The sequence below is a fragment of the Coregonus lavaretus genome (genome assembly GCF_964263955.1).
Source record: "Coregonus lavaretus genome assembly, chromosome: 21".
Classification (NCBI taxonomy): domain Eukaryota; kingdom Metazoa; phylum Chordata; class Actinopteri; order Salmoniformes; family Salmonidae; genus Coregonus; species Coregonus lavaretus.
Genome location: NC_140008.1, coordinates 2,122,909 through 2,194,455, shown reverse-complemented (window position 1 = coordinate 2,194,455; position 71,547 = coordinate 2,122,909). Strand labels below are relative to the sequence as shown.

The window sequence follows — 71,547 nt, the reverse complement described above, 5'->3', positions numbered from 1 at the left end:
CTTCTTCTTGTTCTTCTTGTTCTTGTTCTTCTTCTTGTTGTTCTTCTTCTTCTTCTTCTTCTTGTTCTTGTTCTTGTTCTTGTTCTTGTTCTTGTTCTTGTTCTTGTTCTTGTTCTTGTTCTTCTTCTATAGCGTGTTGATCCAAGTTGAATAATCCATATTGTGAGAACATTACAACCCATTTTTCTTTCTTTCTACAGATGAAGTGAAGGAGGAGGATCATCTCCAGATGGTGAAAGACCATCCAATGACGTTCAGTGTTATCTCTAGGACCCGGTAGTGAAGAAACTGAAGGTTTTTCGGTGTATGGGAAAAGTGTTGCAGCAGCTAATTAACCATGATAGTAGTGACAATTTCCTCCTAACCATCCTGATCGACTTTCACCTGTGCCTAAACTTACTTGTAACCAGCAAATGTTTTGTACAATATGTTTTATATTCGTTAGTACAGTGAAAGAAAAAAAAACAAAGCACTGTCTTGTGTAAAACAACGTTTATTTCATATTTTTACTCTCCTCTGCCGTACAGCATTTACTGCAATGCAGCCTCCGCAGAAGTCAGAGCATTCATAGTTGTTGAGCTTCGAGGAGCTGTCATACGCATCCAATAAATTGGTCTGAACCGCACCACTCGTAGTGAATCAGGGCTAATCTCTATAGCCATCCAGCGAATTACAAGCAACTGGCTAAACGAAAAGACAGGACCTTACCTCCTCTGAGATGTTGGCATCTGTTTCCCAGTGTTTGACATAGGAGCTCAGCCAAGATAGCATGAGGTAAAAAGGCTGCGTCTCCATCCCGAATCTCCCCATCGCCCCCCAAGCAAAATTTGCCTATTGTTTACATGTGTATTTCACACTTTGTTGAAGAGTATAATGTTTGTATTGATGTCAACCCCAATACATGTTCATGTCATCATCATCATCAACCAACTGCATTACAGTTAAAAACTACTTTGACTACCACCACCGATTTCTGTATGCTAGCTATGCTACCAGTTTATACGAATGGGAGTTAGCATTTAGCAGTCACTTTTTATAAACCTGAAAAGGGACAACTTACATTTTTACATTTTACATTTTAGTCATTTAGCAGATGCCCTTATCCAGAGCGACTTACAGTTAGTGAGTGCATACATTTTTTTTTTCATACTGGTCCCCCGTGGGAATCGAACCCACACACCTGCCATAAAATTATGTAACTTCTAAATGTTATGCAACGAAAAACTGCCAAATATATCCAAATCGGATTTTAGTAACCACATTGTGGGCCTGTTACAATACATCAATCATGACGAATTTGGCAAATATCCTCTTTGTTCGATCAGATTTGTTGAATGTGTGCCAATTCAGCATCCTTCTATCCTCCAGCATTCCATTGACCTCTTTACTACATATATCCCCATTACCGCCCCGATCTCTTTCCAGGAGTTCAAACTAATTATCGTGTCTTTGAAATCCCTACACGAGGTATCGTAAATATGTTTTTTTATTTGTGAACTTGTTCTGATAGCCTTTTCGTCAACGTTTTTTTTTTTTGGCAAGGAAGTTGGCAAGGAAGTGAGTTTGTGTTTATACAGGATGTACCACCCCACCTACCGTCAACCAATCATGTCAATGCAGAACTATATGGAGCTGTGCGGATCACTCCGCATTGTTACAAAATTTGGGAGGCGCATGGCATCGCCGTACGGAGCTCAATTTGGCCTCCGCAAGCCTCCGGAGGCACCGCAATTGAGTCACGCCCTCCATATGGAGCCTCTGGGCCGCATGCCAGATCAAGCATAAATTGTCTTTAAGGCTGATACAAGCTTATATCAGCCTTAAAGACAATTTATGCTTGCTCCAGCAATATGATCTGGAGGTTCTGTGCAGAGGGTGTGAGGCAATGGTGGAGCCTCCGGAGGCTTGCAGTGGCCAAATCGATCTCCGTACCACATCACTGTGCGCCTCCCAAATGTTTTAAACAACGCAGAGGGCTCCATATAGCTCCACATTTTACATGATTGGTTGACGGTAGGTGAGGGCGGGAGTTCCTGTATAAACACAAAACTCACTTCCTTGACAACTTCCTTCACAACAGTTCTGCGCTGCTCCGCAAAGTGAAGCACAAGAAGTGTGAACGCCCTGACTTCTGCAGAGACCGTATCACTGTAAATGCTGCACGGCCACTGCAGATTTCGGATTGACCATGCAGAGCCTTTTAGTTGTATGTACAAGCTAGTGCTTAGGCAGAGTCCACATTTTTGGAGCTAAATGCACATTTTGCTTAGCTACAGATGGATTAATACTTTAATTGAAAATATTGAATACTTGTTACTAACTTTTTGTAGTTTATATTTTCTACAATTACTAATAATATCTGAATTACAGATCTTTAATTTTAAACAAAAAATTTGTTTATGTCACATATTTTAACAGACACTGTAAATAATGATGCCCTAAACAATCCAGTGTATATTGGAGAGTTCCATAATGGGGGATGTCTTTGTAAAACCCATATCTTTCAGTTATGTACTGTTATGTTGATGAGCGTCACATATGTCATCTACAGTAAATGTAAACCATAAAATGATGTAGCGAAAAATGTTTTTTTAAGATATCATAAGTATTTCTTATTTTTCAGAGAAAAAAAAAATTCTCAGAAAAGACATACGGTATGTATAATTCGAGGAGTTAACGATAATGATGACGATGAACACCTGCGCCATTTGGTGAATGGCTGGACAATTCCGCTAGGGGGAACACGTAGTTGTGAATAGAGACTGGAATGGGGAGGGGGAATCCCAAGCGCTATAAAACAGCTCCCACAACACTGTCACTTCAGCCAGGCACTACTTTAACAGAAATACGCGAATTTAGGTAAGAAAATCACACAGATTTGCGCACAGGAACACTTTTCTAAACTGTCTAACTGTTACTCGAACCAATTGCACAGTTAGTGCTTCATAAAGTGATTCTCGTTTTGGCATTGCCTGGGTAGGCTATTTTATCGTTCAAGAACATCACGTATGATGCGCTAGTAAAGGGAGAGTGGTGTTTTATTATCGGCTGGTAAAACTGCGCAGACGATTATCCATGCATATATCCTTTGTCTTTAATTACAATCGTACAAATATATGTTGATAAAGTAGACACATTTTTGATATTGGTTAATTAAAAACGTTATGTTCTATTTATTTTCATTAAAGAAGTGTACTCCCACGGGGCAAAAACTGGTTTAATGTTGTTTCCACGTCATTTCAATCCCCCAAATCAAAGTGAAGACGTTGAATCAACGTGGAAAACTCAGTGGATTTGCAAAAAGTCATTTTGTATTTTTTTTTCACCTTAACTTTTAACCTACAGTTGAAGTTGGAAGTTTACATACACTTAGGTTGGAGTCATTAAAACTCGTTTTTCAACCACTCCACAAATTTCTTGTTAGCAAACTATAGTTTTGGCAAGTCGGTTAGGACATCTACTTTGTGCATGACACAAGTAATTTTTCCAACAATTGTTTACAGACAGATTATTTCACTTATAATTCACTGTATCACAATTCCAGTGGGTCAGAAGTTTACATACACTAAATTGACTGTGCCTTTAAACAGCTTGGAAAATTCCAGAAAATTATGTCATGGCTTTAGAAGCTTCTGATAGGCTAATTGACATCATTTGAGTCAATTGGAGGTGTACCTGTGGATGTATTTCAAGGCCTACTTTTTTGCTTGACATCATGGGAAAATCTAAATAAATCAGCCAAGACCTCAATTTCCAAACACCTGAAGGTACCACGTTCATCTGTACAAACAATAGTATGCAAGTATAAACACCATGGGACCATGCAGCCGTCATACCGCTCAGGAAGGAGACGCGTTCTGTCTCCTAGAGATTAACGTACTTTGGTGCGAAAAGTGCAAATCAATCCCAGAACAACAGCAAAGGACCTTATGAAGATGCTGGAGGAAACTGGTACAAAAGTATCTATATCCACAGTAAAACGAGTCCTATATCGACATAACCTGAAAGGCCGCTCAGCAAGGAAGAAGCCACTGCTCCAAAACTGCCATTAAAAAGCCAGACTACGGTTTGCAACTGCACATGGGGACAAAGATCGTACTTCTTGGAGAAATGTCCTCTGGTCTGATGAAACAATAATAGAACTGTTTAGCCATAATGACCATCGTTAGGTTTGGAGGAAAAAGGGGAAGCTTGCAAGCCGAAGAACACCATCCCAACCGTGAAGCACGGGGGTGGCAGCATCATGCTGTGGGGGTGCTTTGCTGCAGGAGGGACTGGTGCACTTCACAAAATAGATGGCATCATGAGGAAGGAAAATTATGTGGATATATTGAAGCAACATCTCAAGACATCAGTCAGGAAGTTAAAGCTTGGTCGCAAATGGGTCTTCCAAATGGACAATGACCCCAAGCATACTTCCAAAGTTGTGGCAAAATGTCTTAAGGACAACAAAGTCAAGGTATTGGAGTGGCCATCACAAAGCCCTGACCTCAATCCTATAGAAAATGTGTGGGCAGAACTGAAAAAGCGTATGCGAGCAAGGAGGCCTACAAACCTGACTCAGTTACACCAGCTCTGTCAGGAGGAATGGGCCAAAATTCACCCTACTTTTTGTGGGAAACTTGTGGAAGGCTACCTGAAACATTCTTAAAATAAAGTGGTGATCCTAACTGACCTAAGACAGGGAATCATTACTAGGATTAAATGTCAGGAATTGTGAAGTGAGTTTAAATGTATTTGGCTAAGGTGTATGTAAACTTCCAACTTCACCTGTAAATCCAATGACATGGTGAAATTTTTTTGTTTGTTGATTTCACGTTGAATTCACAATAGTTAACAACTCAACCAAATGTAAAACAAAACCTAGATGTTGAACTGACATCGGTGCCCAGTGGGCTGTAACAAGGTAACAACTGTCACCTATAATACAGTGCTTTTGCATGTTGTTTATTTCAATAACAATGTACATTGTTATAAAACAAACCTGTGTGTGTATTTTTTTTGGTTCAATAACTGATTTTCTCTCATAATCATGTCATCCACTGTAGACGATGACAGTCTGGTCGGAGTGTGTGTGTGGATGACAGAAGTCTGGTTGGAGCGACCACAGCCAGTGGTGGTCGTCATGCAGCAGTAGTGTCCTGTATACAATAGTTACACTGTTAGCACACTGAATAAACTGTTTTCTATGTCAATGTGATGTTGGTGTTTTCTCTGTCTGTGGCTTGCTGGTTAGTACAGCTGTCTGAGTGACATCAGAGGCTCTTGGGATGTCATCGTCAGTTGGTCCACATGACTCGTCTCTGTTTTGTAAACAGTCGCCTCGTCCACCTGATGCCACAGAAAGTGATGTGTTTTTCCCCTGGGGTAAACTGTTGCAAAGACAGGGTGGTTATTGGAGCCTCCAGGTTAAGAAGAGCCTTGGTGATGGTTAGTCAACTAATGAACAATCAGCTTCTAATGTGTTGTATTTGCGCCTTTATAGCTGTGAACCTCTTCAGTTCTGAGGGAGGTCCTCTGTTCATTCAGGACTAGTGTGGACCCAGCAAACACACAACCACCACACAACGTTGTCTCTAATTTTTTTCATTTTAGTCATTTAGCAGACGCTCTTATCCAGAGCGACTTACAGTTAGTGAGTGCATACATTATTTTATATACTGGCCCCTCGTGGGAATCAAACCCACAACCCTGGCGTTGCAAACGCCGTGCTCTACCAACTGAGCTACATCCCTGCCGGCCATTCCCTCCCCTACCCTGGACGACGCTGAGCCAATTGTGCGCCGCCCCATGGGTCTCCCGGTCGCGGCCGGCTACGACAGAGCCTGGATACGAACCAGGATCTCTAGTGGCACAGCCTTAGACCACTGCGCCACTCGGGAGGCATGAATGGAGTCTCACAGACACGGAGCGAGTAGCTCTTCTCCAGACTTCAGTAGAATATTATTATTATTATTATTATTATTATTATTATTATTATTATTTATTATTATTATTATTATTATTATTATTATTATTATTATATTATTATTTATTATTATTATTATTATTATTATTATTATTATTATTATTATTTGTTATTATTATTATTATTATTATTATATTATTATTATTATTTATTATTATTATTATTATTATTATTATTATTATTATTATTATTATTATTATTATAGAATACAACATGGCTACAACATGCAGCAGCCCAGACCTGGTCCCAGAGGCAGCCCTCGCCCTTACAGTGACAGCAGCATGTTTGGGGTGAGGATACAAGTCCAGGGGATTGGGGGGTCTTCCTTACGTTGTATTGAACAACGGGGATAGTAGAGCATCTCTGCCACCTGGTGGCCTGGAGAGCTACAGCAGGAACTGGGAACACCAGGAAGTGTCTGTCAACGCCCACAGCCAGTCTGATTACGCCTCCATGGTGAATGATAGGCCATCTCCATTAGGTAGTCCCTATGTGGAGCGCAGACTTTCCAACCACCAGGGGAAGTATGCTCTTGGCTGTTCTCTGACTGAGGTTAGGAAGGGTAGGGAGTCACAGAGGACTCATGCTGGCGTCCACCGCGTCCATGTTCGACTTCCAGGAGTCACATTTACAGCAGTCACAGAGGACCAATGCCGACGTCTAAGACGGTGTTGAACTTCCAGAGACACCCAGAGCTGCTGAAACCCTACGCCCCAGACAGGGACAGCCTCAGCCCCCTCCTCTTCTCCTCCACCCGAAGACTCTCTGTTCCCCCCACTCAGACAGCCTCTGTACCTAGGCCGGGGACATCTCGCCATGGGGTCTCCAGAGTGAGACAGGAACGCCACCCTGATCCAGACTGAAGGGTCTAGACCAGGACCAGCCAGGAGCCCTCTGCCTGCTGGGGGTGTAGAGAGGGCCCCCACCCCTGTCTCTTCCACCACCCAGACCCAATGCCCCAGGCCCTGCCCCGTGTCTCGGCCCCGGCTCTCCACCACTCTTCTTTGGCCACCTTACTAAGCCCTCCAAACGAGGTCACCAACGTCCCCAGGAGATCCCTCAAACTCAGTGGACACAGAGCCCCATCTCCTCCGTAGGAGGCCTTATCAACCAGTTCGACAGACCCCAGCAGATGAGCCGAGCTGGGCCTAGGAGAGGGAGAATAGCCCCTGAGGACCGGAGGCGGCGTGGACAGCAGACGACAGCGTCACTCAGATCAATCGGACCACTCCAGCCCTGCCTCGGCCGTCAGATGGGGCCAGGGGAGAGACTCCAGGCGGAGCCACCAGAGCCCCAGGGTCACCTAAGGGGAGAGGGGCCAACGGACTCTCCACTCTGATGTTTAATAAACTACAGTGGAGAAGGCCTCCCTGACCAGATCCAGGTCTCTCAACCACACGGAGGAGGAGTCAGAGAGTGAAATTCAGGTAAAGAGATTAGCTTTAGAGGTTTACTCGGGTAAAGAGAAGTTTTTACTTAATTCCTTCTAGGGAGTTTTTAACTGTGCTTTTACTTGCTCTTTGTGGGTCCCGGTCGGGTTACTGTAAAAATCCTACAATGTGATTTTCTGGATTTTTCTTTCTCAATTTGTCTGTCATAGTTGACGTGTACCTATGATGAAAATTACAGGCCTCTCTCATCTTTTTAAGTGGGAGAACTTGCACAATTGGTGGCTGACTAAATACTATTTTTCCCCACTGTAACTGGTATGTTGTTCTGTACAGTAGTTATATAACTGGTATGTTGTTCTGTACAGTAGTTATTTGACTGTGGTATGCTGGTGTCATTGAACTCATTGCGTCTGGTTTTGGTATTCCTTCAGGACCAATGATAAAACCTCCACCACTCAGAAGAAGGTGAACCTGATGTTGGACAGAATAAGCCAACTGAAGTGGAAGACTGCAGGGAACGTGGAGGAGGAGATCAGGGTGAGGTTGGATGACATGGCTCAGATGGTTGGTTGGACTGAGCTAGGGGATCTCCAGCCAGACATGACTCAGATGGTTGGCTGGACTGAGCTAGGGGATCCCCAGCCAAAACGTTTGAAAACCACTGCTCTAGTATACACAGATGGTTGAGACTGCCACATAGAAGCATTACGATCTTACTATCTTGTATGTTATACTAATGCATTCATATATTTGTAAATACCTATGTATTTCAGTGTAAAGGAAAGAAAAGTAAAGTTGGGTAACTTAATGTGTCTGTCTGTGAGGCGGGTTGTGATGAGAGTGTTGTTGGACCCGTTGTTGGACCTGTTGTAGGACCTGTTGTAGGACCTGTTGTTGGACCTGTTGTAGGACCTGTTGTTGGACCTGTTGTTGGACCTGTTGTTGGACCCGTTGTAGGACTATGCTGCTAAGGCCAAGGAGCTTCAGAAGAGAGGAGCAGAGGTGGAGAGAGAGGTGTCACAGCTGAAGACAGCTGGAGCATAAGACCATGCTACAGTACAACACAATACAGTACAGTACAATACAGTACAGTACAGTACAATACAATACAGTACAATACAGTACAACACAGTACAGTACAATACAACACAGTACAGTACAATACAATACAGTACAATACAGTACAACACAGTACAACACAGTACAGTACAATACAACACAGTACAGTACAGTACAATACAGTACAATACAGTACAACACAGTACAGTACAATACAACACAGTACAGTACAATACAATACAGTACAATACAGTACAATACAATACAGTACAATACAGTACAACACAGTACAGTACAATACAATACAGTACAATACAGTACAGTACAATACAGTACAATACAGTACAACACAGTACAGTACAATACAGTACAGTACAATACAACACTGTACAGTACAGTACAATACAGTACAACACAGTACAGTACAATACAGTACAGTACAATACAACACTGTACAGTACAGTACATTACAGTACAGTACAATACAGTACAGTACAATACAACACTGTACAGTACAGTACAATACAGTACAGTACAATACAGTACAATACAGTACAATACAGTACAACACAGTACAGTACAATACAGTACAGTACAATACAACACTGTACAGTACAGTACAATACAACACTGTACAGTACAGTACAACACAGTACAGTACAATACAGTACAGTACAATACAGTACAGTACAATACAACACTGTACAGTACAGTACAATACAGTACAGTACAATACAGTACAGTACAATACAGTACTCCCGGCAGGAGATTTGTACTTGTTTTCTCCTTACGTACATGGAGTGACGGCCAGCTCGGACTCATTTCATCTTACTAGTACTGATTTTGCAGATGGCGTTATTTTTGGGGTGATCGTTAAATGTGGTTGTTTTACCTACTTTAGTTGAATGCACTGAGTGTGTATGTGTGTCCTGCAGCGTGGTCGGAGTCTGGCGGAGGTGTGTTACAAGGCACAGACAGACATGAAGACTGTTCAGGAGGAACTGGACAGGAGACAGGAAGAACTCTCCACATTGAAATTAAAAGTCAATTAACTAATAATAATCAAGGTGGATTATGGTCCTAAACCAAATCCCGAGCTGGCCGTCACAGGCTGGCTCAGGTGGAGGCGGAGCTTGAAGTCGCCATCGAGGAGGAAGAGCATTTCCACAAGTGCGTAGGGCGTAGGGGTCTAGAAGTCATTTTGGGATTTGGTTTAGGACCATAATCCACCTTGATTATTATTAGTTAATTGACTTTGAATTTCAATGTGTTGGCATGCAGAAGGTTGTGAGTTTGATCCTAGGTTGGGAAAGACAAACGCTGTTATATTTTTTTCTACTAATATTCCACCCATCTCCTGTGTATTCTAACCTCCTCTCTCCCTGCTAGAGTAACACAGTGCTGAGCCAGGAGGAGGAGGAGGAGGAGGAGGAGGAGCAGGAGGAGGAGGAGGGGGAGGAGGAGGAGGAGGAGGAGGAGGAGGAGGAGGAGGAGGAGGAGGAGGATGAGGAGGAGAGAGGAGGCCTGGGGACAGGTGAATGAGCTGATGCAGGAGAGGGATGAACTTAGGGAACAGGTACTGGAGCTGGATGTACTACAGTACCCATAATGCTCTGTACTACAGTACCATAATGCTCTGTACTACAGTACCCATAATGCTCTGTACTACAGTACCCATAATGATGTGCTACAGAACCCATAATGATGTACTACAGTACCCATAATGCTCTGTACTACAGTACCCATAATGATCCTTAATAAATACAAATAATGTTGTATTACAAGACCCATAATGCTCTATACTACAGAACCCATAATGATCTACTACAATGCCCATAATCCTCTGTACAACATATCAGGGCCCATATTCATACAATGTCTCAGAGTAGGAGGACTGATCTAGGATCAATTGCCTCTTGTCCATTTAACATGATAGTAGTGTCCTGTCTCCTCACCGACCCAGGTGGGGGAGCTGGAGAGCAAGGTGGAGCAGCTGGAGAGCAAGGTGGAGGAGCTGGAGAGCAAGGTGGAGCAGCTCAACCTCGTCATCAAGGACTACAAAACCCTGTGGAGACAGCTGGTGAAATGCATAGAGCAACTCAAGGTGAGGTAGAGAGAGGGAGCGAAAGACAATCAGAAAAAGAAAGCTCACACATTAAGACAATTATAGACTGAATGAATTTAGGCGATTTGTGAAAATGTATTCCACATACAGTGATTCGCATTGGGAGTCATTTACATGACCTTGGAACATGTTTTAAAACCCACATTTTATGCAAATGTCACTTAAATATAAATCATTGTTCATGTTTAGACAATTATTGTTTACATATCATGAATGGTTATTGACAATTTTCTACTATTACGTGGGGGACTCGCTGTTTATTATCTATGCATAGTCACTTTACCCCGACCTACATGTACCTAGCCTCCTGTAGCTCAGTTGGTAGAGCACGGCGCTTGCAACGCCAGGGTTGTGGGTTCGATTCCCACAGGGGGCCAGTATGAAAAATGTATGCACTCACTAACTGTAAGTCGCTCTGGATAAGAGCATCTGCTAAATATGTACAAATTACCTCAATTACCTCGACTAACCTGTACCCCCGCACATTGACCCGGGACCCCCTGTATATAGCCTCGTTATTGTTATTTTATTGTGTAACTTTTTTAACTTTACTTTATTTAGTAAATATTTTCTTAACTCTATTTTCTTAACTGCATTGTTGGTTAAGGGCTTGTAAGTAAGCATTTCACGGTAAGGTCTACACCTGTTGTATTCGGCGTATGTAACAAATACATTTTGATTTGATTTATTTAGAACATTTTCCAAAATTCTGTGACCCGGAATTATTATTTTTGTGTTGCTGATCATGTGATGAGTTCGCAAATCAAATGTCCACTTGTGCTGCCACTGGACAGCAAAAAACAAGTAAGTTAACGTTTATTTATTGTAATTTTAAATTTGTTTGTAGTAGGTAAGTGTTGCGTTAGATTACATACTGTAGCTACTGCAATCGTTATTTCAAATTAATTATGGTGACTTCACAGCAATCGCTAGCTAGCCGAAATGTAGCTAGCTAGCATGCTCAGCTAAATACAAATCCCCCTAGATACAGCCATGTCTCATGGTCACGTCACGAGATGTGTATTTGAAAGAGGAATATAATAATACAAATTAAATGCAGTTTCCATTCTCCCCATTTAGATTTTCTGGATCAGCACAGAAATGCCCTTATCCAGACGGTGAGACAAAGGCGTTTCCTAACAGACCTGCTAACTTTCTTTGTTGTTACTTTTAAGGTCAGAACCAAGATGCAGTGCCCTCCAGCAGGAAGAGAGGCAAGAACCAATCGTCCTCCAGCAGACAGAGAGGCAAGAACCAATCGTCCTCCAGCTCAGGGTCAAGCTGCACTATTCACAGCCCTGTGTAATGTTACACGTAATTGCATTGCTGGACTTCATGTATTTGTATTGTAAAAAAAAAAAAGTACAAATAAAAGGAAACGTATGGTTTAAACATGTCTTTTAATGTTTTATTTGATTTAGCTGTTAGTGATAATTCCCTAAGTGTTAATACAATTGTGTTTACATCATTAAGCCTTTGTGTTATAAATGACCAAAGGGGTCTGACTTTATAGCAAGTAGAGCGTCATGAGATATAGAGTCTTTATAGATGTGTTATGAATGACCGAAGGGGTCTCACGTCAAACTAAGTATTACAGGACACCACATAAAGTGTCAATAAATAGGTTATTAACGTTCTGTTGATTTTATGAAGGTTCTCTCATGATCCACAGGTTACTGTAGGGTGTGAGAGGTATTTAAATGGGTTGATGGAACTGCAAAGCTTGTGTGTGTGTGTGTGTGTGTGTGTGTGTGTGTGTGTGTGTGTGTGTGTGTGTGTGTGTGTGTGTGTGTGTGTGTGTGTGTGTGTGTGTGTGTGTGTGTGTGTGTGTGTGTGTGTGTGTGTGTGTGTGTGTGTGTGTGTGTGTGCGTGCGTGCGTGCGTGCGTGCGTGCGTGCGTGTTAGAAACTAGATGATTTGGAGTGGTCCAACCTGAGACCACCGTACCAGGTATTCCTCTTCTGTTCCCATGGAGACCAGGGCTTGATTACTACCTGTTACAATGGTGCCAACATGTTGTGGCTGATCTTTCAGCAGGGGGAGTGGGTGAATGTGTCAAAGACCTGACTGGGCCCAGCACCGCTCGGTATGGCTCGCTTTTGATGTGTGCTTGTTTGTGTACTTAGGAACATGTAACTTGGATCCAGAAGAAAGACACTTTCAATTTCTTTAGGTTGGGGGGCTTTCATCAAGGTAAGTGTTTCTTGGTGTAACGTCGTTCCCCAGGCTATTGCACTCACAGCACATATAAGCCTGGGATATCAACCATTCAGAGATGGCCTTAGAGGGAGTGACTATCGAATTCTATAGGAGTGACCTTACTGAATAAAGTATTTGTCATCGTCACTACTTAACACAGTCAAGTCATAATTACGGCTCAACCCCTGCCCATTTCCACAGTTTACCTTCTTTAAAATGGGATTTTAAACCTAACCCTAACTAATGAAGGCCAAGGTTGATGAGTTGGTCCACCAGACCTTCATTTGGGGCAGAAGTGTCTGGGAACGAGATTAGGTGTATCGTGACTAACATGACATCACTTCAGAGCGTATGTCATCCTTCAGCACAACATGTCACCTTTTATAAAGCACACGTTTATATCATATTCCACATAGTGGGTTGTGTCACCTTTGACATCGGTGATTTTGTCACACAATTACGCCACATTTATGAACCCTTTATAGAGCATGACATATGGTTATAGATGCTTTGTAACATTTATGAAGGCTTTATGAAGGGATTATGAAGGCTTTATGAAGGGATTATGAAGGCTTTATGAAGGCATTATGAAGGCTTTACAAGCTGAACATCATATCAAAGCAGGACCGAGATACATTAAGGCACCTACACAAAAACTTCATTACACATTCATAACACATTCATAACACATCCGTAAGCACTACAAAAGTATTACATGTCTGTTTTCCAGGGTCAGGTGGGCTATCTGGAACACCAACTGAGTGAGGAGAGGAGCAGATCTCCTGATGGACAGAGTGGACCAAGGGAAACAACAGGCCAGTGCACACTCACTCACTCACTCACTCACTCACTCACCCTCCTCCACCAATGGCAGACAGCCAAGCATATAATGTAAACTGGATTCATAGAATCATGCTGGATGACTCGGACTTTACATTAAAACACATTTAGGTCTGAATGCTCACATTTCCTGCTCTGCCTTCAGTTGCTGACTAAGGAAATTCAGATTGTGAGATTGTGAGATTTTTTTTGGATCCAGTTTTGTTCTCAAGTTTACCGAGTTTGTGTACAGTATGAACCAGTATTAGCCCCAATTTATTTTATACAATGAAATCAGGGGAGAGCGCGAACGCAGTCCCCCACTACCAGAAATTATGCAATCGAGATTTCCACATTTGGGAAATTCGCAGGGGTCAGCACAGCCGGAGTACAATGGCTGAGCCTCACCCTGGGTGAACCGCCTTCTTGATCACGGTATCTCCCTTGCCAGGTAAGTATGAGTTGTACACGGTCAATGTGGGATAGTCATTCCCGTGCGAACGTTTTAGGTTCATGGTTTTAGCACCACGGCTATTGACAGAAAAACAAGTAATTTCAATGGACGTTCAGTGCTATTTTGTCTACTTGTAGATGGAGAGGTGAAAACACGTTTTAACTGTTATTTTACTCGTAAATGATGAGTGTTTCGCAATTTTCCCAGGGTGCAATTCTGTAGAAATTATCATAACAAAACATTTTTATTAAACGTCTGTCTGATAGCCGAAAGTACAATACATTATTATAAATAACCCTGAGTACAACCAAAACAATTCTGAAACACACATAAAGCCAAGTGAATGGAATTTGTGATTTTATTTAGCTTTTCTCGTCTCGTGGTTCTTTTGTCTTCGAGAGATAAACCAGACTGCAGTTCCACTATTGAACACTAGTGGGCACACTCCCCAGTCCCACACACTCACCCATACAGGCACATTGAAACAGGGACCACTGATAAAGCGTTAGAATTACAGAGTATAGTCAAAGATTACTTATAACTAAACCAAGATAGACCACAGCCTGACGTTTCCAATGGGAACAAATGAGCCACAGTGGGCAGAACAAGCAAGGAGGGGGCAGAGCCAAGCACGAGCTAGCGAGATCCTATTGGCGCGTTCTAGCGTCATCTGCATATTTCCGTAAAGGAACGCCTAATCTGTGAAGAGCACGTGTGCAATAATGCAATTTGCCTTTACACTCCTTCTAAACAACGCGATTTTTAAAACACTTTTGCAAAGGTTAAAGTTTACTAACCTTAGTCCACTCTGTTCATAACATATTATAGTTTTGGAAACTGAAAACTGTATTGAGATAAAATGTTTCATCGATGAGAACATTTGCAGAATGTCTGCCAAAATCTATCTCCTTCCATCTTCTCCCGCTGCCCGCCAATGGGCTTCCGCTCTTATTTGGTAGTGAGTGGAAACAGCAAGCGGATGCTTCACATTTAAACATCCAGTGAAAAATCTGTCTCATTGTTCTATCTGTGTTGTAGTATTTCAACCACACCACCTCTAACAAATGTGTAAACTGAAAGAATGTTACTATTATAAATAAAGGGCAGTTGCTCCCTGATTCAGGACCTCTATACCAGGCGGTGTCAGAGGAAGGCCCTCAAAATTGTCAAAGACTCCAGCCACCCTAGTCATAGACTGTTCTCTCTGCTACCGCACGGCAAGCGGTACCGGAGTGCCAAGTCTAGGTCCAAAAGACTTCTCAACAGCTTCTACCCCCAAGCCATAAGACTCCTGAACAGCTAATCATGGCTACCCGGACTATTTGCACTGCCCCCCCACCCCATCCTTTTTACGCTGCTGCTACTCTGTTTATTATTTATGCATAGTCACTTTAACTCTACCCACATGTACATATTACCTCAACTACCTCAACTAGCCGGTGCCCCCGCACATTGACTCTGCAACGGTACCCCCCTGTATATATAGCCTCCCTACTGTCACTTTATTTTACTGTATATATAGCCTCCCTACTGTCACTTTATTTTACTTCTGCTCTTTTTTCTCAACACTTTTTTTGTTGTTGTTTTATTCTTACTTTTTTTGTTTAAAATAAATGCACTGTTGGTTAAGGGCTGTAAGTAAGCATTTCACTGTAATGTCTGCACCTGTTGTATTCGGCGCATGTGACCAATAAAATTTGATTTGATTTGATTTGATTTGATAATATAAAAGAAGTGTACCAACAACAACAAAAAGCGAACAAGCAACTAGCAACAGTCATCGAAATTGTTAAAAGGTTTAAAAAAACAATTCTAAGACATGCAAGTTGGACAATGGATGAAGATTCTCCTAACTTTTAGAATTTGTATAATCCATCAGATATTGACTGAACTATAGCACATAAAACATTTTACTGGCACGGATAGAGTGCTTGGCATGAAGCGCTTGGCATCTTGTTGTTATGAAATGCATTATCTGAATTATGCCCACAGAATTATACCTACGGAGGAGCGGCTTCTATGAAGGAACTTTGAATGTCTCTGAACTTCAGAGAGTTGGCTTAACTAACGTTGGACCAGAGCTAGCCCTTTATCATGACTCTCAGTACCATTACATTACACATAATGCAGCCTGAACCGGTTCCAACTCTTTATCCTACAACCCTGACACACACACACACACACACACACACCTGTCCCTGTTCTAAGAGTTGCTCTAGCAACGCTCATGCCCCGCCCACCTGAGATCTGTCATTTTCAACCATCTATTTCCTGTGTTTGAGGGGTACAAAATCCACTTGTAACTTTACTTAAATCTCGCTGCTTTAATTTCACTCCTGCTACTCTTTCATACTCTTGCTTGTGTCGTTTTCCCCCGTTGACGTTCCGACCGCGGAAATGTTTGTAATGTCCTGTCAAACACACCCCGGTAATGGCTGAAATAGGTTCAATGGGATACATAGGCTTTCAGTTGAATCTATAAGAACGCTAAAGCTTCGTCTAGGATTTAATGCACCGTCTCGACAAGTACATCACAAGAACGAAAAGAAAGATAAATGTGTTATGATGGGTGTTCATTTTTTGTGGAGTTGAAAAAAGCAATCATTTAATACAGTTGACATTTTTACAAATTAGATGCGCTGAAATGAAAGCAAACTTCTGAAAATGAACACTTGGATTATAGTGATATTATGTCACATCTCGCAAAAAATGTAAAGGATGTTTAGATAGGTGTCATCTCGAGCCAAGCCCGTTGACTTTTTATCAAAGGGTGTCCTGCTATTGACACACCTGTTGAATTATGCAAGAGAACGTGACAACAACAGTAATTAATGAGGCAGTCTTGACAGCGCCAGTGAGTGATGGTAGGGTAGACAGAGCAAGTGTTTGGTGCTTGCAGCCCTGTTCCTCCCCTTTATGTTAATGTCTTCATAGATGCAAATATATCCAGCGTATTCGTGCAAATTAGGCACATCATTTTCTATATTTTAACATAAATAAGTAAAAAACTGGTACAATAAGAAAATGTGTATGAGTGCATTCAAATAAAAAAAAGTTTAACTTGACAATACATTGAATACCTGAAATATGATCAAAATCCCTGAACTGCATTATTTGTCCATGCCAGTAAAATGTTTTATGTGCTATAATTCAGTCAATATCTGATGGATTATAACAATTCTAAAAGTTACAGCCTTATTCCAGTACATCACTGGGGCCAAGCTTCCTGCCATCCAGGACCTCTATACCAGGCGGTGTCAGAGGAAGGCCCTCAAAATTGTCAGACTCCAGCCACCCTAGTCATAGACTGTTCTCTCTGCTACCACACGGCAAGTGGTACCGGAGTGCCAAGTCTAGGTCCCAAAGGCTTCTCAACAGCTTCTACCCCCAAGCCATAAGACTCCTGAACAGCTAATCATGGCTACCCGGACAATTTGAACTGCCCCCCCACCCCCACCCCGTCCCCCTTTTTTACTCTGCTGCTACTCTGTTTATTATTTAAGTATAGTCACTTTAACTCTACCCACATGTACATATTACCGCAATTACCTCGACTAGCCGGTGCCCCTGCACATTGACTCTGTACCGGTACCCCCTGTATATAGCCTCCCTACTGTTATTTCACATTGACTCTGTACCGGTACCACCTTGTATATAGCCTCCTTACTGTTATTTTATTTTACTGCTGCTCTTTAGTTATTTGCTTTTATTTTTTTGCTTAACACTTTATTTTTATTTTTTTACTTTGCATTGTTGGTTAAGGGCTTGTAAGTAAGCATTTCACTGTAATGTCTACACCTGTTGTATTCGGTGCATGTGGCAATTAAAATGTGATTTGGCCTACCTCTGCGGAAGCACAGTTCCCGCTCAGCCCAGTCCAAACTGTTCGCTGCTCTGGCACCCCAATAGTGGAACAAGCTCCCTCACGACGCTGGGACAGCGGAGTCACTCACCACCTTCCGGAGACATTTGAAACCCCACCTCTTTAAGGAATACCTGGGATAGGATAAAGTAATCCTACACCCCCTTACCCCACCCCCCCAAAAAATAAAAAAATAAAAAATAAAATATTCCTTTACATTGTAAATCGCTCTGGATAAGAGCGTCTGCTAAATGACGTAAATGTAAAATTTAAATTTAAACATTTGATCAAACGTGAAGAATTGTCATTCTTGATTGACAGTGATGATGGCCCATTTTGAAATTAAGTATGCCTAACTTGGTGTTTGAGGGTATTCAAAATAGAAAATATTATTGAGACAATATGTGTTGGCATAGACAGACGTTACAATTGGAGGATGCATTTTATGCATATTCATATTCTATAATGATGATTAAATGGGCTACATCAGTCAGGACAAACCTTGATTGAGGAAATGACGTCGTTTACTAATTTATCCCCCCAAAAATAGCACTACACCACTGCCTAAACCTGCTACGAAAAGTCAATTTTGACAAAAACGGTTTCTCTTCTAGACAAAACCCTCCTTAGGAAGGTTAATTACAGCTCGGTCTGTGCTATCCGAGATCCTTGGGATGTCCCTACCCCCAATGAAGTTTACATTTAAAATGGTTAAGGTAAGAGTTATGGTTAAGATTAGGGTAATAGTAGGGGTTAAGGTTAGGGTTTAGGGTAGGGGTTAGGGTAGGGCTTTCCCAAGGATACCGGATAGCACTGACCATTACCGCTCCCCCTTCCGTATCATGATAGACTCCCGATTGGTCAGCGTCACCCACCTTCTGTCCGCTGAAAAGTCAGTTCTCACTTTTAGACGAAAGAGGGGACACAAAACGAGTGTTTTGTTGATATTAGCACGCCTCAGCACGGGAAACACTCTTTTCATGCCACTTCGAATACCGAAGCAACTTCTTCATAGCAGGTTAGGAGACTGAGGTTAAGGTTAGGAAAGGGGTTAGGGTTAGCGAAAATCACTTCTTATCGAAGTGGCTTAAATAGTGTGTCCCCCACAGCACAGCTGATAAAGTTGAGAAGACTTCTAGCTAAGGTAAACTGCTTCAAAGCTTTATTACTAATTCTGGCGTTTACAACATTAGAGAATGATTTGGATAGTCAACCCCCACTTTTTTCTACTCAAAATGCGGGTGTGCAAGCCAGTTACTGCTAGCTATCTAGCAACCTGTTAGCTTAGCCAGAGTGGTATCAAAGACAGTAAACTCCGCGGTGGTATAGACGGGTTGGCCGACAACGTCACAAAAATGATGCGCGTGCATCGAGCCTGTGCTGCAGATTAAAAGGTGTGAGATTAATACAAAGCATGAATTGAGTTTAAGTTTTTGTATGTTTATTCTGTTACTCAGTAGGTGATTGATAATAACATTTTTAATATTTTAAATAAAACATCAGTCATTAATGATCTAGAATGAAATTACTAAAACGTAAATTTGAAAAGGAGTGCAGTGTCATCATTTGCTGTCTGTCTTTTTGGACCCTGTCACATCCATAACGCAGAACGTCACATCCATAACGCAGAACGTCACATCCATAACGCAGAACGTCACATCCATAACGCAGAACGTCACATCCATAATTTTCCTTTAGCGTTATTATGAAAGTGCAAATATTTATATAATTGTTGAGGTATGCAGCACTCTAATTCGCAATGAAAATAGTGTTTTTCAAATAAAGAATTGTAGATGCATTTTTTTAGCACATTTGTACATTAATGGTTGGTTAAGACGGGACCCACGAGTGCACTTTGATAGCCTATGCAATAACTATTCAAATGACCAGTGATTTCTTGGTTCTTTGAGCTACACTGCATTTTCAGATGACAACGAAAGTATTACGATGAAGTTTGGTGAAGAAATCTTTAATATATAAACAGTAATTTTTTCACAGAGCACATCCATAATGCAGAATGTCACATCCATAATGGTACATTTTCCTCTCTAAAGTTTATATGACAATTTCTATATTTTCATCATTGTTGTTTTTGTGTGTTGCCAAGCCTTTATTTTCAAAGTGACTATTAATATTTTACCCTAAGACTTTGACATTCAAAGACGTTTGGGGCGGCAGATAGCTTAGTGGTTAAGAGTGTTTTGCTAGTAACCGAAAGATCGCTGGTTCTAATCCCCGAGCTGACTAGGTGAAAAATCTGTTGATGTACCCTTGAGCAAGGCACTTAACCCTAATTGCTCCTGTAAATTGCTCTGGATACGAGCGTCTGCTAAATGACTAAAATGTAATGTAAATATTTGCTGATGTGTCTATTCTCCCCAAAATGCCTGTCCATTTCCGTCACATCCATAACACAAGTTCTGTTGTTCTGTTACTTCAAACTGGTATTACTTAGAACTTTTTATTTTTATGTCTATACTTCCCCCATAATTAATAGCATACCATTTTCATTAATTATGCTAAAATGTACAATTGACAAACAGTTGTATTTTACTTCTTTTTCTAACAGTAGAAAACAGCACATGAATCGGATTCAGCATCGACAGACTGTTGATTCTTGAACCCCTAAACAGCAGAGCTGCTACAAACGCTAAAACCAGGAAGAGGCCGAACATTTCCCCAAACCAATCAAGAAATTCGAGCATCAAAAAGACAAACCAGTCTTTTCCCCAATTTATTTTTTACAATGAAATCAGGGGAGAGCGCGAACGCAGTCCCCCACTACCAGAAATTATGCAATCGAGATTTCCACATTTGGGAAATTCGCAGGGGTCAGCACAGCCGGAGTACAATGGCTGAGCCTCACCCTGGGTGAACCGCCTTCTTGATCACGGTATCTCCCTTGCCAGGTAAGTATGAGTTGTACACGGTCAATGTGGGATAGTCATTCCCGTGCGAACGTTTTAGGTTCATGGTTTTAGCACCACGGCTATTGACAGAAAAACAAGTAATTTCAATGGACGTTCAGTGCTATTTTGTCTACTTGTAGATGGAGAGGTGAAAACACGTTTTAACTGTTATTTTACTCGTAAATGATGAGTGTTTCGCAATTTTCCCAGGGTGCAATTCTGTAGAAATTATCATAACAAAACATTTTTATTAAACGTCTGTCTGATAGCCGAAAGTACAATACATTATTATAAATAACCCTGAGTACAACCAAAACAATTCTGAAACACACATAAAGCCAAGTGAATGGAATTTGTGATTTTATTTAGCTTTTCTCGTCTCGTGGTTCTTTTGTCTTCGAGAGATAAACCAGACTGCAGTTCCACTATTGAACACTAGTGGGCACACTCCCCAGTCCCACACACTCACCCATACAGGCACATTGAAACAGGGACCACTGATAAAGCGTTAGAATTACAGAGTATAGTCAAAGATTACTTATAACTAAACCAAGATAGACCACAGCCTGACGTTTCCAATGGGAACAAATGAGCCACAGTGGGCAGAACAAGCAAGGAGGGGGCAGAGCCAAGCACGAGCTAGCGAGATCCTATTGGCGCGTTCTAGCGTCATCTGCATATTTCCGTAAAGGAACGCCTAATCTGTGAAGAGCACGTGTGCAATAATGCAATTTGCCTTTACACTCCTTCTAAACAACGCGATTTTTAAAACACTTTTGCAAAGGTTAAAGTTTACTAACCTTAGTCCACTCTGTTCATAACATATTATAGTTTTGGAAACTGAAAACTGTATTGAGATAAAATGTTTCATCGATGAGAACATTTGCAGAATGTCTGCCAAAATCTATCTCCTTCCATCTTCTCCCGCTGCCCGCCAATGGGCTTCCGCTCTTATTTGGTAGTGAGTGGAAACAGCAAGCGGATGCTTCACATTTAAACATCCAGTGAAAAATCTGTCTCATTGTTCTATCTGTGTTGTAGTATTTCAACCACACCACCTCTAACAAATGTGTAAACTGAAAGAATGTTACTATTATAAATAAAGGGCAGTTGCTCCCTGATTCAGGACCTCTATACCAGGCGGTGTCAGAGGAAGGCCCTCAAAATTGTCAAAGACTCCAGCCACCCTAGTCATAGACTGTTCTCTCTGCTACCGCACGGCAAGCGGTACCGGAGTGCCAAGTCTAGGTCCAAAAGACTTCTCAACAGCTTCTACCCCCAAGCCATAAGACTCCTGAACAGCTAATCATGGCTACCCGGACTATTTGCACTGCCCCCCCACCCCATCCTTTTTACGCTGCTGCTACTCTGTTTATTATTTATGCATAGTCACTTTAACTCTACCCACATGTACATATTACCTCAACTACCTCAACTAGCCGGTGCCCCCGCACATTGACTCTGCAACGGTACCCCCCTGTATATATAGCCTCCCTACTGTCACTTTATTTTACTGTATATATAGCCTCCCTACTGTCACTTTATTTTACTTCTGCTCTTTTTTCTCAACACTTTTTTTGTTGTTGTTTTATTCTTACTTTTTTTGTTTAAAATAAATGCACTGTTGGTTAAGGGCTGTAAGTAAGCATTTCACTGTAATGTCTGCACCTGTTGTATTCGGCGCATGTGACCAATAAAATTTGATTTGATTTGATTTGATTTGATAATATAAAAGAAGTGTACCAACAACAACAAAAAGCGAACAAGCAACTAGCAACAGTCATCGAAATTGTTAAAAGGTTTAAAAAAACAATTCTAAGACATGCAAGTTGGACAATGGATGAAGATTCTCCTAACTTTTAGAATTTGTATAATCCATCAGATATTGACTGAACTATAGCACATAAAACATTTTACTGGCACGGATAGAGTGCTTGGCATGAAGCGCTTGGCATCTTGTTGTTATGAAATGCATTATCTGAATTATGCCCACAGAATTATACCTACGGAGGAGCGGCTTCTATGAAGGAACTTTGAATGTCTCTGAACTTCAGAGAGTTGGCTTAACTAACGTTGGACCAGAGCTAGCCCTTTATCATGACTCTCAGTACCATTACATTACACATAATGCAGCCTGAACCGGTTCCAACTCTTTATCCTACAACCCTGACACACACACACACACACACACACACCTGTCCCTGTTCTAAGAGTTGCTCTAGCAACGCTCATGCCCCGCCCACCTGAGATCTGTCATTTTCAACCATCTATTTCCTGTGTTTGAGGGGTACAAAATCCACTTGTAACTTTACTTAAATCTCGCTGCTTTAATTTCACTCCTGCTACTCTTTCATACTCTTGCTTGTGTCGTTTTCCCCCGTTGACGTTCCGACCGCGGAAATGTTTGTAATGTCCTGTCAAACACACCCCGGTAATGGCTGAAATAGGTTCAATGGGATACATAGGCTTTCAGTTGAATCTATAAGAACGCTAAAGCTTCGTCTAGGATTTAATGCACCGTCTCGACAAGTACATCACAAGAACGAAAAGAAAGATAAATGTGTTATGATGGGTGTTCATTTTTTGTGGAGTTGAAAAAAGCAATCATTTAATACAGTTGACATTTTTACAAATTAGATGCGCTGAAATGAAAGCAAACTTCTGAAAATGAACACTTGGATTATAGTGATATTATGTCACATCTCGCAAAAAATGTAAAGGATGTTTAGATAGGTGTCATCTCGAGCCAAGCCCGTTGACTTTTTATCAAAGGGTGTCCTGCTATTGACACACCTGTTGAATTATGCAAGAGAACGTGACAACAACAGTAATTAATGAGGCAGTCTTGACAGCGCCGGTGAGTGATGGTAGGGTAGACAGAGCAAGTGTTTGGTGCTTGCAGCCCTGTTCCTCCCCTTTATGTTAATGTCTTCATAGATGCAAATATATCCAGCGTATTCGTGCAAATTAGGCACATCATTTTCTATATTTTAACATAAATAAGTAAAAAACTGGTACAATAAGAAAATGTGTATGAGTGCATTCAAATAAAAAAAAGTTAAACTTGACAATACATTGAATACCTGAAATATGATCAAAATCCCTGAACTGCATTATTTGTCCATGCCAGTAAAATGTTTTATGTGCTATAATTCAGTCAATATCTGATGGATTATAACAATTCTAAAAGTTACAGCCTTATTCCAGTACATCACTGGGGCCAAGCTTCCTGCCATCCAGGACCTCTATACCAGGCGGTGTCAGAGGAAGGCCCTCAAAATTGTCAGACTCCAGCCACCCTAGTCATAGACTGTTCTCTCTGCTACCACACGGCAAGTGGTACCGGAGTGCCAAGTCTAGGTCCCAAAGGCTTCTCAACAGCTTCTACCCCCAAGCCATAAGACTCCTGAACAGCTAATCATGGCTACCCGGACAATTTGAACTGCCCCCCCACCCCCACCCCGTCCCCCTTTTTTACTCTGCTGCTACTCTGTTTATTATTTAAGTATAGTCACTTTAACTCTACCCACATGTACATATTACCGCAATTACCTCGACTAGCCGGTGCCCCTGCACATTGACTCTGTACCGGTACCCCCTGTATATAGCCTCCCTACTGTTATTTCACATTGACTCTGTACCGGTACCACCTTGTATATAGCCTCCTTACTGTTATTTTATTTTACTGCTGCTCTTTAGTTATTTGCTTTTATTTTTTTGCTTAACACTTTATTTTTATTTTTTTACTTTGCATTGTTGGTTAAGGGCTTGTAAGTAAGCATTTCACTGTAATGTCTACACCTGTTGTATTCGGTGCATGTGGCAATTAAAATGTGATTTGGCCTACCTCTGCGGAAGCACAGTTCCCGCTCAGCCCAGTCCAAACTGTTCGCTGCTCTGGCACCCCAATAGTGGAACAAGCTCCCTCACGACGCTGGGACAGCGGAGTCACTCACCACCTTCCGGAGACATTTGAAACCCCACCTCTTTAAGGAATACCTGGGATAGGATAAAGTAATCCTACACCCCCTTACCCCACCCCCCCAAAAAATAAAAAAATAAAAAATAAAATATTCCTTTACATTGTAAATCGCTCTGGATAAGAGCGTCTGCTAAATGACGTAAATGTAAAATTTAAATTTAAACATTTGATCAAACGTGAAGAATTGTCATTCTTGATTGACAGTGATGATGGCCCATTTTGAAATTAAGTATGCCTAACTTGGTGTTTGAGGGTATTCAAAATAGAAAATATTATTGAGACAATATGTGTTGGCATAGACAGACGTTACAATTGGAGGATGCATTTTATGCATATTCATATTCTATAATGATGATTAAATGGGCTACATCAGTCAGGACAAACCTTGATTGAGGAAATGACGTCGTTTACTAATTTATCCCCCCAAAAATAGCACTACACCACTGCCTAAACCTGCTACGAAAAGTCAATTTTGACAAAAACGGTTTCTCTTCTAGACAAAACCCTCCTTAGGAAGGTTAATTACAGCTCGGTCTGTGCTATCCGAGATCCTTGGGATGTCCCTACCCCCAATGAAGTTTACATTTAAAATGGTTAAGGTAAGAGTTATGGTTAAGATTAGGGTAATAGTAGGGGTTAAGGTTAGGGTTTAGGGTAGGGGTTAGGGTAGGGCTTTCCCAAGGATACCGGATAGCACTGACCATTACCGCTCCCCCTTCCGTATCATGATAGACTCCCGATTGGTCAGCGTCACCCACCTTCTGTCCGCTGAAAAGTCAGTTCTCACTTTTAGACGAAAGAGGGGACACAAAACGAGTGTTTTGTTGATATTAGCACGCCTCAGCACGGGAAACACTCTTTTCATGCCACTTCGAATACCGAAGCAACTTCTTCATAGCAGGTTAGGAGACTGAGGTTAAGGTTAGGAAAGGGGTTAGGGTTAGCGAAAATCACTTCTTATCGAAGTGGCTTAAATAGTGTGTCCCCCACAGCACAGCTGATAAAGTTGAGAAGACTTCTAGCTAAGGTAAACTGCTTCAAAGCTTTATTACTAATTCTGGCGTTTACAACATTAGAGAATGATTTGGATAGTCAACCCCCACTTTTTTCTACTCAAAATGCGGGTGTGCAAGCCAGTTACTGCTAGCTATCTAGCAACCTGTTAGCTTAGCCAGAGTGGTATCAAAGACAGTAAACTCCGCGGTGGTATAGACGGGTTGGCCGACAACGTCACAAAAATGATGCGCGTGCATCGAGCCTGTGCTGCAGATTAAAAGGTGTGAGATTAATACAAAGCATGAATTGAGTTTAAGTTTTTGTATGTTTATTCTGTTACTCAGTAGGTGATTGATAATAACATTTTTAATATTTTAAATAAAACATCAGTCATTAATGATCTAGAATGAAATTACTAAAACGTAAATTTGAAAAGGAGTGCAGTGTCATCATTTGCTGTCTGTCTTTTTGGACCCTGTCACATCCATAACGCAGAACGTCACATCCATAACGCAGAACGTCACATCCATAACGCAGAACGTCACATCCATAACGCAGAACGTCACATCCATAATTTTCCTTTAGCGTTATTATGAAAGTGCAAATATTTATATAATTGTTGAGGTATGCAGCACTCTAATTCGCAATGAAAATAGTGTTTTTCAAATAAAGAATTGTAGATGCATTTTTTTAGCACATTTGTACATTAATGGTTGGTTAAGACGGGACCCACGAGTGCACTTTGATAGCCTATGCAATAACTATTCAAATGACCAGTGATTTCTTGGTTCTTTGAGCTACACTGCATTTTCAGATGACAACGAAAGTATTACGATGAAGTTTGGTGAAGAAATCTTTAATATATAAACAGTAATTTTTTCACAGAGCACATCCATAATGCAGAATGTCACATCCATAATGGTACATTTTCCTCTCTAAAGTTTATATGACAATTTCTATATTTTCATCATTGTTGTTTTTGTGTGTTGCCAAGCCTTTATTTTCAAAGTGACTATTAATATTTTACCCTAAGACTTTGACATTCAAAGACGTTTGGGGCGGCAGATAGCTTAGTGGTTAAGAGTGTTTTGCTAGTAACCGAAAGATCGCTGGTTCTAATCCCCGAGCTGACTAGGTGAAAAATCTGTTGATGTACCCTTGAGCAAGGCACTTAACCCTAATTGCTCCTGTAAATTGCTCTGGATACGAGCGTCTGCTAAATGACTAAAATGTAATGTAAATATTTGCTGATGTGTCTATTCTCCCCAAAATGCCTGTCCATTTCCGTCACATCCATAACACAAGTTCTGTTGTTCTGTTACTTCAAACTGGTATTACTTAGAACTTTTTATTTTTATGTCTATACTTCCCCCATAATTAATAGCATACCATTTTCATTAATTATGCTAAAATGTACAATTGACAAACAGTTGTATTTTACTTCTTTTTCTAACAGTAGAAAACAGCACATGAATCGGATTCAGCATCGACAGACTGTTGATTCTTGAACCCCTAAACAGCAGAGCTGCTACAAACGCTAAAACCAGGAAGAGGCCGAACATTTCCCCAAACCAATCAAGAAATTCGAGCATCAAAAAGACAAACCAGTCTTTTCCCCAATTTATTTTTTACAATGAAATCAGGGGAGAGCGCGAACGCAGTCCCCCACTACCAGAAATTATGCAATCGAGATTTCCACATTTGGGAAATTCGCAGGGGTCAGCACAGCCGGAGTACAATGGCTGAGCCTCACCCTGGGTGAACCGCCTTCTTGATCACGGTATCTCCCTTGCCAGGTAAGTATGAGTTGTACACGGTCAATGTGGGATAGTCATTCCCGTGCGAACGTTTTAGGTTCATGGTTTTAGCACCACGGCTATTGACAGAAAAACAAGTAATTTCAATGGACGTTCAGTGCTATTTTGTCTACTTGTAGATGGAGAGGTGAAAACACGTTTTAACTGTTATTTTACTCGTAAATGATGAGTGTTTCGCAATTTTCCCAGGGTGCAATTCTGTAGAAATTATCATAACAAAACATTTTTATTAAACGTCTGTCTGATAGCCGAAAGTACAATACATTATTATAAATAACCCTGAGTACAACCAAAACAATTCTGAAACACACATAAAGCCAAGTGAATGGAATTTGTGATTTTATTTAGCTTTTCTCGTCTCGTGGTTCTTTTGTCTTCGAGAGATAAACCAGACTGCAGTTCCACTATTGAACACTAGTGGGCACACTCCCCAGTCCCACACACTCACCCATACAGGCACATTGAAACAGGGACCACTGATAAAGCGTTAGAATTACAGAGTATAGTCAAAGATTACTTATAACTAAACCAAGATAGGCCACAGCCTGACGTTTCCAATGGGAACAAATGAGCCACAGTGGGCAGAACAAGCAAGGAGGGGGCAGAGCCAAGCACGAGCTAGCGAGATCCTATTGGCGCGTTCTAGCGTCATCTGCATATTTCCGTAAAGGAACGCCTAATCTGTGAAGAGCACGTGTGCAATAATGCAATTTGCCTTTACACTCCTTCTAAACAACGCGATTTTTAAAACACTTTTGCAAAGGTTAAAGTTTACTAACCTTAGTCCACTCTGTTCATAACATATTATAGTTTTGGAAACTGAAAACTGTATTGAGATAAAATGTTTCATCGATGAGAACATTTGCAGAATGTCTGCCAAAATCTATCTCCTTCCATCTTCTCCCGCTGCCCGCCAATGGGCTTCCGCTCTTATTTGGTAGTGAGTGGAAACAGCAAGCGGATGCTTCACATTTAAACATCCAGTGAAAAATCTGTCTCATTGTTCTATCTGTGTTGTAGTATTTCAACCACACCACCTCTAACAAATGTGTAAACTGAAAGAATGTTACTATTATAAATAAAGGGCAGTTGCTCCCTGATTCAGGACCTCTATACCAGGCGGTGTCAGAGGAAGGCCCTCAAAATTGTCAAAGACTCCAGCCACCCTAGTCATAGACTGTTCTCTCTGCTACCGCACGGCAAGCGGTACCGGAGTGCCAAGTCTAGGTCCAAAAGACTTCTCAACAGCTTCTACCCCCAAGCCATAAGACTCCTGAACAGCTAATCATGGCTACCCGGACTATTTGCACTGCCCCCCCACCCCATCCTTTTTACGCTGCTGCTACTCTGTTTATTATTTATGCATAGTCACTTTAACTCTACCCACATGTACATATTACCTCAACTACCTCAACTAGCCGGTGCCCCCGCACATTGACTCTGCAACGGTACCCCCCTGTATATATAGCCTCCCTACTGTCACTTTATTTTACTGTATATATAGCCTCCCTACTGTCACTTTATTTTACTTCTGCTCTTTTTTCTCAACACTTTTTTTGTTGTTGTTTTATTCTTACTTTTTTTGTTTAAAATAAATGCACTGTTGGTTAAGGGCTGTAAGTAAGCATTTCACTGTAATGTCTGCACCTGTTGTATTCGGCGCATGTGACCAATAAAATTTGATTTGATTTGATTTGATTTGATAATATAAAAGAAGTGTACCAACAACAACAAAAAGCGAACAAGCAACTAGCAACAGTCATCGAAATTGTTAAAAGGTTTAAAAAAACAATTCTAAGACATGCAAGTTGGACAATGGATGAAGATTCTCCTAACTTTTAGAATTTGTATAATCCATCAGATATTGACTGAACTATAGCACATAAAACATTTTACTGGCACGGATAGAGTGCTTGGCATGAAGCGCTTGGCATCTTGTTGTTATGAAATGCATTATCTGAATTATGCCCACAGAATTATACCTACGGAGGAGCGGCTTCTATGAAGGAACTTTGAATGTCTCTGAACTTCAGAGAGTTGGCTTAACTAACGTTGGACCAGAGCTAGCCCTTTATCATGACTCTCAGTACCATTACATTACACATAATGCAGCCTGAACCGGTTCCAACTCTTTATCCTACAACCCTGACACACACACACACACACACACACACCTGTCCCTGTTCTAAGAGTTGCTCTAGCAACGCTCATGCCCCGCCCACCTGAGATCTGTCATTTTCAACCATCTATTTCCTGTGTTTGAGGGGTACAAAATCCACTTGTAACTTTACTTAAATCTCGCTGCTTTAATTTCACTCCTGCTACTCTTTCATACTCTTGCTTGTGTCGTTTTCCCCCGTTGACGTTCCGACCGCGGAAATGTTTGTAATGTCCTGTCAAACACACCCCGGTAATGGCTGAAATAGGTTCAATGGGATACATAGGCTTTCAGTTGAATCTATAAGAACGCTAAAGCTTCGTCTAGGATTTAATGCACCGTCTCGACAAGTACATCACAAGAACGAAAAGAAAGATAAATGTGTTATGATGGGTGTTCATTTTTTGTGGAGTTGAAAAAAGCAATCATTTAATACAGTTGACATTTTTACAAATTAGATGCGCTGAAATGAAAGCAAACTTCTGAAAATGAACACTTGGATTATAGTGATATTATGTCACATCTCGCAAAAAATGTAAAGGATGTTTAGATAGGTGTCATCTCGAGCCAAGCCCGTTGACTTTTTATCAAAGGGTGTCCTGCTATTGACACACCTGTTGAATTATGCAAGAGAACGTGACAACAACAGTAATTAATGAGGCAGTCTTGACAGCGCCGGTGAGTGATGGTAGGGTAGACAGAGCAAGTGTTTGGTGCTTGCAGCCCTGTTCCTCCCCTTTATGTTAATGTCTTCATAGATGCAAATATATCCAGCGTATTCGTGCAAATTAGGCACATCATTTTCTATATTTTAACATAAATAAGTAAAAAACTGGTACAATAAGAAAATGTGTATGAGTGCATTCAAATAAAAAAAAGTTAAACTTGACAATACATTGAATACCTGAAATATGATCAAAATCCCTGAACTGCATTATTTGTCCATGCCAGTAAAATGTTTTATGTGCTATAATTCAGTCAATATCTGATGGATTATAACAATTCTAAAAGTTACAGCCTTATTCCAGTACATCACTGGGGCCAAGCTTCCTGCCATCCAGGACCTCTATACCAGGCGGTGTCAGAGGAAGGCCCTCAAAATTGTCAGACTCCAGCCACCCTAGTCATAGACTGTTCTCTCTGCTACCACACGGCAAGTGGTACCGGAGTGCCAAGTCTAGGTCCCAAAGGCTTCTCAACAGCTTCTACCCCCAAGCCATAAGACTCCTGAACAGCTAATCATGGCTACCCGGACAATTTGAACTGCCCCCCCACCCCCACCCCGTCCCCCTTTTTTACTCTGCTGCTACTCTGTTTATTATTTAAGTATAGTCACTTTAACTCTACCCACATGTACATATTACCGCAATTACCTCGACTAGCCGGTGCCCCTGCACATTGACTCTGTACCGGTACCCCCTGTATATAGCCTCCCTACTGTTATTTCACATTGACTCTGTACCGGTACCACCTTGTATATAGCCTCCTTACTGTTATTTTATTTTACTGCTGCTCTTTAGTTATTTGCTTTTATTTTTTTGCTTAACACTTTATTTTTATTTTTTTACTTTGCATTGTTGGTTAAGGGCTTGTAAGTAAGCATTTCACTGTAATGTCTACACCTGTTGTATTCGGTGCATGTGGCAATTAAAATGTGATTTGGCCTACCTCTGCGGAAGCACAGTTCCCGCTCAGCCCAGTCCAAACTGTTCGCTGCTCTGGCACCCCAATAGTGGAACAAGCTCCCTCACGACGCTGGGACAGCGGAGTCACTCACCACCTTCCGGAGACATTTGAAACCCCACCTCTTTAAGGAATACCTGGGATAGGATAAAGTAATCCTACACCCCCTTACCCCACCCCCCCAAAAAATAAAAAAATAAAAAATAAAATATTCCTTTACATTGTAAATCGCTCTGGATAAGAGCGTCTGCTAAATGACGTAAATGTAAAATTTAAATTTAAACATTTGATCAAACGTGAAGAATTGTCATTCTTGATTGACAGTGATGATGGCCCATTTTGAAATTAAGTATGCCTAACTTGGTGTTTGAGGGTATTCAAAATAGAAAATATTATTGAGACAATATGTGTTGGCATAGACAGACGTTACAATTGGAGGATGCATTTTATGCATATTCATATTCTATAATGATGATTAAATGGGCTACATCAGTCAGGACAAACCTTGATTGAGGAAATGACGTCGTTTACTAATTTATCCCCCCAAAAATAGCACTACACCACTGCCTAAACCTGCTACGAAAAGTCAATTTTGACAAAAACGGTTTCTCTTCTAGACAAAACCCTCCTTAGGAAGGTTAATTACAGCTCGGTCTGTGCTATCCGAGATCCTTGGGATGTCCCTACCCCCAATGAAGTTTACATTTAAAATGGTTAAGGTAAGAGTTATGGTTAAGATTAGGGTAATAGTAGGGGTTAAGGTTAGGGTTTAGGGTAGGGGTTAGGGTAGGGCTTTCCCAAGGATACCGGATAGCACTGACCATTACCGCTCCCCCTTCCGTATCATGATAGACTCCCGATTGGTCAGCGTCACCCACCTTCTGTCCGCTGAAAAGTCAGTTCTCACTTTTAGACGAAAGAGGGGACACAAAACGAGTGTTTTGTTGATATTAGCACGCCTCAGCACGGGAAACACTCTTTTCATGCCACTTCGAATACCGAAGCAACTTCTTCATAGCAGGTTAGGAGACTGAGGTTAAGGTTAGGAAAGGGGTTAGGGTTAGCGAAAATCACTTCTTATCGAAGTGGCTTAAATAGTGTGTCCCCCACAGCACAGCTGATAAAGTTGAGAAGACTTCTAGCTAAGGTAAACTGCTTCAAAGCTTTATTACTAATTCTGGCGTTTACAACATTAGAGAATGATTTGGATAGTCAACCCCCACTTTTTTCTACTCAAAATGCGGGTGTGCAAGCCAGTTACTGCTAGCTATCTAGCAACCTGTTAGCTTAGCCAGAGTGGTATCAAAGACAGTAAACTCCGCGGTGGTATAGACGGGTTGGCCGACAACGTCACAAAAATGATGCGCGTGCATCGAGCCTGTGCTGCAGATTAAAAGGTGTGAGATTAATACAAAGCATGAATTGAGTTTAAGTTTTTGTATGTTTATTCTGTTACTCAGTAGGTGATTGATAATAACATTTTTAATATTTTAAATAAAACATCAGTCATTAATGATCTAGAATGAAATTACTAAAACGTAAATTTGAAAAGGAGTGCAGTGTCATCATTTGCTGTCTGTCTTTTTGGACCCTGTCACATCCATAACGCAGAACGTCACATCCATAACGCAGAACGTCACATCCATAACGCAGAACGTCACATCCATAACGCAGAACGTCACATCCATAATTTTCCTTTAGCGTTATTATGAAAGTGCAAATATTTATATAATTGTTGAGGTATGCAGCACTCTAATTCGCAATGAAAATAGTGTTTTTCAAATAAAGAATTGTAGATGCATTTTTTTAGCACATTTGTACATTAATGGTTGGTTAAGACGGGACCCACGAGTGCACTTTGATAGCCTATGCAATAACTATTCAAATGACCAGTGATTTCTTGGTTCTTTGAGCTACACTGCATTTTCAGATGACAACGAAAGTATTACGATGAAGTTTGGTGAAGAAATCTTTAATATATAAACAGTAATTTTTTCACAGAGCACATCCATAATGCAGAATGTCACATCCATAATGGTACATTTTCCTCTCTAAAGTTTATATGACAATTTCTATATTTTCATCATTGTTGTTTTTGTGTGTTGCCAAGCCTTTATTTTCAAAGTGACTATTAATATTTTACCCTAAGACTTTGACATTCAAAGACGTTTGGGGCGGCAGATAGCTTAGTGGTTAAGAGTGTTTTGCTAGTAACCGAAAGATCGCTGGTTCTAATCCCCGAGCTGACTAGGTGAAAAATCTGTTGATGTACCCTTGAGCAAGGCACTTAACCCTAATTGCTCCTGTAAATTGCTCTGGATACGAGCGTCTGCTAAATGACTAAAATGTAATGTAAATATTTGCTGATGTGTCTATTCTCCCCAAAATGCCTGTCCATTTCCGTCACATCCATAACACAAGTTCTGTTGTTCTGTTACTTCAAACTGGTATTACTTAGAACTTTTTATTTTTATGTCTATACTTCCCCCATAATTAATAGCATACCATTTTCATTAATTATGCTAAAATGTACAATTGACAAACAGTTGTATTTTACTTCTTTTTCTAACAGTAGAAAACAGCACATGAATCGGATTCAGCATCGACAGACTGTTGATTCTTGAACCCCTAAACAGCAGAGCTGCTACAAACGCTAAAACCAGGAAGAGGCCGAACATTTCCCCAAACCAATCAAGAAATTCGAGCATCAAAAAGACAAACCAGTCTTTTCCCCAATTTATTTTTTACAATGAAATCAGGGGAGAGCGCGAACGCAGTCCCCCACTACCAGAAATTATGCAATCGAGATTTCCACATTTGGGAAATTCGCAGGGGTCAGCACAGCCGGAGTACAATGGCTGAGCCTCACCCTGGGTGAACCGCCTTCTTGATCACGGTATCTCCCTTGCCAGGTAAGTATGAGTTGTACACGGTCAATGTGGGATAGTCATTCCCGTGCGAACGTTTTAGGTTCATGGTTTTAGCACCACGGCTATTGACAGAAAAACAAGTAATTTCAATGGACGTTCAGTGCTATTTTGTCTACTTGTAGATGGAGAGGTGAAAACACGTTTTAACTGTTATTTTACTCGTAAATGATGAGTGTTTCGCAATTTTCCCAGGGTGCAATTCTGTAGAAATTATCATAACAAAACATTTTTATTAAACGTCTGTCTGATAGCCGAAAGTACAATACATTATTATAAATAACCCTGAGTACAACCAAAACAATTCTGAAACACACATAAAGCCAAGTGAATGGAATTTGTGATTTTATTTAGCTTTTCTCGTCTCGTGGTTCTTTTGTCTTCGAGAGATAAACCAGACTGCAGTTCCACTATTGAACACTAGTGGGCACACTCCCCAGTCCCACACACTCACCCATACAGGCACATTGAAACAGGGACCACTGATAAAGCGTTAGAATTACAGAGTATAGTCAAAGATTACTTATAACTAAACCAAGATAGACCACAGCCTGACGTTTCCAATGGGAACAAATGAGCCACAGTGGGCAGAACAAGCAAGGAGGGGGCAGAGCCAAGCACGAGCTAGCGAGATCCTATTGGCGCGTTCTAGCGTCATCTGCATATTTCCGTAAAGGAACGCCTAATCTGTGAAGAGCACGTGTGCAATAATGCAATTTGCCTTTACACTCCTTCTAAACAACGCGATTTTTAAAACACTTTTGCAAAGGTTAAAGTTTACTAACCTTAGTCCACTCTGTTCATAACATATTATAGTTTTGGAAACTGAAAACTGTATTGAGATAAAATGTTTCATCGATGAGAACATTTGCAGAATGTCTGCCAAAATCTATCTCCTTCCATCTTCTCCCGCTGCCCGCCAATGGGCTTCCGCTCTTATTTGGTAGTGAGTGGAAACAGCAAGCGGATGCTTCACATTTAAACATCCAGTGAAAAATCTGTCTCATTGTTCTATCTGTGTTGTAGTATTTCAACCACACCACCTCTAACAAATGTGTAAACTGAAAGAATGTTACTATTATAAATAAAGGGCAGTTGCTCCCTGATTCAGGACCTCTATACCAGGCGGTGTCAGAGGAAGGCCCTCAAAATTGTCAAAGACTCCAGCCACCCTAGTCATAGACTGTTCTCTCTGCTACCGCACGGCAAGCGGTACCGGAGTGCCAAGTCTAGGTCCAAAAGACTTCTCAACAGCTTCTACCCCCAAGCCATAAGACTCCTGAACAGCTAATCATGGCTACCCGGACTATTTGCACTGCCCCCCCACCCCATCCTTTTTACGCTGCTGCTACTCTGTTTATTATTTATGCATAGTCACTTTAACTCTACCCACATGTACATATTACCTCAACTACCTCAACTAGCCGGTGCCCCCGCACATTGACTCTGCAACGGTACCCCCCTGTATATATAGCCTCCCTACTGTCACTTTATTTTACTGTATATATAGCCTCCCTACTGTCACTTTATTTTACTTCTGCTCTTTTTTCTCAACACTTTTTTTGTTGTTGTTTTATTCTTACTTTTTTTGTTTAAAATAAATGCACTGTTGGTTAAGGGCTGTAAGTAAGCATTTCACTGTAATGTCTGCACCTGTTGTATTCGGCGCATGTGACCAATAAAATTTGATTTGATTTGATTTGATAATATAAAAGAAGTGTACCAACAACAACAAAAAGCGAACAAGCAACTAGCAACAGTCATCGAAATTGTTAAAAGGTTTAAAAAAACAATTCTAAGACATGCAAGTTGGACAATGGATGAAGATTCTCCTAACTTTTAGAATTTGTATAATCCATCAGATATTGACTGAACTATAGCACATAAAACATTTTACTGGCACGGATAGAGTGCTTGGCATGAAGCGCTTGGCATCTTGTTGTTATGAAATGCATTATCTGAATTATGCCCACAGAATTATACCTACGGAGGAGCGGCTTCTATGAAGGAACTTTGAATGTCTCTGAACTTCAGAGAGTTGGCTTAACTAACGTTGGACCAGAGCTAGCCCTTTATCATGACTCTCAGTACCATTACATTACACATAATGCAGCCTGAACCGGTTCCAACTCTTTATCCTACAACCCTGACACACACACACACACACACACACACCTGTCCCTGTTCTAAGAGTTGCTCTAGCAACGCTCATGCCCCGCCCACCTGAGATCTGTCATTTTCAACCATCTATTTCCTGTGTTTGAGGGGTACAAAATCCACTTGTAACTTTACTTAAATCTCGCTGCTTTAATTTCACTCCTGCTACTCTTTCATACTCTTGCTTGTGTCGTTTTCCCCCGTTGACGTTCCGACCGCGGAAATGTTTGTAATGTCCTGTCAAACACACCCCGGTAATGGCTGAAATAGGTTCAATGGGATACATAGGCTTTCAGTTGAATCTATAAGAACGCTAAAGCTTCGTCTAGGATTTAATGCACCGTCTCGACAAGTACATCACAAGAACGAAAAGAAAGATAAATGTGTTATGATGGGTGTTCATTTTTTGTGGAGTTGAAAAAAGCAATCATTTAATACAGTTGACATTTTTACAAATTAGATGCGCTGAAATGAAAGCAAACTTCTGAAAATGAACACTTGGATTATAGTGATATTATGTCACATCTCGCAAAAAATGTAAAGGATGTTTAGATAGGTGTCATCTCGAGCCAAGCCCGTTGACTTTTTATCAAAGGGTGTCCTGCTATTGACACACCTGTTGAATTATGCAAGAGAACGTGACAACAACAGTAATTAATGAGGCAGTCTTGACAGCGCCGGTGAGTGATGGTAGGGTAGACAGAGCAAGTGTTTGGTGCTTGCAGCCCTGTTCCTCCCCTTTATGTTAATGTCTTCATAGATGCAAATATATCCAGCGTATTCGTGCAAATTAGGCACATCATTTTCTATATTTTAACATAAATAAGTAAAAAACTGGTACAATAAGAAAATGTGTATGAGTGCATTCAAATAAAAAAAAGTTAAACTTGACAATACATTGAATACCTGAAATATGATCAAAATCCCTGAACTGCATTATTTGTCCATGCCAGTAAAATGTTTTATGTGCTATAATTCAGGCAATATCTGATGGATTATAACAATTCTAAAAGTTACAGCCTTATTCCAGTACATCACTGGGGCCAAGCTTCCTGCCATCCAGGACCTCTATACCAGGCGGTGTCAGAGGAAGGCCCTCAAAATTGTCAGACTCCAGCCACCCTAGTCATAGACTGTTCTCTCTGCTACCACACGGCAAGTGGTACCGGAGTGCCAAGTCTAGGTCCCAAAGGCTTCTCAACAGCTTCTACCCCCAAGCCATAAGACTCCTGAACAGCTAATCATGGCTACCCGGACAATTTGAACTGACAGACGTTACAATTGGAGGATGCATTTTATGCATATTCATATTCTATAATGATGATTAAATGGGCTACATCAGTCAGGACAAACCTTGATTGAGGAAATGACGTCGTTTACTAATTTATCCCCCCAAAAATAGCACTACACCACTGCCTAAACCTGCTACGAAAAGTCAATTTTGACAAAAACGGTTTCTCTTCTAGACAAAACCCTCCTTAGGAAGGTTAATTACAGCTCGGTCTGTGCTATCCGAGATCCTTGGGATGTCCCTACCCCCAATGAAGTTTACATTTAAAATGGTTAAGGTAAGAGTTATGGTTAAGATTAGGGTAATAGTAGGGGTTAAGGTTAGGGTTTAGGGTAGGGGTTAGGGTAGGGCTTTCCCAAGGATACCGGATAGCACTGACCATTACCGCTCCCCCTTCCGTATCATGATAGACTCCCGATTGGTCAGCGTCACCCACCTTCTGTCCGCTGAAAAGTCAGTTCTCACTTTTAGACGAAAGAGGGGACACAAAACGAGTGTTTTGTTGATATTAGCACGCCTCAGCACGGGAAACACTCTTTTCATGCCACTTCGAATACCGAAGCAACTTCTTCATAGCAGGTTAGGAGACTGAGGTTAAGGTTAGGAAAGGGGTTAGGGTTAGCGAAAATCACTTCTTATCGAAGTGGCTTAAATAGTGTGTCCCCCACAGCACAGCTGATAAAGTTGAGAAGACTTCTAGCTAAGGTAAACTGCTTCAAAGCTTTATTACTAATTCTGGCGTTTACAACATTAGAGAATGATTTGGATAGTCAACCCCCACTTTTTTCTACTCAAAATGCGGGTGTGCAAGCCAGTTACTGCTAGCTATCTAGCAACCTGTTAGCTTAGCCAGAGTGGTATCAAAGACAGTAAACTCCGCGGTGGTATAGACGGGTTGGCCGACAACGTCACAAAAATGATGCGCGTGCATCGAGCCTGTGCTGCAGATTAAAAGGTGTGAGATTAATACAAAGCATGAATTGAGTTTAAGTTTTTGTATGTTTATTCTGTTACTCAGTAGGTGATTGATAATAACATTTTTAATATTTTAAATAAAACATCAGTCATTAATGATCTAGAATGAAATTACTAAAACGTAAATTTGAAAAGGAGTGCAGTGTCATCATTTGCTGTCTGTCTTTTTGGACCCTGTCACATCCATAACGCAGAACGTCACATCCATAACGCAGAACGTCACATCCATAACGCAGAACGTCACATCCATAACGCAGAACGTCACATCCATAATTTTCCTTTAGCGTTATTATGAAAGTGCAAATATTTATATAATTGTTGAGGTATGCAGCACTCTAATTCGCAATGAAAATAGTGTTTTTCAAATAAAGAATTGTAGATGCATTTTTTTAGCACATTTGTACATTAATGGTTGGTTAAGACGGGACCCACGAGTGCACTTTGATAGCCTATGCAATAACTATTCAAATGACCAGTGATTTCTTGGTTCTTTGAGCTACACTGCATTTTCAGATGACAACGAAAGTATTACGATGAAGTTTGGTGAAGAAATCTTTAATATATAAACAGTAATTTTTTCACAGAGCACATCCATAATGCAGAATGTCACATCCATAATGGTACATTTTCCTCTCTAAAGTTTATATGACAATTTCTATATTTTCATCATTGTTGTTTTTGTGTGTTGCCAAGCCTTTATTTTCAAAGTGACTATTAATATTTTACCCTAAGACTTTGACATTCAAAGACGTTTGGGGCGGCAGATAGCTTAGTGGTTAAGAGTGTTTTGCTAGTAACCGAAAGATCGCTGGTTCTAATCCCCGAGCTGACTAGGTGAAAAATCTGTTGATGTACCCTTGAGCAAGGCACTTAACCCTAATTGCTCCTGTAAATTGCTCTGGATACGAGCGTCTGCTAAATGACTAAAATGTAATGTAAATATTTGCTGATGTGTCTATTCTCCCCAAAATGCCTGTCCATTTCCGTCACATCCATAACACAAGTTCTGTTGTTCTGTTACTTCAAACTGGTATTACTTAGAACTTTTTATTTTTATGTCTATACTTCCCCCATAATTAATAGCATACCATTTTCATTAATTATGCTAAAATGTACAATTGACAAACAGTTGTATTTTACTTCTTTTTCTAACAGTAGAAAACAGCACATGAATCGGATTCAGCATCGACAGACTGTTGATTCTTGAACCCCTAAACAGCAGAGCTGCTACAAACGCTAAAACCAGGAAGAGGCCGAACATTTCCCCAAACCAATCAAGAAATTCGAGCATCAAAAAGACAAACCAGTCTTTTCCCCAATTTATTTTTTACAATGAAATCAGGGGAGAGCGCGAACGCAGTCCCCCACTACCAGAAATTATGCAATCGAGATTTCCACATTTGGGAAATTCGCATTCGCGTCGAGTCTACAGTAGCGCAACGACTGTAGACAGTTACGCGTTCTGTTTGGTCTAGAGTCTACAGTCACTGTAGACTCTAGACCAATCAGAACGCGTAACTGTCTACAGTCGCTTGCGTCACTTGAAAAAAAATCTCATTAGCAGCCTCGCAAAAATCGCATTAGCCCCGTATTTGGACCCGACTTTCGCTCATTACTTTATTCGTATATCATTCATTGTCTTGGGATTTGGTGGAAGTTATCTGAGACCCTTGGAGACCTTAACCAACGTTTTTGTTTTGTGCGAATTGGTCTAGTTTTTCTCTTGATCGAGCCATTTCGGAGACCCACTGTTACGATCTTGCTGAGTTTACTGTCACTGTCAGTTTTGTATGTCAATGAAGATGGCGAGCCCAGTAATCCGCGTAATCAACCCAGATGCCCCTCCATATCGTCAGCAGGCCGTATTGGTGGCGACAAAAGAGGCCCGTTACTATCGGGAGAAAAGGATGCTCTTTCCCAAACCTCCACAGGAGCTGCGGAACCAGGCTACAGCCTTGGCTCATGCAGAGAAGCTCCTTCGAGCGGAGGGTATCCACACTCCTTCGCGTCAGCTGTGCCTGGGAAAGCTGGTGATACCATTTGGCCAGTATGAAAACGCATCTTTTCACTGGCTTGTGGAAAACGATGTGGGCTACTTGAAGTAGTAAGTATATTATATTTAATACCATTGGAGGCAATGCATTTATTATACAATTTTAATGGCATGCTTATAATAAATGGCAGTATACTTGACAAGCACAGATCAGAGGAGACCACTCAACATAGGGAGGGAGAGAGAGTGAACCAGGGAGTGAAAGACTACCTCAATGAATATGCAGAGAGTTTCCCACAAGTCTGCATTCTCCTGGAGGCCAACATCGACAGGTGTATTTACGGTCAGAGAGGGTTTGAGGAAAGCACCTTTCAGGAGATGTGGACTCTCTACAGCAAGTACCCCACCCAAAAGGACAGGCCAGAGCTATTCAGTGAGGAGGAGAAGGAGATAATAAAGAAAGCATACAGTTCTGTGAGGAGGTGGCTGCACACACCAGTGACCCACATCACAAGTGTGCAGATGAAGCGGTTCAGGAAATATATTGTTGACAAGGAGCAAGTAAGTTGTATGTAATGGGAAGAGCAGAATAGCATGGTAAATTATTTTCATATTAGAGATATTTTAATCACTAAATGTTTTTGTTTGCTTTTGATAATTAAAAGCTGGTACATCATAAAATCTATATAGTTACAATAAATTTTGTTGTCCAGCAACCGCAGGCAAGCACCTCCAAGTGTGATCCTTCATCATGGCCAGGGGACGACAGTGAACTGTTAGCTGCAAGCCAGGCTGTTGAAGGTAGGGGAGTTACAGAGTAAACAGACATGAAACCGTAAAAAATTTAAAAATTATACAAAACAACTTTGTTTGGAAAATTCCCACAGACACAATCAAACAGTTCGAGCCCCCTGTCCGGCCCAAGCAGCCCGAGCCCCCTGTCCGGCCCAAGAAGCCCGAGCCCCCTGTCCGGCCCAAGCAGCCCGAGCCCGCTGTCCGGCCCAAGAAGCCCGAGCCCGCTGTCCGGCCCAAGCAGCCCGAGCCCGCTGTCCGGCCCAAGAAGCCCGAGCCCGCTGTCCGGCCCAAGCAGCCCGAGCCGCCTGTCCGGCCCAAGAAGCTTGAACCCGCTGTCCGGCCCAAGAAGCTCGAACCCGCTGTCCGGCCCAAGAAGCTCGAGCCCCCTGTCCGGCCCAAGCAGACCGAGCCCGCTGTCCGGCCCAAACAGCCCGAGCCCCCTGTCCGGCCCAAACAGCCCGAGCCCCCTGGCCAACTCACAGAGTCCCCGTCCACAGCACAGGATCATGAGGGTCAGCCTTTTCCCACGGAATCACCTCTGAGTGACTCCCCTGTAAGTAAAATTCACATTATATGCAAACAATGTCAAGGAGAACAATTTGTTTAACATGTTGTTTTTTTTTTTTTTTTTAATTGGTTGTATGTTTTGACATTCATTTGTACTAACCAAAGTAATGTAAAATAATAAGTAATAACTAAGTGTGTTTTGTATGTGTTGTGTGTTGCAGGTGGAGCTAGAGGGTTGGGTGCGTCTGTGGGAAAACCCCAATGGCATCCCATCTGCAGACATTTCCTGGCTCAAAGACCACAATGAAAGAGGGCTGTTCACACCCGTTCAAATCTATAAGGACAAAAGTGGTCTGTTCAGGAGGCGACGGGTGATGAAATCGGACCGCATGTGGTTTTACCCAGAAGAACCTCCCGGCTACGTCAGGGGTGCCCCGCCAACTCCACAACAGTTTTTTCGGAGTCGTGTTTTTGTGTGGCGTCCTGTTGGAGTGTGGAGGTACTCCCTGAAGTGTCCTCGAGGGGATCAGTGTCTGGGTAGAGGACGGAACGTGCACCTCTACAAGTCTGGCTATCACCACCGGGTATAACTCACTTCACCTTTGTTAGAGTTTTTACATTAGTTTATTACTATGTATGTAAACATGCAAGACAAAAAAAGAGCACAGAAAGCCATATCCTGCTATTGGCCTTTTTTTTAATAAGATTTTCTCCCCATATGTACTTTAGGTACGTCACATCTGTGACGTGTCCACCTGGTACACCATGCTCACTGAGGTCCTGTGCTGTGGACCATGTACAAAAGCGGCCAGAAGCGGAGAAGGTGGCACAATGGGTCGGTGGCTTGCGTGGGATGCCGCTATTTTGTCCCAGCTTAGCGAGGCTCACCAAGCTATGTTCCCTGCCATCCTCACCAGCAAGTGAGTATACTGAACATAATGTGTGCGTTTGACAGACCTGGAAGTGTCACTCAAATCCACCTGAACATATTGATTGTGACTCTACTTATAGGCGTGGCGTGGATAGGACTGTTGTGCGCCTTCTGAGGGACCGGACGGAAGGGAACACCATGGTCAAGGTGTGGCGGCAGATACAGGAGAACCACGTTGAAGAGTACCTTCAGCGTAAGGACCTGTACACCACACTCCTCATGACTGTCGTGAAACCTGGAGGGATCGTTTCTGCACTAAGGCACACTTTCCAGGCTCCACCTCCTCCAAGAGAGCTCCCCTCCGCGCGGCTCCTGCGCCACGCCTTCCTGCTGGCGGAGGCCAACAACGTGCAGGATTACCGGAGCCAGATCCTCTCCACTTTTGGCACTGTGCTGAAAATGGATTCCACCAAGAAAGTATGTAAATCATGCAAAACATCTTGCAGTATTGTTTGGTTTTTTATTAAGTTTTAAATTGAACCCATTTTCACATTGTTGTAAAGTGATTAAGAAAAATCACATATCAATAAAATCTAACAGGTTATCTCATTATGCACACTTGACATGTTTTAGGTGGTGAAGAAGCTGTCTGGGGAGGGTGGAGGCTCAGCTGAGTGGTTCACCAGCATCGGAAACGAGCACTCCCAGATAGTTTCATTTGTGCTGACCTGTGAGGAGTCCACAGAGAAGCTGAAACCGATGTGCCTTGGGGTCATGGAGAGGTTCCGGCTGGCCAATCAACCAGTCCCAAAAATTATATACGTGGACCGTGGGTGTTGCCGTGCGCAGGGCCCAACAGCGCTGGGGATTTTGTTCCAGCCTTGGGTGGACAACGGGATGGTTGTGCGTCTGGACATCTTTCACTGGATCCACCGGTTTGATGCAGCCATACGCACAGAGTCCCACTCGAAGTATGCTGCATTCAAGTCTGCGCTAGCTGGGGGAGTGCTGGCCTATAACCGCTCAGACCTGGAGCTGCTCATCAAGGCCATGAGAGCCAAGGACCCGGCAACGCTGATGACTGTGTCAGATGAGGATATTGTCCGCCTCTACATTACCAGGGAGCACCTCAAACACCACGTGCGAAGGGTCACACTGGGAGCTCAGGAAACATTCCGGCTCATCCATCTGGCCATTGAGGAGCTGAAAGGTCCCGCAGGGCTGGACGAGAGCGGAGTGAGCCTTTTCAAAACACCTGGTATAAAAGACCTCATTCAAAAAAGTTATTACAACATTGATACGGATAGAGTTGCATACAAAGTGAACATAACTCACTGTATGCATGCATGTATGTATGTATTTACAGAGGCCATTGATGAGATGTGGGCAGGCCAGCAGCGACACCTGGAGTGCATCCAGGATCCACCAGACATGAACATGTATAGGGTGGCGCGTACCACAACCATTAACAATGTGGACCTACCCTACTACAAATGTCTGCGTGGAAGCAACAGCCTGGAAGGATTCCACAAAGCTCTGCCGAACATGATTCCAGGTACACAGGTGTATTCTCTATACTTGTAACAAATTAAATATGTGACCCTGTCATTAAGCAATAATGACAGGAGAGGGGGTGCGATTGTACTGAATATATCACAGCTGTGATTTGGATATAGCTTTAATACAACCATTCTACAATTGCCATTTATTAGTTAACAGTAATAAGCCACAACAGATTATGATTTGTTTCTTTTTTTAATCATTTATTTTCCTCCGCCAACACAAAAAGATCTGCAACTGGACTTCGGACTTGACTTTTGCCAAGCAACACAAACAAAACATTTATTAGAACACCTGTAAAGCGGAGTGATACATGTAGTTAAAAGTCCCCGTGCAGTAACGCTCAATATAGGAACTCATGGAATGCCCATTGTCCAATCAAACTAATTAGTTGAAAAAGTGGAACTAACTGTTGTATAATACCTTCAATTTTGATTTTCAGGTCCCCACTGTGCAGCACGGCCCTATCAGGTTTACCTGATCAGTGGCATTGCACGGTGGAACTCTGACAGGAGCGGGGATGCCGTGTTTGGTGGCAAAGGACGGCACCACAGGACCTATTCGGCGCCGCTGATTGATCGCCTCAACGCTCGCTGTCAGCAGCTGTTCGGAGAGACTGTGGAGGAGAATTTCCGGGCCCCTGCTGATGTCTCTTCCAACGAGCTGCTCGGGTTGGAGTACCTGTTCAGCCAGAGCACGGGGGAATCTGGGCCCTTCTCTCTTCAGGACATTGTCAACGATGGACCTGGTCCAGAAGAGGAGGTGCTCCGACCTGGGCAGCCTGATCCAGATGACGCAGACGAGGCGTACCAGAGCGATGTGGAGGCACACGACCGTGCGCTGGATGCCGTCCTGCCCCACATCACACTCACCAGCGACGAAACCGCCACTGTTCACCCTCCGGCCTTTGTGAGTAGCCGTGTGTCTGCTAGAATGAAATACAATGCACCAGTTACTGAAAAAGACAACATATTTGAACTTACCACATTCATATGGCTTTTTCTTTTACAGGAGGATGCCTGCAGTCCAAACCCTCTTCCTGGCTTTCCTAAGTTGGAAATGTTCTGCTCTGTGCTGGTGGAGATTGGCCTGGCAGAAGAAAAGCTGTCACTCACCACCGAGCAGAGAAACCAGGTCCTTAAAGCCTGGAATGCCGTGGAGGAGCATGACAAGCAGCCACAAAAGTTCAACCAGTTGTACAGAACACACTGGGGCAACACCCTCTACTGCCGCACAAAAAGGGACGATCTTGTTGACGCTGCTCTGATACAGAGGGTAAAGATGGCCAAGCGCTACGCACCAGCGCAACAGGACATCAGTGCTCAGCACAACAGGCTGATGTACACGCTGGTGAAACTGTTGTGGTTGCGCTCACCTCAAGGCTCTCGCAACAGTCCTGAGAAGAGAACCCTCTTGAAGGCGTACGAGCGAGTCCAGCACCGGATTTTAGTGGAGGATCCAGTCCTGTGCAAAGCAGGCATTCCTCTACCCAAGATTAACAGCAAGACTGTGCAGGACTTTATCCGTCGCCAAGAGAGGCTCCTCAACTTGCACGCCACAAAACAGCCCTCCACCATCACTAAGACCACCTCCATCTCATCTGCAGACCTTCCACCAGCACCACATCAGCCTGCAGTCCTCCCTCCACCAGACTACCCCCTGATGGAATATGTGCCCACACCCAGCACAGCAGGGACCAAGGTGTTAAAGGGAAGGACAGATATGATGGCACCACTCTCCCGGCCTCAGCCACCGATGCCACATTTGCTACTGCCACCACCAGTGAGAAAACCCAACGCCCCCTCTACCATCACCAGACCTGTGCCCTCCCTCTCTGCATCTACAGCAACCCCAGGAATTGCTGGCCCCTCCACATGGCCCATAATGCCTGCTAGTGAGGCAAATCCAGGGATTGATGGTCCACCTAAATCAGTCCCTCCAACTCTGCCCAAAATGCCTACTACAATTGGCACAGCACACAGTAGTACTTCATTCTGGGCAAGAGCTACGCAATTCAAGCGGAAGCATAAGGAACACTCCTCAGAAGTAGGAGCCAAAGTGTCAAGGGTGCAAAATCTCCCTGTCTGTACACTCTGTGGCCAAACAACCCAGGGACATAAAAAATACAAAAAAAAGAGTTTCTGCCCTACAAATATGATGTCCCCATCAAAAGGTCTGGACAACAAAGTGTACAGCAGCTACGAACACTTCACCTCTGTTGTTGACAAGTTGTAGTAATATAAATATGTTGTAATAAATCTGTAAATATGGGACGGTTGCATTGTACATATGGTAAATAGGCTTTGATTTTATGACATTTTATATTGTCTAACTTATATTGTCTACACTGTAGTGCTGTGTTTTTTATAAGTGTTCCCCAATATACATGCACTTTATTCATTAAAGTGGTCAGTGCTACAGTAACAGTTGTGGAATATCAATTAATGAATTGAACAATGGGGTTATATTTGTATGTATCAAAACATAAAGACACAGATAAAGTAACTGAGGTAAGGAAATGTGCCAATAGCACAATGAAATCAGATCATTTTGCACATATTTTAGTAGAAAAGGTAAAGCCACAAAACAACATTAAATTCCTTGGGAAAAAACTAAATAGGAGGCATGGAAGCAGTTATTGCCATCTATCAGTTCAATCTGTCCTGAAGTTCAATTAATTCTGTTTAACTCACACACTGACAAACACCATATAATTACTTATCCCACGCTCCAAACTTCCAGCCAATCACGATCAGGGGCAATTGCACTACTCTACGGCGCATCCCCCCGGAAGGGGATGCGCCGTAGAGTAGTGCAATTGCCCCTGATCGTGATTGGCTGGAAGTTTGGAGCGTGGGATAAGTAATTATATGGTGTTTGTCAGTGTGTGAGTTAAACAGAATTAATTGAACTTCAGGACAGATTGAACTGATAGATGGCAATAACTGCTTCCATGCCTCCTATTTAGTTTTTTCCCAAGGAATTTAATGTTGTTTTGTGGCTTTACCTTTTCTACTAAAATATGTGCAAAATGATCTGATTTCATTGTGCTATTGGCACATTTCCTTACCTCAGTTACTTTATCTGTGTCTTTATGTTTTGATACATACAAATATAACCCCATTGTTCAATTCATTAATTGATATTACTATTACTATATTACTGTTAACTAATAAATGGCAATTGTAGAATGGTTGTATTAAAGCTATATCCAAATCACAGCTGTGATATATTCAGTACAATCGCACCCCCTCTCCTGTCATTATTGCTTAATGACAGGGTCACATATTTAATTTGTTACAAGTATAGAGAATACACCTGTGTACCTGGAATCATGTTCGGCAGAGCTTTGTGGAATCCTTCCAGGCTGTTGCTTCCACGCAGACATTTGTAGTAGGGTAGGTCCACATTGTTAATGGTTGTGGTACGCGCCACCCTATACATGTTCATGTCTGGTGGATCCTGGATGCACTCCAGGTGTCGCTGCTGGCCTGCCCACATCTCATCAATGGCCTCTGTAAATACATACATACATACATGCATGCATACAGTGAGTTATGTTCACTTTGTATGCAACTCTATCCGTATCAATGTTGTAATAACTTTTTTGAATGAGGTCTTTTATACCAGGTGTTTTGAAAAGGCTCACTCCGCTCTCGTCCAGCCCTGCGGGACCTTTCAGCTCCTCAATGGCCAGATGGATGAGCCGGAATGTTTCCTGAGCTCCCAGTGTGACCCTTCGCACGTGGTGTTTGAGGTGCTCCCTGGTAATGTAGAGGCGGACAATATCCTCATCTGACACAGTCATCAGCGTTGCCGGGTCCTTGGCTCTCATGGCCTTGATGAGCAGCTCCAGGTCTGAGCGGTTATAGGCCAGCACTCCCCCAGCTAGCGCAGACTTGAATGCAGCATACTTCGAGTGGGACTCTGTGCGTATGGCTGCATCAAACCGGTGGATCCAGTGAAAGATGTCCAGACGCACAACCATCCCGTTGTCCACCCAAGGCTGGAACAAAATCCCCAGCGCTGTTGGGCCCTGCGCACGGCAACACCCACGGTCCACGTATATAATTTTTGGGACTGGTTGATTGGCCAGCCGGAACCTCTCCATGACCCCAAGGCACATCGGTTTCAGCTTCTCTGTGGACTCCTCACAGGTCAGCACAAATGAAACTATCTGGGAGTGCTCGTTTCCGATGCTGGTGAACCACTCAGCTGAGCCTCCACCCTCCCCAGACAGCTTCTTCACCACCTAAAACATGTCAAGTGTGCATAATGAGATAACCTGTTAGATTTTATTGATATGTGATTTTTCTTAATCACTTTACAACAATGTGAAAATGGGTTCAATTTAAAACTTAATAAAAAACCAAACAATACTGCAAGATGTTTTGCATGATTTACATACTTTCTTGGTGGAATCCATTTTCAGCACAGTGCCAAAAGTGGAGAGGATCTGGCTCCGGTAATCCTGCACGTTGTTGGCCTCCGCCAGCAGGAAGGCGTGGCGCAGGAGCCGCGCGGAGGGGAGCTCTCTTGGAGGAGGTGGAGCCTGGAAAGTGTGCCTTAGTGCAGAAACGATCCCTCCAGGTTTCACGACAGTCATGAGGAGTGTGGTGTACAGGTCCTTACGCTGAAGGTACTCTTCAACGTGGTTCTCCTGTATCTGCCGCCACACCTTGACCATGGTGTTCCCTTCCGTCCGGTCCCTCAGAAGGCGCACAACAGTCCTATCCACGCCACGCCTATAAGTAGAGTCACAATCAATATGTTCAGGTGGATTTGAGTGACACTTCCAGGTCTGTCAAACGCACACATTATGTTCAGTATACTCACTTGCTGGTGAGGATGGCAGGGAACATAGCTTGGTGAGCCTCGCTAAGCTGGGACAAAATAGCGGCATCCCACGCAAGCCACCGACCCATTGTGCCACCTTCTCCGCTTCTGGCCGCTTTTGTACATGGTCCACAGCACAGGACCTCAGTGAGCATGGTGTACCAGGTGGACACGTCACAGATGTGACGTACCTAAAGTACATATGGGGAGAAAATCTTATTAAAAAAAAGGCCAATAGCAGGATATGGCTTTCTGTGCTCTTTTTTTGTCTTGCATGTTTACATACATAGTAATAAACTAATGTAAAAACTCTAACAAAGGTGAAGTGAGTTATACCCGGTGGTGATAGCCAGACTTGTAGAGGTGCACGTTCCGTCCTCTACCCAGACACTGATCCCCTCGAGGACACTTCAGGGAGTACCTCCACACTCCAACAGGACGCCACACAAAAACACGACTCCGAAAAAACTGTTGTGGAGTTGGCGGGGCACCCCTGACGTAGCCGGGAGGTTCTTCTGGGTAAAACCACATGCGGTCCGATTTCATCACCCGTCGCCTCCTGAACAGACCACTTTTGTCCTTATAGATTTGAACGGGTGTGAACAGCCCTCTTTCATTGTGGTCTTTGAGCCAGGAAATGTCTGCAGATGGGATGCCATTGGGGTTTTCCCACAGACGCACCCAACCCTCTAGCTCCACCTGCAACACACAACACATACAAAACACACTTAGTTATTACTTATTATTTTACATTACTTTGGTTAGTACAAATGAATGTCAAAACATACAACCAATTAAAAAAAAAAAAAAAAAAAACATGTTAAACAAATTGTTCTCCTTGACATTGTTTGCATATAATGTGAATTTTACTTACAGGGGAGTCACTCAGAGGTGATTCCGTGGGAAAAGGCTGACCCTCATGATCCTGTGCTGTGGACGGGGACTCTGTGAGTTGGCCAGGGGGCTCGGGCTGTTTGGGCCGGACAGGGGGCTCGGGCTGTTTGGGCCGGACAGCGGGCTCGGTCTGCTTGGGCCGGACAGGGGGCTCGAGCTTCTTGGGCCGGACAGCGGGTTCGAGCTTCTTGGGCCGGACAGCGGGTTCAAGCTTCTTGGGCCGGACAGGCGGCTCGGGCTGCTTGGGCCGGACAGCGGGCTCGGGCTTCTTGGGCCGGACAGCGGGCTCGGGCTGCTTGGGCCGGACAGCGGGCTCGGGCTTCTTGGGCCGGACAGCGGGCTCGGGCTGCTTGGGCCGGACAGGGGGCTCGGGCTTCTTGGGCCGGACAGGGGGCTCGGGCTGCTTGGGCCGGACAGGGGGCTCGAACTGTTTGATTGTGTCTGTGGGAATTTTCCAAACAAAGTTGTTTTGTATAATTTTTAAATTTTTTACGGTTTCATGTCTGTTTACTCTGTAACTCCCCTACCTTCAACAGCCTGGCTTGCAGCTAACAGTTCACTGTCGTCCCCTGGCCATGATGAAGGATCACACTTGGAGGTGCTTGCCTGCGGTTGCTGGACAACAAAATTTATTGTAACTATATAGATTTTATGATGTACCAGCTTTTAATTATCAAAAGCAAACAAAAACATTTAGTGATTAAAATATCTCTAATATGAAAATAATTTACCATGCTATTCTGCTCTTCCCATTACATACAACTTACTTGCTCCTTGTCAACAATATATTTCCTGAACCGCTTCATCTGCACACTTGTGATGTGGGTCACTGGTGTGTGCAGCCACCTCCTCACAGAACTGTATGCTTTCTTTATTATCTCCTTCTCCTCCTCACTGAATAGCTCTGGCCTGTCCTTTTGGGTGGGGTACTTGCTGTAGAGAGTCCACATCTCCTGAAAGGTGCTTTCCTCAAACCCTCTCTGACCGTAAATACACCTGTCGATGTTGGCCTCCAGGAGAATGCAGACTTGTGGGAAACTCTCTGCATATTCATTGAGGTAGTCTTTCACTCCCTGGTTCACTCTCTCTCCCTCCCTATGTTGAGTGGTCTCCTCTGATCTGTGCTTGTCAAGTATACTGCCATTTATTATAAGCATGCCATTAAAATTGTATAATAAATGCATTGCCTCCAATGGTATTAAATATAATATACTTACTACTTCAAGTAGCCCACATCGTTTTCCACAAGCCAGTGAAAAGATGCGTTTTCATACTGGCCAAATGGTATCACCAGCTTTCCCAGGCACAGCTGACGCGAAGGAGTGTGGATACCCTCCGCTCGAAGGAGCTTCTCTGCATGAGCCAAGGCTGTAGCCTGGTTCCGCAGCTCCTGTGGAGGTTTGGGAAAGAGCATCCTTTTCTCCCGATAGTAACGGGCCTCTTTTGTCGCCACCAATACGGCCTGCTGACGATATGGAGGGGCATCTGGGTTGATTACGCGGATTACTGGGCTCGCCATCTTCATTGACATACAAAACTGACAGTGACAGTAAACTCAGCAAGATCGTAACAGTGGGTCTCCGAAATGGCTCGATCAAGAGAAAAACTAGACCAATTCGCACAAAACAAAAACGTTGGTTAAGGTCTCCAAGGGTCTCAGATAACTTCCACCAAATCCCAAGACAATGAATGATATACGAATAAAGTAATGAGCGAAAGTCGGGTCCAAATACGCGAGGGGATGCGCCGTAGAGTAGTGCAATTGCCCCCGATCGTGATTGGCTGGAAGTTTGGAGCTTGCAATTGCCCCTGATCGTGATTGGCTGGAAGTTTGGAGCGTGGGATAAGTAATTATATGGTGTTTGTCAGTGTGTGAGTTAAACAGAATTAATTGAACTTCAGGACAGATTGAACTGATAGATGGCAATAACTGCTTCCATGCCTCCTATTTAGTTTTTTCCCAAGGAATTTAATGTTGTTTTGTGGCTTTACCTTTTCTACTAAAATATGTGCAAAATGATCTGATTTCATTGTGCTATTGGCACATTTCCTTACCTCAGTTACTTTATCTGTGTCTTTATGTTTTGATACATACAAATATAACCCCATTGTTCAATTCATTAATTGATATTCCACAACTGTTACTGTAGCACTGACCACTTTAATGAATAAAGTGCATGTATATTGGGGAACACTTATAAAAAACACAGCACTACAGTGTAGACAATATAAGTTAGACAATATAAAATGTCATAAAATCAAAGCCTATTTACCATATGTACAATGCAACCGTCCCATATTTACAGATTTATTACAACATATTTATATTACTACAACTTGTCAACAACAGAGGTGAAGTGTTCGTAGCTGCTGTACACTTTGTTGTCCAGACCTTTTGATGGGGACATCATATTTGTAGGGCAGAAACTCTTTTTTTTGTATTTTTTATGTCCCTGGGTTGTTTGGCCACAGAGTGTACAGACAGGGAGATTTTGCACCCTTGACACTTTGGCTCCTACTTCTGAGGAGTGTTCCTTATGCTTCCGCTTGAATTGCGTAGCTCTTGCCCAGAATGAAGTACTACTGTGTGCGCTGTGCCAATTGTAGTAGGCATTTTGGGCAGAGTTGGAGGGACTGATTTAGGTGGACCATCAATCCCTGGATTTGCCTCACTAGCAGGCATTATGGGCCATGTGGAGGGGCCAGCAATTCCTGGGGTTGCTGTAGATGCAGAGAGGGAGGGCACAGGTCTGGTGATGGTAGAGGGGGCGTTGGGTTTTCTCACTGGTGGTGGCAGTAGCAAATGTGGCATCGGTGGCTGAGGCCGGGAGAGTGGTGCCATCATATCTGTCCTTCCCTTTAACACCTTGGTCCCTGCTGTGCTGGGTGTGGGCACATATTCCATCAGGGGGTAGTCTGGTGGAGGGAGGACTGCAGGCTGATGTGGTGCTGGTGGAAGGTCTGCAGATGAGATGGAGGTGGTCTTAGTGATGGTGGAGGGCTGTTTTGTGGCGTGCAAGTTGAGGAGCCTCTCTTGGCGACGGATAAAGTCCTGCACAGTCTTGCTGTTAATCTTGGGTAGAGGAATGCCTGCTTTGCACAGGACTGGATCCTCCACTAAAATCCGGTGCTGGACTCGCTCGTACGCCTTCAAGAGGGTTCTCTTCTCAGGACTGTTGCGAGAGCCTTGAGGTGAGCGCAACCACAACAGTTTCACCAGCGTGTACATCAGCCTGTTGTGCTGAGCACTGATGTCCTGTTGCGCTGGTGCGTAGCGCTTGGCCATCTTTACCCTCTGTATCAGAGCAGCGTCAACAAGATCGTCCCTTTTTGTGCGGCAGTAGAGGGTGTTGCCCCAGTGTGTTCTGTACAACTGGTTGAACTTTTGTGGCTGCTTGTCATGCTCCTCCACGGCATTCCAGGCTTTAAGGACCTGGTTTCTCTGCTCGGTGGTGAGTGACAGCTTTTCTTCTGCCAGGCCAATCTCCACCAGCACAGAGCAGAACATTTCCAACTTAGGAAAGCCAGGAAGAGGGTTTGGACTGCAGGCATCCTCCTGTAAAAGAAAAAGCCATATGAATGTGGTAAGTTCAAATATGTTGTCTTTTTCAGTAACTGGTGCATTGTATTTCATTCTAGCAGACACACGGCTACTCACAAAGGCCGGAGGGTGAACAGTGGCGGTTTCGTCGCTGGTGAGTGTGATGTGGGGCAGGACGGCATCCAGCGCACGGTCGTGTGCCTCCACATCGCTCTGGTACGCCTCGTCTGCGTCATCTGGATCAGGCTGCCCAGGTCGGAGCACCTCCTCTTCTGGACCAGGTCCATCGTTGACAATGTCCTGAAGAGAGAAGGGCCCAGATTCCCCCGTGCTCTGGCTGAACAGGTACTCCAACCCGAGCAGCTCGTTGGAAGAGACATCAGCAGGGGCCCGGAAATTCTCCTCCACAGTCTCTCCGAACAGCTGCTGACAGCGAGCGTTGAGGCGATCAATCAGCGGCGCCGAATAGGTCCTGTGGTGCCGTCCTTTGCCACCAAACACGGCATCCCCGCTCCTGTCAGAGTTCCACCGTGCAATGCCACTGATCAGGTAAACCTGATAGGGCCGTGCTGCACAGTGGGGACCTGAAAATCAAAATTGAAGGTATTATACAACAGTTAGTTCCACTTTTTCAACTAATTAGTTTGATTGGACAATGGGCATTCCATGAGTTCCTATATTGAGCGTTACTGCACGGGGACTTTTAACTACATGTATCACTCCGCTTTACAGGTGTTCTAATAAATGTTTTGTTTGTGTTGCTTGGCAAAAGTCAAGTCCGAAGTCCAGTTGCAGATCTTTTTGTGTTGGCGGAGGAAAATAAATGATTAAAAAAAGAAACAAATCATAATCTGTTGTGGCTTATTACTGTTAACTAATAAATGGCAATTGTAGAATGGTTGTATTAAAGCTATATCCAAATCACAGCTGTGATATATTCAGTACAATCGCACCCCCTCTCCTGTCAATATTGCACATATTTAATTTGTTACAAGTATAGAGAATACACCTGTGTACCTGGAATCATGTTCACTCCCTGGTTCACTCTCTCTCCCTCCCTATGTTGAGTGGTCTCCTCTGATCTGTGCTTGTCAAGTATACTGCCATTTATTATAAGCATGCCATTAAAATTGTATAATAAATGCATTGCCTCCAATGGTATTAAATATAATATACTTACTACTTCAAGTAGCCCACATCGTTTTCCACAAGCCAGTGAAAAGATGCGTTTTCATCAAGAGAAAAACTAGACCAATTCGCACAAAACAAAAACGTTGGTTAAGGTCTCCAAGGGTCTCAGATAACTTCCACCAAATCCCAAGACAATGAATGATATACGAATAAAGTAATGAGCGAAAGTCGGGTCCAAATACGGGGCTAATGCGATTTTTGCGAGGCTGCTAATGAGATTTTTTTTCAAGTGACGCAAGCGACTGTAGACAGTTACGCGTTCTGATTGGTCTAGAGTCTACAGTGACTGTAGACTCTAGACCAAACAGAACGCGTAACTGTCTACAGTCGTTGCGCTACTGTAGACTCGACGCGAATGCGAATTTCCCAAATGTGGAAATCTCGATTGCATAATTTCTGGTAGTGGGGGACTGCGTTCGCGCTCTCCCCTGATTTCATTGTAAAAAATAAATTGGGGAAAAGACTGGTTTGTCTTTTTGATGCTCGAATTTCTTGATTGGTTTGGGGAAATGTTCGGCCTCTTCCTGGTTTTAGCGTTTGTAGCAGCTCTGCTGTTTAGGGGTTCAAGAATCAACAGTCTGTCGATGCTGAATCCGATTCATGTGCTGTTTTCTACTGTTAGAAAAAGAAGTAAAATACAACTGTTTGTCAATTGTACATTTTAGCATAATTAATGAAAATGGTATGCTATTAATTATGGGGGAAGTATAGACATAAAAATAAAAAGTTCTAAGTAATACCAGTTTGAAGTAACAGAACAACAGAACTTGTGTTATGGATGTGACGGAAATGGACAGGCATTTTGGGGAGAATAGACACATCAGCAAATATTTACATTACATTTTAGTCATTTAGCAGACGCTCGTATCCAGAGCAATTTACAGGAGCAATTAGGGTTAAGTGCCTTGCTCAAGGGTACATCAACAGATTTGACATGCGCCGTAGAGTAGTGCAATTGCCCCCGATCGTGATTGGCTGGAAGTTTGGAGCGTGGGATAAGTAATTATATGGTGTTTGTCAGTGTGTGAGTGAAACAGAATTAATTGAACTTCAGGACAGATTGAACTGATAGATGGCAATAACTGCTTCCATGCCTCCTATTTAGTTTTTTCCCAAGGAATTTAATGTTGTTTTGTGGCTTTACCTTTTCTACTAAAATATGTGCAAAATGATCTGATTTCATTGTGCTATTGGCACATTTCCTTACCTCAGTTACTTTATCTGTGTCTTTATGTTTTGATACATACAAATATAACCCCATTGTTCAATTCATTAATTGATATTCCACAACTGTTACTGTAGCACTGACCACTTTAATGAATAAAGTGCATGTATATTGGGGAACACTTATAAAAAACACAGCACTACAGTGTAGACAATATAAGTTAGACAATATAAAATGTCATAAAATCAAAGCCTATTTACCATATGTACAATGCAACCGTCCCATATTTACAGATTTATTACAACATATTTATATTACTACAACTTGTCAACAACAGAGGTGAAGTGTTCGTAGCTGCTGTACACTTTGTTGTCCAGACCTTTTGATGGGGACATCATATTTGTAGGGCAGAAACTCTTTTTTTTGTATTTTTTATGTCCCTGGGTTGTTTGGCCACAGAGTGTACAGACAGGGAGATTTTGCACCCTTGACACTTTGGCTCCTACTTCTGAGGAGTGTTCCTTATGCTTCCGCTTGAATTGCGTAGCTCTTGCCCAGAATGAAGTACTACTGTGTGCGCTGTGCCAATTGTAGTAGGCATTTTGGGCAGAGTTGGAGGGACTGATTTAGGTGGACCATCAATCCCTGGATTTGCCTCACTAGCAGGCATTATGGGCCATGTGGAGGGGCCAGCAATTCCTGGGGTTGCTGTAGATGCAGAGAGGGAGGGCACAGGTCTGGTGATGGTAGAGGGGGCGTTGGGTTTTCTCACTGGTGGTGGCAGTAGCAAATGTGGCATCGGTGGCTGAGGCCGGGAGAGTGGTGCCATCATATCTGTCCTTCCCTTTAACACCTTGGTCCCTGCTGTGCTGGGTGTGGGCACATATTCCATCAGGGGGTAGTCTGGTGGAGGGAGGACTGCAGGCTGATGTGGTGCTGGTGGAAGGTCTGCAGATGAGATGGAGGTGGTCTTAGTGATGGTGGAGGGCTGTTTTGTGGCGTGCAAGTTGAGGAGCCTCTCTTGGCGACGGATAAAGTCCTGCACAGTCTTGCTGTTAATCTTGGGTAGAGGAATGCCTGCTTTGCACAGGACTGGATCCTCCACTAAAATCCGGTGCTGGACTCGCTCGTACGCCTTCAAGAGGGTTCTCTTCTCAGGACTGTTGCGAGAGCCTTGAGGTGAGCGCAACCACAACAGTTTCACCAGCGTGTACATCAGCCTGTTGTGCTGAGCACTGATGTCCTGTTGCGCTGGTGCGTAGCGCTTGGCCATCTTTACCCTCTGTATCAGAGCAGCGTCAACAAGATCGTCCCTTTTTGTGCGGCAGTAGAGGGTGTTGCCCCAGTGTGTTCTGTACAACTGGTTGAACTTTTGTGGCTGCTTGTCATGCTCCTCCACGGCATTCCAGGCTTTAAGGACCTGGTTTCTCTGCTCGGTGGTGAGTGACAGCTTTTCTTCTGCCAGGCCAATCTCCACCAGCACAGAGCAGAACATTTCCAACTTAGGAAAGCCAGGAAGAGGGTTTGGACTGCAGGCATCCTCCTGTAAAAGAAAAAGCCATATGAATGTGGTAAGTTCAAATATGTTGTCTTTTTCAGTAACTGGTGCATTGTATTTCATTCTAGCAGACACACGGCTACTCACAAAGGCCGGAGGGTGAACAGTGGCGGTTTCGTCGCTGGTGAGTGTGATGTGGGGCAGGACGGCATCCAGCGCACGGTCGTGTGCCTCCACATCGCTCTGGTACGCCTCGTCTGCGTCATCTGGATCAGGCTGCCCAGGTCGGAGCACCTCCTCTTCTGGACCAGGTCCATCGTTGACAATGTCCTGAAGAGAGAAGGGCCCAGATTCCCCCGTGCTCTGGCTGAACAGGTACTCCAACCCGAGCAGCTCGTTGGAAGAGACATCAGCAGGGGCCCGGAAATTCTCCTCCACAGTCTCTCCGAACAGCTGCTGACAGCGAGCGTTGAGGCGATCAATCAGCGGCGCCGAATAGGTCCTGTGGTGCCGTCCTTTGCCACCAAACACGGCATCCCCGCTCCTGTCAGAGTTCCACCGTGCAATGCCACTGATCAGGTAAACCTGATAGGGCCGTGCTGCACAGTGGGGACCTGAAAATCAAAATTGAAGGTATTATACAACAGTTAGTTCCACTTTTTCAACTAATTAGTTTGATTGGACAATGGGCATTCCATGAGTTCCTATATTGAGCGTTACTGCACGGGGACTTTTAACTACATGTATCACTCCGCTTTACAGGTGTTCTAATAAATGTTTTGTTTGTGTTGCTTGGCAAAAGTCAAGTCCGAAGTCCAGTTGCAGATCTTTTTGTGTTGGCGGAGGAAAATAAATGATTAAAAAAAGAAACAAATCATAATCTGTTGTGGCTTATTACTGTTAACTAATAAATGGCAATTGTAGAATGGTTGTATTAAAGCTATATCCAAATCACAGCTGTGATATATTCAGTACAATCGCACCCCCTCTCCTGTCATTATTGCTTAATGACAGGGTCACATATTTAATTTGTTACAAGTATAGAGAATACACCTGTGTACCTGGAATCATGTTCGGCAGAGCCGAAGAGAAAAACTAGACCAATTCGCACAAAACAAAAACGTTGGTTAAGGTCTCCAAGGGTCTCAGATAACTTCCACCAAATCCCAAGACAATGAATGATATACGAATAAAGTAATGAGCGAAAGTCGGGTCCAAATACGGGGCTAATGCGATTTTTGCGAGGCTGCTAATGAGATTGTTTTTCAAGTGACGCAAGCGACTGTAGACAGTTACGCGTTCTGATTGGTCTAGAGTCTACAGTGACTATAGACTCTAGACCAAACAGAACGCGTAACTGTCTACAGTCGTCTACAGTCGTCTACAGTCGTTGCGCTACTGTAGACTCGACGTCTGCGAATTTCCCAAATGTGGAAATCTCGATTGCATAATTTCTGGTAGTGGGGGACTGCGTTCGCGCTCTCCCCTGATTTCATTGTAGAAAGTAAATCAAGGATAGAACTAGCACATCTTTCGAACACTGTTATTCTAGATTGGTGTACAGAAATGGTCAGACTCTCCCTGGTTTTAGCGTTTGTAGCAGCTCTGCTGTTTAGGGGTTCAAGAATCAACAGAGTCTGTCGATGCTGAATCCGATTCATGTGCTGTTTTCTAATGTAAGAAAAAGAAGTAAAATACAACTGTTTGTCAATTCTACATTTTAGCATAATTCATGAAAATGGTATGCTATTAATTATGGGGGAAGTGTAGACATAAAAATAAAAAGTTCTAAGTAATACCAGTTTGAAGTAACAGAACAACAGAACTTGTGTTATGGATGTGACGGAAATGGACAGGCATTTTGGGGAGAATAGACACATCAGCAAATATTTACATTACATTTTAGTCATTTAGCAGACGCTCGTATCCAGAGCGACTTACAGGAGCAATTAGGGTTAAGTGCCTTGCTCAAGGGCACATCGACATATTTTTCACCTAGTCCGCTCGGGGATTAGAACCAGCGATCTTTCGGTTACTAGCAAAACACTCTTAACCACTAAGCTACCTGCCGCCACAAACATCTTTGAATGTCAAAGTCTTAGGGTAAAATATTAATAGTCACTAAAATAAAGGCTTGGCAACACACAAAAACAACAATGATGAAAATATAGAAATTGTCATATAAACTTTAGAGAGGAAAATGTACCATTATGGATGTGACATTCTGCATTATGGATGTGCTCTGTGAAAAAAATGACTGTTTATATATTAAAGATTTCTTCACCAAACTTCATCGTAATACTTTTGTTGTCATCTGAAAATGCAGTGTACCTCAAAGAACCAAGAAATCACCGGTCATTTGAATAGTTATTGCATAGGCTATCAAAGTGCACTCGTGGGTCCCGTCTTAACCAACCATTAATGTACAAATGTACTAAAAAAATGCATCTACAATTCTTTATTTGAAAAACACTATTTTCATTGCGAATTAGAGTGCTGCATACCTCAACAATTATATAAATATTTGCACTTTCATAATAACGCTAAAGGAAAATTATGGATGTGACGTTCTGCGTTATGGATGTGACGTTCTGCGTCATGGATGTGACGTTCTGCGTTATGGATGTGACGTTCTGCATTATGGATGTGACATTCTGCGTTATGGATGTGACGTTCTGCGTTATGGATGTGACATTCTGCGTCATGGATGTGACGTTCTGCGTTATGGATGTGATGTTCTGCGTTATGGATGTGATGTTCTGCATTATGGATGTGACAGGGTCCCAAAAGACAGACAGCAAATGATGACACTGCACTCCTTTTCAAATTTACGTTTTAGTAATTTCATTCTAGATCATTAATGACTGATGTTTTATTTAAAATATTTAAAATGTTATTATCAATCACCTACTGAGTAACAGAATAAACATACAAAAACTTAAATTCAATTCATGCTTTGTATTAATCTCACACCTTTTAATCTGCAGCACAGGCTCGATGCACGCGCATAATTTTTGTGACGTTGTCGGCCAACCCGTCTATACCACCGCGGAGTTTACTGTCTTTGATACCACTCTGGCTAAGCTAACAGGTTGCTAGATAGCTAGCAGTAACTGGCTTGCACACCCGCATTTTGAGTAGAAAAAAGTGGGGGTTGACTATCCAAATCATTCTCTAATGTTGTAAATGCCAGAATTAGTAATAAAGCTTTGAAGCAGTTTACCTTAGCTAGAAGTCTTCTCAACTTTATCAGCTGTGCTGTGGGGGACACTCTATTTAAGCCACTTCGATAAGAAGTTATTTTCACTAACCCTAACCCCTTTCCTAACCTTAACCTCAGTCTCCTAACCTGCTACGAAGAAGTTGCTTCGGTATTCGAAGTGGCATGAAAAGAGTGTTTCCCGTGCTGAGGCGTGCTAATATCAACAAAACACTCGTTTTGTGTCCCCTCTTTCGTCTAAAAGTGAGAACTGACTTTTCAGCGGACAGAAGGTGGGTGACGCTGACCAATCGGGAGTCTATCATGATACGGAAGGGGGAGCGGTAATGGTCAGTGCTATCCGGTATCCTTGGGAAAGCCCTACCCTAACCCCTACCCTAAACCCTAACCTTAACCCCTACTATTACCCTAATCTTAACCATAACTCTTACCTTAACCATTTTAAATGTAAACTTCATTGGGGGTAGGGACATCCCAAGGATCTCGGATAGCACAGACCGAGCTGTAATTAACCTTCCTAAGGAGGGTTTTGTCTAGAAGAGAAACCGCTTTTGTCGAAATTGACTTTTCGTAGCAGGTTTAGGCAGTGGTGTAGTGCTATTTTTGGGGGATAAATTAGTAAACGACGTCATTTCCTCAATTTATTTTTTATCTTTATTTAACTAGGCAAGTCAGTTAAGAACAAATTCTTATTTTCAATGACGGCCTACCCCGGACGACGCTGGGCCAATTATGCGCCGCCCTATGGGACTCCCAATCACGGCTGGATTGTGATACAGCCTGGAATCAAACCAGGGGGTCTGTAGTGACGCCTCTAGCGTTGAGATGCAGTGCCTTAGACCGCTGTGCCACTCGGGAGCCTCAATCAAGGTTTGTCCTGACTGATGTAGCCCCATTTAATCATCATTATAGAATATGAATATACATAAAGTACTTTGTATACCAGGGTTGGCTGGCCTTCTCTAGTCACTCGTAGGCTCAGTCACTGGTATACTTTTATTTACAAAGCCATTTTGGGTTTACTACCTTTTTATTTGGGCATTTTTATTGTTCAGAAATGTGGTGGGTACTCTCTTCGTTCACTGGACTTTATCCTGCTAACTGTTCCAAATGTCCGAACTGAATTTGGTAAAAGGTATTTTATGTACTCTGCGCCATCGTCTTGGAACACCTTACAAAATAATTTTAAACTGGAAGAACTTGTCCCGATTGGTGTTTTTAAATCTCTGATGAAGGATTTTGAGGCTGATTCACTGACCTGTCAATGTTTTTAATTTGCTGTTTTTGATATTGTTATACTCCTGTGAATTCATGAATGGTTTTTACTAGATTACTTGTAGTTTTTCATGTTGTCTGTCTGTAATTTTTTGTAATGACTTGGTGCTGCCTATCTTGGCCAGGACGCTCTTGAAAAAGAGATTTTAAATCTCAATGAGCCCTTCCTGGTTAAATAAAGGTTAAATAAATAATAAAAAAAATACATTAAGGCACCTACACAAAAACTTCATTACACATTCATAACACATTCATAACACATCCGTAAGCACTACAAAAGTATTACATGTCTGTTTCCCAGGGTCAGGTGGGCTATCTGGAACACCAACTGAATGAGGAGAGGAGCAGATCTCCTGATGGACAGAGGACCAAGGGAAACAACAGGCCAGTGCACACTCACTCACTCACTCACACTCACTCACTCACTCACTCACTCACTCACTCACTCACTCACTCACTCACTCACTCACTCACTCACACTCACTCACTCACTCACTCACTCACTCACTCACTCACTCACTCACACTCACTCACTCACTCATTCACTCACTCACTCACTCACACTCACTCACTCACTCACTCACCCTCCTCCACCAATGGCAGACAGCCAAGCATATAATGTAAACTGGATTCATAGAATCATGCTGGATGACTCTGACTTTACATTAAAACACATTTAGGTCTGAATGCTCACATTTCCTGCTCTGCCTTCAGTTGCTGACTAAGGAAGTTCAGATTGTGAGATTGTGAGATTTTTTATTAATCCAGAGATTTTTTTTGGATCCAGTTTTGTTCTCAAGTTTATCGAGTTTGTGTACAGTATGTTTGTGAAATGCTGACACAGCTATAAATGCATTGTGTGTGTGTGTGTGTGTGTGTGTGTGTGTGTGGGTGCATGCGTGACGTGTTTGTGTGTTGGTAAAGCATGCCATGGGAGCAGATCGGTTCAACTCTGTTTTGGTTTCTCTGAAAATACAAAAAGAATATCTAACTATTTACTGGTGCCACTTCCCCTCTCAACCAGGGCTGTCTCTGACTGGCAGTAGAGGTTACAGTCTTTGGATCCTGTCTGACTGGAGATTAAAATAAATACATCATTTCCTTTGGTTTGGTGACTTAACCATTACTGACAGCACCACCCTTTGGTTTGGTCAATTAACCATTACTGACAGCACCACTGTTTGAAGATGGACGTTGATTTTTACATGATGTCCTCTTCTGGGGAGGGAGATTCTGACAACATCACTGTTTAATAACTGTTTAATAACTGTCCATCAATGGACTGTGAGTGGCCGTTTCTCATGTGAAAGGTGTATTCTGCAGTGTGTAATGGATGTCTAAATGGTTTTCTCTGCTGACAGATGGAGCAGATAAGAGTTGAGCTGTTGCAGGAGAGGGCAGTCAGACAGGACCTGGAGTGTGACAGGATCACTCTGGAGAGAGAGAGACAGGTACTGGACTTTCTCAATTTCTCCTCCTCTCCCATCTCTCTTCACATGTAGTCCTCTCCATTGGTGGTTGAACTTACTGTATATGTCACCCCTTGAATCATTGGTGGTTAAACCTGCTGTATATGGTACCCCCTAAATCATTGTTGGTTAAACCTGCTGTTTATGGTACCCCCTGAATCATTGGTGATTGAATCTGCTGGATATGGTACCCCCTGAATCATTGGTGGTTAAACCTGCTGTATATGGTACCCCCTGAATCATTGGTGGTTGAACCTGCTGTGTATGTTACCCCCTGAATCATTGGTGGTTGAATCTGCTGTATATGGTACCCCCTGAATCATTGGTGGTTAAACCTGCTATATATGGTACCCCCTGAATCATCCTCCATGCTTCCTGTCTCTTTTATATGTGCTCCCCCTTTGTTGTTCTCCTCCAGAATAAGGATCTGAAGAGCAGGGTGCCTCATCTAGAGGGCTCCCAGAGGTCCAACCAGGATGGTGTGGTCTCCAGACTGGAGGGAAGGATCCAGGAGCTGGAGGGGAGGCTGGAGGGAGAGGAGAGTTGAAGGGGAGAGGTGGGGAGAGGTGAGGTGGAGGGGAGAGGAGGGGTGAGGTGAGGTGGAGGGGAGCTGGAGGGGAGAGGTGAGGTGGATGGAAGCTGGAGGGGAGAGCTGGAGGGGAGGCTGGAGGGGTGAGGTGTAGGGGAGGCTAGATGGGAGAGGTGAGCTGGAGGGAAGAGGGGAGGTGAGCTAGAGGGGAGGCTGGAGGGAGAGGTGAGGTGAGGTGGAGAGGTAAGGGGAAGAGGCTGCAAGGATAGAAGAGGGGAGGCTGGAGGGAGAAGAGAGGTGAGGTGAAGATGCTGCGAGTGGAGCTGGAGGGAAGAGGCTGCAAGGAGAGGAGAGGTGAGGGGTAGGCTGGAGGGAGAGGGGAGGCTGGAGGGAGAGGAGGGGGGAGGCTGGAGGGAGAGGAGAGGGGAGCTGGAGGGGAGCTGGAGGAGAGGCTGCAAGGAGAGGTGAGGTGTGAAAGTATTTGGTAGCAGTTGGTAGCAATTGGTAACAGTTTGTAGCGTGCTCGACCCTGGACTATTATGTTGCCAGTTAGATTCTTCCCTTGGTTTATAATGCTGTGGTTAAAATCCATCACCGTCACTACAGCAATGAGAAGGCATCTACGGTACAAGGGTTTAATGTTTAGATGGTGTTGAGGGCTATGATCCTGAGTGTCTGACAGGGTTTAATCTTTTTCTTCTCAGAGACAACATCAACCTGCAACAAGCCAACAGGAAACTAGAGAGAAAGGTGAAGCAGATGATGATGAGCACATATCAATGCAGAACCAGGAAGACCAGGTGAAGTGGAACACTTACGGTCGGTCAAAATAGTTACTTTAGCACTTTATTTGAACTGTACGTCATAAGTACTCCTGAGTGGCGCAGTGGTCTAAGGCACTGCATCGCAGTGCTAACTGTGCCACTAGAGATCCTGGTTCGAATCCAGGCTCTGTCGCAGCCGGCCGCTACCGGGAGGCTCATGGGCCGTGCACAATTGGCCCAGCGTCGTCCAAGGTAGGGGAGGGAATGGCCGGCAGGGATGTAGCTCAGTTGATAGAGCATGGTGTTTGCAACGCCAGGGTTGTGGGTTCGATTCCCACGGGGGGGCCAGTATAAAAAATATGTATTCACTAACTGTAAGTCGCTCTGGATAAGAGTGTCTGCTAAATGACTCAAATGTAATAAGTGTTGTATTACAGTCATAAACCTGACATTACAAATGTTTTAAGATGTCATGACATCTTTATGTCTCTGAACGTCAAGGGGCAAATTCAGATAAAGTGTTACCAGAGTTACAGGAAGACACAGGTGTAATTCACATCCATTGAGGACTTTGCATTGGCCAATACATGAACATCCTACCTATGAACACCTCTTATAGCTGACCCAGAATCTGAAGACGGACAAGTACTAATGTAGCCGATGTGAAACGTTGACGTCACCCGCTCTTGAGACCTTGAAGTAGTTGTTTCCCTTGCTCCGCAAGGACCGCAGCTTTTGTGGAACGACGGGTAACAATGCTCCGTGGGTGTGTTCAGAGGGTCCCTGGATTGAGCCCAGGTTGGGGCAAGGAGCGGGACGGAAGCAACACTGTTACGCTAATACAGCCATTACAGACAGACTTAAAAACAACACATCAATGAATTATTTAAAAAAAAAACGATGTACTGTAACTTCCTGTCCTCTCCATCAAGGGGCTGAAGACGTAAGTACTGATACAGCCATTACAGACACAACAATAGACGGACAAATTTACAACAACACATCATCAACTAACTGTAACCAGGGATGGAATTGAAGGATTTTGGGCACTGGGCAGCCTGGCTAGTAGACTGCGATTTTCTACTAGCCTGGATGACATTCAGGTCCAGAATTTGGGCCATGCGTTGTTCGAAAATAAAAAGAAACACTGGCCTAGTGGGCTAGTTTGGCACATTTTCGACTAGCCCGGTCTGAAAAGTACTATCTTTATTTCCATCCCTGACTGTTACCCACCCTCTCCTCTCCTAGCTGAACCAGAGGCTGAAGACTGCGAAGAGACCGATGGATGGGGCTGAGCAGGAGATAGAGCGACTGTAAAACTCGTAAGAGGAAGTTACAGAGAGATCTGGATGAACAGATGGGAGATCAACGACCAGGTCCTCAGCCAGCTCAACGCCCTGCGCTCAGAGATGAGGTGAGTTGAATGCAACAATGTGTGGGGTATCTATCTTTCCAGCCCGGTCTCATAGACTAGATGTAAGATAGTAAATGTATATCCGAGACACTCAAATGAGTATGGTATGGTGACATAAGGGGACCGAGTGGCGCAGCGGTCTAAGGCACTGCATCGCAGTGCTAGAGGCGTCACTACAGACCCGGGTTCGATCCCCGTCTTTATCACAACTGGCCGTGATTGGGGAGTCCCATAGGGGCGGTGCACAATTGGGCCCAGCGTCATCCGGGTTAGGGGAGGGTTTGGCCGGGGTAGAGCCGTCGTTGTAAATAAGAATTTGTTCTTAACTGACTTGCCTAGTTAAATAAAGGTTAAAATAAATAAATAAGACAGAAGGTAACTTAAGGCAAAAACGAAAGGAGTGTGGTTGGATGGGTAAGCGTATAACGCGAACGTCTAGCAACCCAAAGGTTGCGCGTTCGAATCTCATCATGGACAACTTTAGCTACTTTGCTAATAATTTAGATAGCATGTTAGCTAACCCTTACACCTTACTCCTAAACTTAACCCTAACCTTAACCCCTAGCCTAGCTAACATTAGCATTAGCCACCTAGCTACCTAGCTGATGTTAGCCACAACAAATTAGAATTCGTAACATTTCATACGTTTTGCAAATATGCCACATATTGTACCTTTTTGTAAATTCGTAACATATTGCCGGTTTTACAAATTCGTAACATATCATATGAAATGGATTGTGGACATTCACCAATGTAATACATACCATATGAAACGTAACATATGATACTAAATGGAGTGTCTCGTAATTACGACCAGAATAATACTAAATGCTCTGAGACCAGGGTGATGTTTTAATTTTTGACTTCAGTTTTTGTACCGGGCGTTATTGTCGTTTTATAATGCTTCTGGTCTTTTCCTTTTTCAGGCATAAGCAACAGAAATCGGCTCCTGAGGATCCTGAAGGATGATGATGCGGTCTATGAGGATGACATCAACTCTGACTGACTTCCTTACTTCTAGTCCCGTGTAGCTCAGTTGGAAGAGCCTGGCGCTTGCAAGGCCAGGGTTGTGGGTTCGTTTCCCACGGGGGGGCCAGTATGAAAAATTTATGCACTCACTAACTGTAAGTCGCTCTAGATAAGAGCATCTGCTAAATGACTAAAATGTAAATGTTGTGACAAATTTGGTACACATGTTGCAAACAGTGTCAAGACTCAACATATGCAAGAACATTCATATCGACCACACGGTGGCGCTATAATAACATACTATGCCATTTAGCAGAAGTTTTCAACTTTTATCCAAAGCGACTTACAGTCATGTGTGCATACATTTTTACATATGGGTGGTCCCGGGGATCGAACCCACTACCCTGGCGTTACAAGCGCCATGCTCTACCAATTGAGCTACAGAGGACCACAGGCACACGTTCATATCTCTTGATCTGTTTGACTCAAAGTGCTGAAATTTGGGCAAGCTATGTACATGCATGCATTGGACATGCGACTGAAATGTTGCAGGTAATGAGAGCGCTTGGCATGAAGCGCTAGTCTACACCCATTCAGCATGTCTCATTGATCTCTATTGTTCATACCCATGGCAATAGCTTTCACTCTGGCAACTCAAATAGCTTCATGGTTTCCAGGGCTGAGAGTGAGACCAGGGGGGTAAAAGAGGCATTTTGGGCTAAAATGTGTTAAATAGCAATTGGAAGTTCTGGATGAAACTGGTGAAAGGAAAATGACATTAGAACATTTTAATACTTTCAAACGGTAACATCATTTAGTTATACTTTATGATTTTCCAACATGCTGATTCTACCGTTTCAGTGGATTACGTTTCTAATTGCTGCAAATATTTCTAAAAACATGTTGTTAGTGACAATGTGTTATTGTACTTACAAAACAACACACAGCAGCAGAGACAGTTGATCATCTGGCAGAAGTGTGCCTGTTACAATGGGGACATAGCGCCTCCTACTGGATGAAATCAGGAAACGTTTACAGTGCCTGGTATTCCCAGGCGGTCTCCCATCCAAGGACTAACTAGGCCCGACCCTGCTAAGCTTTATGAGTTTATGGTAAAGTATATAAAGTTATTGTCTTAAAAACAAGTAAATTGAACCAAACATAGCAGCATACCATTTTCATGAATTTTGCTAAAATGTACAATTGACAAACAGTTGTATTTTACATCTTTTTCTAACAGTAGAAATTCTTGAACCCCTAAACAGCAGAGCTGTTGCAAACACAAAAACCAGGAAGAGGGCGAACATTTCCCCACACCAATCAATAAATTCGAGCATCAAATAGACGAACTGGTCTTATCCCCAATTTATTTTTTTACAATGAAATCAGGGGAGAGCGCGAACGCAGTCCCCCACTACCAGAAATTATGCAATCGAGATTTCCACATTTGTATATATAAAAAAATTAATTGGGGATAAGACCAGTTCGTCTATTTGATGCTCGAATTTATTGATTGGTGTGGGGAAATGTTCGCCCTCTTCCTGGTTTTTGTGTTTGCAACAGCTCTGCTGTTTAGGGGTTCAAGAATTTCTACTGTTAGAAAAAGATGTAAAATACAACTGTTTGTCAATTGTACATTTTAGCAAAATTCATGAAAATGGTATGCTGCTATGTTTGGTTCAATTTACTTGTTTTTAAGACAATAACTTTATATACTTTACCATAAACTCATAAAGCTTAGCAGGGTCGGGCCTAGTTAGTCCTTGGATGGGAGACCGCCTGGGAATACCAGGCACTGTAAACGTTTCCTGATTTCATCCAGTAGGAGGCGCTATGTCCCCATTGTAACAGGCACACTTCTGCCAGATGATCAACTGTCTCTGCTGCTGTGTGTTGTTTTGTAAGTACAATAACACATTGTCACTAACAACATGTTTTTAGAAATATTTGCAGCAATTAGAAACGTAATCCACTGAAACGGTAGAATCAGCATGTTGGAAAATCATAAAGTATAACTAAATGATGTTACCGTTTGAAAGTATTAAAATGTTCTAATGTCATTTTCCTTTCACCAGTTTCATCCAGAACTTCCAATTGCTATTTAACACATTTTAGCCCAAAATGCCTCTTTTACCCCCCTGGTCTCACTCTCAGCCCTGGAAACCATGAAGCTATTTGAGTTGCCAGAGTGAAAGCTATTGCCATGGGTATGAACAATAGAGATCAATGAGACATGCTGAATGGGTGTAGACTAGCGCTTCATGCCAAGCGCTCTCATTACCTGCAACATTTCAGTCGCATGTCCAATGCATGCATGTACATAGCTTGCCCAAATTTCAGCACTTTGAGTCAAACAGATCAAGAGATATGAACGTGTGCCTGTGGTCCTCTGTAGCTCAATTGGTAGAGCATGGCGCTTGTAACGCCAGGGTAGTGGGTTCGATCCCCGGGACCACCCATATGTAAAAATGTATGCACACATGACTGTAAGTCGCTTTGGATAAAAGTTGAAAACTTCTGCTAAATGGCATAGTATGTTATTATAGCGCCACCGTGTGGTCGATATGAATGTTCTTGCATATGTTGAGTCTTGACACTGTTTGCAACATGTGTACCAAATTTGTCACAACATTTACATTTTAGTCATTTAGCAGATGCTCTTATCTAGAGCGACTTACAGTTAGTGAGTGCATAAATTTTTCATACTGGCCCCCCCGTGGGAAACGAACCCACAACCCTGGCCTTGCAAGCGCCAGGCTCTTCCAACTGAGCTACACGGGACTAGAAGTAAGGAAGTCAGTCAGAGTTGATGTCATCCTCATAGACCGCATCATCATCCTTCAGGATCCTCAGGAGCCGATTTCTGTTGCTTATGCCTGAAAAAGGAAAAGACCAGAAGCATTATAAAACGACAATAACGCCCGGTACAAAAACTGAAGTCAAAAATTAAAACATCACCCTGGTCTCAGAGCATTTAGTATTATTCTGGTCGTAATTACGAGACACTCCATTTAGTATCATATGTTACGTTTCATATGGTATGTATTACATTGGTGAATGTCCACAATCCATTTCATATGATATGTTACGAATTTGTAAAACCGGCAATATGTTACGAATTTACAAAAAGGTACAATATGTGGCATATTTGCAAAACGTATGAAATGTTACGAATTCTAATTTGTTGTGGCTAACATCAGCTAGGTAGCTAGGTGGCTAATGCTAATGTTAGCTAGGCTAGGGGTTAAGGTTAGGGTTAAGTTTAGGAGTAAGGTGTAAGGGTTAGCTAACATGCTATCTAAATTATTAGCAAAGTAGCTAAAGTTGTCCATGATGAGATTCGAACGCGCAACCTTTGGGTTGCTAGACGTTCGCGTTATACGCTTACCCATCCAACCACACTCCTTTCGTTTTTGCCTTAAGTTACCTTCTGTCTTATTTATTTATTTTAACCTTTATTTAACTAGGCAAGTCAGTTAAGAACAAATTCTTATTTACAACGACGGCTCTACCCCGGCCAAACCCTCCCCTAACCCGGATGACGCTGGGCCCAATTGTGCACCGCCCCTATGGGACTCCCCAATCACGGCCGGTTGTGATAAAGACGGGGATCGAACCCGGGTCTGTAGTGACGCCTCTAGCACTGCGATGCAGTGCCTTAGACCGCTGCGCCACTCGGTCCCCTTATGTCACCATACCATACTCATTTGAGTGTCTCGGATATACATTTACTATCTTACATCTAGTCTATGAGACCGGGCTGGAAAGATAGATACCCCACACATTGTTGCATTCAACTCACCTCATCTCTGAGCGCAGGGCGTTGAGCTGGCTGAGGACCTGGTCGTTGATCTCCCATCTGTTCATCCAGATCTCTCTGTAACTTCCTCTTACGAGTTTTACAGTCGCTCTATCTCCTGCTCAGCCCCATCCATCGGTCTCTTCGCAGTCTTCAGCCTCTGGTTCAGCTAGGAGAGGAGAGGGTGGGTAACAGTCAGGGATGGAAATAAAGATAGTACTTTTCAGACCGGGCTAGTCGAAAATGTGCCAAACTAGCCCACTAGGCCAGTGTTTCTTTTTATTTTCGAACAACGCATGGCCCAAATTCTGGACCTGAATGTCATCCAGGCTAGTAGAAAATCGCAGTCTACTAGCCAGGCTGCCCAGTGCCCAAAATCCTTCAATTCCATCCCTGGTTACAGTTAGTTGATGATGTGTTGTTGTAAATTTGTCCGTCTATTGTTGTGTCTGTAATGGCTGTATCAGTACTTACGTCTTCAGCCCC

General features: G+C 42.9%; 5 protein-coding genes across 9 annotated transcripts in view; 2 read left to right on the top strand and 3 right to left on the bottom strand.

Annotated features, from left to right (window-relative positions):
• The window catches only part of LOC311148969 (transcription factor 12-like), a gene marked incomplete at its 5' end in the record, with an annotated part of 24,563 nt that extends 24,314 nt beyond the window's left edge, over positions 1 to 249 (top strand). Inside the window, one exon of the mRNA XM_084186020.1 lies at positions 201 to 249. The remainder of the gene's footprint in view (positions 1 to 200) is intronic.
• A 41,228-nt stretch (positions 250 to 41,477) lies between these two features.
• LOC311148954 (uncharacterized protein) lies at positions 41,478 to 47,285 on the top strand. Its single transcript, XM_084186003.1, has 9 exons — positions 41,478 to 41,565; positions 41,652 to 42,112; positions 42,288 to 42,650; positions 42,796 to 42,986; positions 43,078 to 43,414; positions 43,571 to 44,195; positions 44,304 to 44,492; positions 44,940 to 45,406; positions 45,509 to 47,285. Exons 3-9 carry the CDS (start codon positions 42,441 to 42,443, stop codon positions 46,730 to 46,732), a joined length of 3,243 nt encoding a protein of 1,080 aa, XP_084042129.1. The 5' UTR covers positions 41,478 to 41,565; positions 41,652 to 42,112; positions 42,288 to 42,440; the 3' UTR covers positions 46,733 to 47,285.
• Positions 47,286 to 47,296: 11 nt separating this feature from the next.
• On the bottom strand, positions 47,297 to 51,951 carry LOC311148967 (uncharacterized protein). Of its 2 annotated transcripts, XM_084186016.1 has the most exons (8): positions 51,445 to 51,951; positions 50,755 to 50,842; positions 50,208 to 50,668; positions 49,670 to 50,032; positions 49,334 to 49,524; positions 48,906 to 49,242; positions 48,125 to 48,749; positions 47,297 to 48,012 (listed from the first exon to the last, which is right to left on the bottom strand). In XM_084186016.1, the coding sequence occupies exons 4-8, from the start codon at positions 49,877 to 49,879 to the stop codon at positions 47,795 to 47,797; spliced, it is 1,581 nt and encodes a 526-aa protein (XP_084042142.1). In that variant the 5' UTR covers positions 49,880 to 50,032; positions 50,208 to 50,668; positions 50,755 to 50,842; positions 51,445 to 51,951; the 3' UTR covers positions 47,297 to 47,794. The 2 variants fall into 2 exon arrangements, with proteins under 2 accessions (XP_084042142.1, XP_084042143.1); XM_084186017.1 differs by lacking the exon at positions 50,755 to 50,842.
• Positions 51,952 to 51,970: 19 nt separating this feature from the next.
• On the bottom strand, positions 51,971 to 55,231 carry LOC311148972 (uncharacterized protein). Of its 3 annotated transcripts, XM_084186027.1 has the most exons (3): positions 54,949 to 55,230; positions 53,886 to 54,352; positions 51,971 to 53,783 (listed from the first exon to the last, which is right to left on the bottom strand). In XM_084186027.1, exon 3 carries the CDS (start codon positions 53,733 to 53,735, stop codon positions 52,743 to 52,745), a length of 993 nt encoding a protein of 330 aa, XP_084042153.1. In that variant the 5' UTR covers positions 53,736 to 53,783; positions 53,886 to 54,352; positions 54,949 to 55,230; the 3' UTR covers positions 51,971 to 52,742. The 3 variants fall into 3 exon arrangements, with proteins under 3 accessions (XP_084042153.1, XP_084042151.1, XP_084042152.1); XM_084186025.1 differs by having other exon boundaries at positions 51,971 to 54,868; positions 54,949 to 55,231; XM_084186026.1 differs by having other exon boundaries at positions 51,971 to 54,352; positions 54,949 to 55,231.
• Positions 55,232 to 55,996: 765 nt separating this feature from the next.
• On the bottom strand, positions 55,997 to 58,870 carry LOC311148965 (uncharacterized protein). Of its 2 annotated transcripts, XM_084186014.1 has the most exons (3): positions 58,684 to 58,870; positions 57,770 to 58,236; positions 55,997 to 57,667 (listed from the first exon to the last, which is right to left on the bottom strand). In XM_084186014.1, the coding sequence occupies exons 1-3, from the start codon at positions 58,691 to 58,693 to the stop codon at positions 56,627 to 56,629; spliced, it is 1,518 nt and encodes a 505-aa protein (XP_084042140.1). In that variant the 5' UTR covers positions 58,694 to 58,870; the 3' UTR covers positions 55,997 to 56,626. The 2 variants fall into 2 exon arrangements, with proteins under 2 accessions (XP_084042140.1, XP_084042139.1); XM_084186013.1 differs by having other exon boundaries at positions 55,997 to 58,236.
• Between the last annotated feature and the right edge of the window lie 12,677 nt (positions 58,871 to 71,547).

What these genes read in the sequence shown, in the direction of transcription:
- LOC311148954 (XM_084186003.1), top strand. Translation starts at nt 42,441, where the DNA reads ATGAAATCGGACCGCATGTGGTTTTACCCAGAAGAACCTCCCGGCTAC. An exon ending in AGTCTGGCTATCACCACCGG is followed by an intron (nt 42,651 to 42,795) that starts GTATAACTCACT and finishes TATGTACTTTAG; the next exon opens with GTACGTCACATCTGTGACGT. An exon ending in GAGCCTTTTCAAAACACCTG is followed by an intron (nt 44,196 to 44,303) that starts GTATAAAAGACC and finishes ATGTATTTACAG; the next exon opens with AGGCCATTGATGAGATGTGG.
- LOC311148967 (XM_084186016.1), bottom strand. Translation starts at nt 49,879, where the DNA reads ATGAAATCGGACCGCATGTGGTTTTACCCAGAAGAACCTCCCGGCTAC. An exon ending in CCTGCCATCCTCACCAGCAA is followed by an intron (nt 49,243 to 49,333) that starts GTGAGTATACTG and finishes CTCTACTTATAG; the next exon opens with GCGTGGCGTGGATAGGACTG. An exon ending in GAGCCTTTTCAAAACACCTG is followed by an intron (nt 48,013 to 48,124) that starts GTATAAAAGACC and finishes ATGTATTTACAG; the next exon opens with AGGCCATTGATGAGATGTGG.
- LOC311148972 (XM_084186025.1), bottom strand. Translation starts at nt 53,861, where the DNA reads ATGAAATACAATGCACCAGTTACTGAAAAAGACAACATATTTGAACTT.